Raw genomic sequence first — 72089 nt, forward strand, 5'->3', positions numbered from 1 at the left:
CAATTTATATTGGATATAAAACAGATGAGAGTAAAAAGAAGCCATCTTGGGCTAGCAGGAAAGAATAATATAAAATAATATCATTTATTTACTAAAAGTTAACGACATTTATTAATTGGCCTATATTATGTAGCCCAGAGCTGTCCCGTAAGCGTTGCCGAAGACCACAGCAGCTGTTGGTTGGTATGCCAGTGTATACAGGTTACGAACTGGTCCAATCTTCGGATGATGCTATACTCCCGAGTGTCGATGCTGGGCCGTAAGACCAACATAACCGTTTCTCACTCCCCAATGGTGGTAGTGACAACGCTTTTTACACGAAAAAATGCATGAAAAAATGCTCGTATAGTCTCTCTAGTTAGATACGTTGTCAGTCTGACGCTAAGCTGTGCAGAAGTTATTTTAAAGGTCTGAAGGCTACTAGTCCTTCTAGAAAGCGATGTATGTATAAGAAAATTAAAAACATATAATAATACCATCCCCGTATTATATACTGTCCCACTGTTGAGCACAGGCTTTCTCTATTACTATTAAGAGAGTTTAGACCTTAGTCCACTACGCTGGCCTAGTACGCATTGGCACACTGCACATACCTAAGAAATTATTATGGAGTTTAATATCAATGCACGTATATACAACATATGCCTGCATTAGTAACTGCCTCGATGGCATATTTGTAATTGTACGCGGTAAGAATACTACCGTGCTGTTTTTGGTTTGAATCCCGGGTCGGGTCATAAAAATTGAGACTGGGTTTTTCAATCTTAAAAAATTACTTAGACGCAGCTCGGAGTCAAAAAGTTGGCAGTGTGCCTTGAAAAGCACGAAAAGCCGTTGGTCCTGCGCCTGATCTCTCTCCGGTCATGTCTGCCGTTTCATCGCACTATGAGCGTGAAGGAGCAGAAAGTACACCTGTGTATTGCGCCACACACTTATTCACTATAATATTTCCTGCGTACTTGACCGATCTCCGTTGAAATTGGCCACCGTAGGCAAAATTCGCTAGAGAGGATATCACATATATAATTACAGGGCGTAGTGAAATTTATAATGAAGCTGACGTCCGCAGTTCAGCGTCATCCATCAATGTTTATCAATAGACGAGAGAATTGCTCGTCTCGTCATATATTCATCAGTTGAAATGTGCTTACCGGTGAAATCAGGCAGATCAATATTGTAACACGAGTGTAAATCGATTAGATAGTTTACACCAATTACCTGTTAATTAATTTCATAGTTGATCGACGAAATCTGAGATGCGATTAATTTCGCGACGTATAATTTCGCAGTCAATTACTAGATTATCATTAATAATAATAATAATAATAATAATAATATCAGCCCTGTATTATATACTTGCCCACTGTTGAGCACGGGCCTCCTCTACTACTGAGAGGGATTAGGCCTTAGTCCACCACGCTGGCCTAGTGCGGATTGGTAGACTTCACACACCGTCGAAATTCCTATAGAGAACTTCTCAGATGTGCAGGTTTCCTCACGATGTTTTCCTTCACCGTTAAGGCAAACGATAAATTCACAAAGAATACATATATGATTTTTTTAGAAAAGTCAGAGGTGTGTGCCCTTGGGATTTGAACCTGCGGACATTCGTCTTGGCAGTCCGTACCACACCCAACTAGGCTATCGCCGCTTATAGATTATCATTACTTATACTGTATAGGTCGTTTTGACATTGCGTTAATAAATGAAAACATAATATATTCTTCTTTATCTCTGCTAACATTATGCCGAAAATTATCCACGAATAACGAATATTATTTGTTTTTCTACATCACATTTGATACTCAAACATTCAATTTTCATTAATGTCTGCTAACTAAACAATAGTTTCTACTTCCGTAAATCGTAATTACGTGTACCATAATACTGGCTTGTTATGACAATAAATAACACTCATTATCTGCGAGCATTTGTGAAACCACCACTGCATAAGATTTTAAGAGTCGTCGACCCAGTTCTGACGATATTTCTGTAGAAATTGGATAAACAATGGTTTTCATCGATCGATAGTTATGGGTGGATGTTATTCGTAATTAATCCGTGTATGAACAAAAGAGTTCATATAATCAAGATTTGAATATGGAATGCCAAAGAATTAAAACTTCATTGCTTAAGTTGGCAACCTCCTTAGTATATTTTAGTAATAAAATTTCGTCGTATTAAATTTTAAAGGCCGAAATATCCATGCATATTAATAATTTTTACGTTTTTCTTTCAACTGCGAGAACTAATTACTAACTAGACGTGAATTTAAATTCTTTACTTGTCAATACTTGTTTAGTTACCCAGATTAAAGGTGAAACAAAATGTATGAAAAATGGACCTCAAGCTATAACCTTAACTATAATATTTGGCTGTTGTGTGAAAATCAATACAGGTTTAATACATTAATGTCAAAATGATTTCAATTTCGAATATACTGACAAGGCTTATTATCAATACATTGACGAATTCTGAATACGCTGTAATATAATTCTGAAATCTCAAAGCCTATATAAGCATAAGACACTGTTGAGGATAATGTTCTAGCATTCAATTGGTTTTAGGTCATCCGTCCATTCATTGTAACGGTTTCGCCATTCAGTCTTCTTGTATACAAAGCTGTGTCCAAGCGACGTGGACTAAGTCTTACTGGCAAGTAAGTCCAGTGATCAGTTTCAAAAAGATATTGCAGCGAGGATTTGAAGGACAAATTATAAGAAGTATAATGAAAGAAATTTAACGGCTATGAGTTTCCTTCTCGATTTGTAGTATTTTTGTATCACCTATTAGCATTATATTAAAAAAAAATCTATTATTAAATAATACACCTCGAAATGGTAACCTTCTCTTTTGGAAGTCGGTTCATAAAATATTACGAAGCATTGTTTTTAATGGCTTATAGTTCAATTTAAGAGCAAATTTTATTGCTTTTTTGGTTAAGTGTTAATAACAGGTATCTTCGCAACATTCACATCTGATCAGTACCTTTTAGACTATAAAATCTTTCCATACCAGCAAATACCGAATTAAAGCCATGACGTTTATGCAACACCATTTCCAGTTATTCGAAACTGTTACGTGAATTTAGGTTAATAAAGACTATTTTGCGTGGCGTGAACGAACCTGGAGTGTGATTGCGCCAGTTTGGCAACGGCCGGCTCGACAGGCATTTCAACTGCGAATCTCGCAAAATGGCAAATGATTTTGAGCGACGCTCCAAGCTACTGCATGGGTTTTTTATTGCTCAATACTCTATATTTACGATCAAATGTATCTATAAAGTTAAGGTAAAATTAATAGTGAGTGCTCTACTAGTGAAATCTACTAGAAAAATATGTTTACAATTCACAAGGTGTTCAATCAAAGATGTAAGGTTAAAATCAATAAATCATGGTACATTCATTTTAAAGATAAACAGTGTTGCATTTGTCAATAGGCCGTAAAGGCTGCGACCTATAGGTGGCAAATTATATAGTAGGGTCACAAATTAGGCGAGTTTCTTTGAAGACTGAATGCGGGACATTTCATATACCTTACCTGAGGAGCTTCTCAGTTCACCCTGGGGCCTTGTTCTGTATGTCACACATTATTTTGACAATGCGTAACTAGTACGTAACACACCGCATTTAAGACAATTGAAATTGGTATACAGAATACCATTCCACGCTTATTTCACGAAGATAACGTATCACGGCCGTGTTACGAGTTTACACTCTCAAAGAATAAGGTCGTTAAACAGTAAGGCCGATATCTACGAATTGGTTGCAATTGGGATTATTTTTTATCAAGGTACGTTTAAATCCGAAATTTCTAATAGGTACTAATAACATATCTGTATTTTTGTATTAATTTCTCCAAAAGTCCATGTATCGTTTGACCTTATTGTTGACGAGCGATGGTAATCGTGTTTTTTGGTTAACCAGTAAATTTTGCCAGCCTTTCTATATCATTAAAAAACGTAACTAAATTTCTGCCGCGGTGGCATAGTTGTACTGCATGCGCGGTACGGCAGCGCTCGAGGTCCTGGGTTCAAATCCCGGGTCGGGGAAATTGATATTTGGGTTTTTCTGTTCAGTATCAGCCTAGAGTCTGAAATTTGTTCCCAATATGGCGAAAGGCTCGCCACCCATCACGTCATGTGACAGAACACACTTGACGAAAAGTGAATGCCCTAGTTGCGCCTCTGCATACCCTTGCGAAGATAAATGCGTGATGTGTGTATGTTTCGACAAAATTTAATTCTTGATCCTGCCATGGGAACGTTTCTTGAATAAAAACAAATTAATCGAAATTAAACATGACCCGTTTTACTCAAGGATTAATAACTTTATTCTTAGAAGAATATTATAAAGAGTCGAAAGTTTATATTCTTAAAACAATTTAATATACAGTCAGTACAAAGTTCCAGAAATAAACTCCACCCGTTTTTATACAACAGTCATTCCTTTAATAAGAATTTGTCACCTGCAAACTAATAAGTAACGCAACGGAGACACTATCCGCTCCAGTTAACTCGGGCCTTATTTTTAATTTTCTTGTCGCTTCGTGTAAAATGTACACAAAGTTTATTTACAGCATCCGACTTGGTGGAAAAACAACTGCGATTATTTTAAAACCCTTACTAGCGGACGATTTGTAGAGATACAAACGACGTTTTGTCTTTGTTGGTGGTAGGATATTTAAATCCGCCTGGGTAGCGACTGCCGTACACAAGGTGTTACCCGTCATAATGGCCCATGTAAATGTGTCGCGTTCCTGGATCAGTCTGTGTATATTCGGTTCCAAGCCGGCATAATAGGGGACCGGCCTATGCTTGATTTTGTACATTATTCTTTATGTAATGGTTAATAATACGAAAAAGAAGCACTCCTACGAAAACTGCATAACAATTGGTTAAAAAATGAGCGAGTAATTAATATTTAAAATATTGTAACGTGCAGATGTGGGCGCGATGTGGGGATATCGCTTCATCTCTTTTTTTCGCACGCGTCGTAATTCCCGATGACGTCACATGTGGATATTTCGTCTCTTTTCTGTTTCTTGTTAATTACCCCTTCCACCGAAATTCAAAGATTTTTTACCGGATTTTAATAATTCCTTGTGTGTTATAATTTATATTATGTAAATATTTTATAATAGTAAAGAACAAAAATGAGTCCGGTACCCTATTGTCGACTGCCGAGGGCTAACTATCTCCCGTCAGTCGACATTCTATTAGACCCTACTTCACTTACCATCAGGTACAGTGGGGTCACTTTGCTGTCGTCGTATAAAAAAAATTACAAAGTTTTTGTGAAGACAATTTTAAAACAGTTATGAAGTTACAGAATCATACTAACCTCTTTTAACTCAGCAACTGTAGCGCATCTAGTACTTCCATATTCCGTCATGTGGATTCCGTCCCATGATGTGGTTGTTTCATCATCAGTAGCTGGATGACCACTACTGAACATGAGCCTCCCTCACATATTTTCAGATCGACCTATTGGAAACAGCCCGCGTCCAATAGGTCGATCTGGAATCGATTGTGTTTTTTTTCTTTTTCTAGTCAGAGGGTTTAGGCCTTTCATTCATGATGCTGGCCTAATACATGTTAGCAGATTTAATTGCCGTCACACATCTTAAGCGCAGGCGATTTTTTTTACGTATTAGTAAACACTTCATACAATAGTTCCTCACCACACAATATCGTGGTCAAGATGTTTGTTGGTTATTATATGACACTAGACTTTTGCTAAAGAATGTTATAATAAAATAAAAACCAATCGGCGGCTTTTAATATAAAAGCCAAAATACATTTCTAAACATTTAAAAAAAACAATAAAAAATGAAACGCAATTTAGGACATCGAAATTGTTTAGCCCGAACAGGGTTTACGAATAAAATTGAAATTATTTATTTGGTAACATTTTTTGTCGGTGCGTATTTCGATGTTTTGGAAGTGACAGGCTTACATTTTATTTCGTAGTTCGATATTCAAATTATTTTTAACGTTTATTTTTTTTAATATATTTCATTGAAGTTATGCTTATAGGACAGGCCACAAAATCCTTTTTAAACGACTTTAAAAAAAAAGAGGTTATTAATTCGAAATATATTTTTCTTTTGTGCTATATAATTAAACCGTATAAGTATACGGCTATTTAACGACGGATAAAACACAAACGTAGATATATAAAGCGGTTATAGGTACAAGTATTAAAACAAATTATACAAATAATCATTTATTATCTATGCATTACAGACAAGAAGACAAGGGTATAGGAAAGGTACAAAACCATAGATAGTTATATGGTTACAAACATCGCTAATACAATTGGCATTTCGACACTTACAATATCACGATTTAGTGTAAGCCGTTATATATTACATAAATCTTTTATATTCAGGCCACGACGGACTGCCCAAGCCGTTACATATGACGTATTTCATATTTAAAAAGTCAATAAGGTTTAAGAAGTCATACTATGTTCCTTACCTAAAATTACAATGAAAAATATGTGGTAATAATTTTCTAAGTAAGGAACGAAGTACGATATATATTTTTACCTGTTACCATATCCAGGGAAAGAAAAAATAAAATATAAATGAAGAATACTCTAATATTTTTTTGTTCAAATCTGACAAATTCATTGAATACAATAGAGTAGGGCCTACGTAAGTGTCGCGTTCCAATCGGCCTGTGTATATCCGGTATCAAACAGGCCGGCATTGTGTCGAATGGCGAGAGGTGATCTCTCGTCAGTGGTTTCTCTCTTTCTCGTCAGTCTCGATACTATCTGCACCCACTCTACGTACCATCAGGTGCAAAAGGTGTGAAAAACATTATCGAAAAAGGTGGACATTTTTACCTACTTCAATTTTTTTCTTTCCTTGGATATTGGTGACCTTAGTCGCTTTATAAGTTATATTGTAGTTTTGGCAGTTCAATCACAAAGATAGATAACAATCTGATATGTTTATTTTTGTATTACAATATTTCATAAATTATAAAATGAATATTGTATTTGCCAGTCAAGGCTTAAATATAAAAGTTATCAACGAATAAAAGTTATGAATAATTTCGCACATTGCGGACATTAGAACCGGTTTTAGAATGAAGTATATTTTTAAGTAGAACACTAATATTTTTAATATCAAAGCCAGATCAGGTAAAATAAAAGTAAATAAGGTATTCTTGGATGAATTAAAAAAATATATAAATTGATTGTTGTTCCTGTCCATAGATTGATTCCAAAGAGCTTCAATCAACATCTCCAGAGACTCTCAATTGAATCAAGAGCCAGGTGCAGGTCACCACACATCGTGAGGGGATTCCTCACTTTGAAGCCCTGAAAACCGATGGTTTGGGTCTTGAGCCTCGCTATCGGAGGGTGATTCATTATTTATTCCTTCGTGTTTTGAGATATATAGAGAAATAAAAAAAAATAACTTTCAAAATAAAGAGAATAGTTAGTCGTATAGTTTTTTATTGAAATTGAAGGACGAGGCCTGCATGCCGCTCGCGTAATGGTAAGCCATACTACCACCAATAAACAGTATATAACACATATAGAATCTAATTCATAAATATCAAAGACTCATACATTTCTATATACCTATTTCTTTCGACATAAACTGTGAACTTTGTGATTGGACTCACCAAAATTATGTCAGGTTATATAATAGGAGACCATAAAATATTCCACAAATTATCATATGTCCAATAAGCAACAAACAATCACAAACAAAATATAGAAATTTCGATTTGGTCCCATCATAACAATGATAATTATTTTTTAAACCTCTTCTTACATTTTAAAGATTTTCAGCGATAAATATAGAATAGAAATTTCGAAGTGAGAAATAATATAAAGAAACAGAGTAAATATTTTAATAATTTATAATCCATTAAACATTTTTAGCCGCTACCACTTCAGCGAAACAATTTTCGGCTGACTGCCTTGAATCAGCGCCCAATATAATTAAAGAGAGTGTACGCTACGTCGATGCTATTTTAACTCACACTCATTCAGATTGGAACCAATTTGCAATAGAAGGTAGTTCAATCTGAAACAATACCTTTGATTTTCAAACAGCAGTCATCGGAAACCGTTCGCTTGGAGCGATCGCGGCCTTATTTTAAAACTTCATAACACATCTGAAGCTCGACAACAATTTGTATCATTTATTCAACACGACAAACTTGCATCGTAAAGCAACTCAGTCCCTCCCGAGCCCATTAAGTAATTTTAAATCGTCTCAACAAAGCCTTCGGAATCGAGTTTCAATATTTAATTAAACGTTTATTCGCCATCGGATTGAGTTCATTGGAATTATGTAAATTGTGCCGTCTCTGATTATTCCTACGGATCGTTCAATTTATTCTAATGGGGTATTTACGGTCGTTTCCTTAGCCGGCCAATAATTATGACTTATAGCACCTGTTGCGTACTCGTCCTGAGATTTTTACCAATATTGTAATATCTATATATCACTGTATGACGCAGGAGCGTTTCTCGTTCTGCCCGCTCGGCCGGACCAGTCTGTTCAGGTTGATTTTGGGACTGCCGCTGGCGCTGTCTCCGTCTCCTTTGGCACAAGTCTTTGTTCTCATTATCATAAGGTCGGTGCGGATGCTGGGCCGTCGCACGTTTGGAGCGACGACGCCGCACGCGTCCGACAATCTCCTTTTTATTGAGAGGGTGCACTTTTTACTCCTATTGCTTTGGCTACTAGTGGGAGGGAGGGTACAGGGGCTCCCGAAGGCGGTGCTCACGCGTTTGTGGTGGTTCGGTGCCATTTCTAAGGGAAGGTTTGCGACTACAAACAGCTCGTAAAAGAGGTCATCGACTCGGTAGTTTTTCTTCGCCGATGTTTCGACGAAGACGCACGCCGAGTCTTGGGTTGTGCAGTACGCCGTCGCTTCCTCGGGTTGGACTGTTCTGAGAGCGAAATAGAAATACATTTACAAACACCTATACTATTTGTCGAAATATTTTTATTACTATAAATACAATCAGATTCTGCATTCATTCATTCAGTCAGTTTTCTATCGTGTCGCATTGGACTATACGGCTAGTCAGATTAAAGTTTTAATATTCTTTCTCGTGTGATTCGTTTGTTCCCTGAATCGGTTGTTAAAATAGAGTTACATTAATTTTATTTGACTATAAATTTTATCACTTTACTCAAACTAAAAACTGCTACAGTGTAGATAATAATGGGCTATGACTTACTGTATTAATACACGTTAGGTCTACTTGCTTGTTTACTTGTGAGCCAATAAAACTATTCTAAATAATGCTATTGATCTCATTATAAATAGCAACGTGCCTTTGTAAATTCAAACCTAATACCAAAAATGGTGATTTATATTTGAACGCCAAAGTGGAATAAATGTTCTGAATATATTTCTACTAACACGTGAAAAGTTACATTGAACTGACAGCAGTGCGGCGCGACTTCAAAACGATTTTAGAATAGGATTTTTCAATAAAATCTCGATGCTTCTTAAATTCTTTGGAATAACGTTCATGAAATTTTGTTGAGAATCAATTCATAGTATCTCTTCTTTCTCTGACTTAAGAAATGTGATGTAACGTTTCAGACATTATGAATACTTTAATTGGTTTTATCCTCGATTATCAGTTAGTTATATTTGTCAGTTTCAAATATCATGAATATTGCGTTTATTTTTTATTATCTTAATAAGCAAACGGACAACCGGTCCATCTCACGGTATGCTGCCCTAGGACTACAGCAATGTCCGATGCACCGCCAAGCCGGAGCATACTTGGTAATTATTATTTTATTCTATCGCGGTCATGCTGAGATCATGGGCCTCTCCAACTAACAGCCAATCATCTTGGTCTTGAACAGCCCTCATCGGCCACCCGCCGCCTTTTCAAGGCATCAGTCCACCAAGCAGCAGGCCGTCCTACACTACACTATTATTTCATACTGCTTCAAATAATACAAATCAAATTTGCTGCCGTTAATTTTCATAAAATTCTCCAAAGCATTTTAATGTTTTACACCTAATTTTATACATACTTCAGCTCCCGGTCGCACTTGTTCCCTGCAATCGCCATCGGTACCCTGGGCATCTGCCGTCGCCCCCGACTGCTGCCGCTCGTCGCGCTGGCCTTCGTCTCCAGGATCTGCTCCCGAAGACGGATCACCTCCTCAAACGACTCGCGACTGTCCATCGCGAAGACCAGCACAAAGAGATCACCTGAAAACACAAAAATGTCTTTTATGTGCTTTTTTATCTGAGCCCAATAAATTGCTTCTACTGCATGTGGTAGGAATTGGTGTAGCGTCCTTACTTCATACCTCGCAATCGACATTATTATGTTGACTCGAGAGAGACTCAAGTTGATACCGGAACGCATAACATGGGCCAATTCAATTTTCTTTTACATCTTTTTTCCAGTGGTCATCATCAGCCGCATAGAGTCCACTGCTGAACATAGGCCTCCCCCAAAGATTTCCAGACGGACCGGATGTCCCGGGTGGATATATCTTACGTGGGCTACTAAGACGAATTTATACTTTGTATACGGTGGTCGCAGGGTGGCTATATCCACCAGAGAGTACGGATTGCTGGTCATCTAGAGACTATCAATGGTCAATTTTAAACTCCTTACCCGCAAAAGACCTTAAGAAAAATAATTAATACATATAAAATTCTATAGCATAATCAAGTTGTATATCGCTCGGACGCATATAGCTTGTGCATTTAGATTACACACTAATGGCGCGACTCGAGCTTACAGCAATCAAGTTCATTAAACACGAATTAATGCCCCAGAAACGTGCCTCCGGTGACGGTTCCGGATATATTGTTTGGTGCCTCGGGGGCTTAGTTTTAATACGTACGCGGAATACTACTACCGCGTCTTGGGTTCAAATCCCGGGTCGTGACAAAAATATTTTTACTAGGTTTTCTTAAAAAAATACTCAGATGCAGTTCGGATTAAGGAAGTTGGCGGTGTGAAACCCCCGTGCCTCGGAAAGCACGTAAAGTCGTTAGTTCTGCGCTTCTTCTTCTCCGTTTATGTCGAATTGACATCTCACCGGACTATGAGAAGGAACTGTTATTGTTATTGGCCTTAAAATAAGAGTATCAGATTGTGTCACTCTAATACCAATTAAAGCATCGGAAAGTTTGCCGGCAAACATGACAGCTACATGACATTACGCGTGTCACGGAAAAATAACCTTATTATGTAGTATATAAGGTTATATTCCCGTGACACACGTAAAACTGTCATGTTTGCCGGCAAACATTCCGATGCTTCATGGGTTAAGGGCTGTGGATTTTTTTAAATAAAATAAAATAAAAAAAAACAGATTGCACCTGTAGTGATTGGCAAGGCGTAATCATTTCTCGTCAGTCGACATTCTATTGGACCTTGAATTACCATCAGGGCCCTTATTCTCTATCCCGCACGTTATTTTGACAGTGCGTAACAAGCACGTAACACAACCCATCATGTTTAGGACTATAGAAATTTGGCTTACAGAATACCATTCCACACACATTTCCCGAAGATAACATGACACGGCCGCGTTACGCGCTTACACTATCATACAGAATAAGGGTCCAGGTGCAATGTGGCCAATATGCCGTGCCCGTATAAGAAAAAAAAAATGCTAAAGCAATTTCAAACTTATTGCTAAACCAAAATCTATATTCATTGTTGTAGAGTTGAGTGGCAGATTAAATAGCTTTTAGATTTTGCTAAATTAATTTGATCATGACATTATTTGATAAATAACCATTCTCATGCGCTTTATGACCACTAAACCGTTTTGATAATAAATTATATTTGTGGTTTGCTGTGACGTACGCATTATCTATGGAACATTAAATTTGCTGCATTTGGGACATAATCTTGATTGCAGTTGACATAGATAACATGTATTAAAATTATATAATAGTATAATAAAAACTTGAAAATGAATAGTAAATATTGTTCACCTTTACAACATATTAGCTTTTGTTCGCGGTTTCGCCCGCGTTTATTCCTACTTACTTGATATGTAAGTAGACAAAAATTATGACCAAATTACACAAAATTATTATACATTATATCCTAACTGTTATTCTAATGTATAACCAATACTACTGTAAAATTTCATCCAAATCCGTTCAGTAGTTTTTTCTTGAAAAAGGAACGAACATACATACATCCATGCATCCATCCTCACAAATTTATAATATTAGTACGATCAGTGGCCAAAGGTGAAATTCTCATAAAGAGAACCCGACACAACATATATATACTAATAAGCATAAATGCGTTTTGCAAATCGTTTTAATGATAATTAGATTCTACATGAAGGGAAGCGGGCAGGAATCGGGTTATATTGACCTTTCGCCACTGTATCATACTCTACATGATAATGTAGAATGAAAATTATAATATCAGCCCTGTATTATATATTGCCAACTGTTAGGCACGAGCTTCTTTTACTACTGAGAGGGATTAGGTCATAGTCCACCACGCTGGCCTAGTGCGGATTAGTAAGCTTCAAATATCCTCCAAATTCTTATAGAGAACTTCTTAGGTATGCAAGTTTCTCTACGATGTTTTCCTCGATTAGGCGTAAGTCCACCACGCTGGCCTAGTGCGGATTAGTAAGCTTTACTTGTCCTCAAAATTCTTGTAGAGAAATTCTCGAGTATGCAGGTTTCCTCGCGATGTTTTCCATCACCGTTAAAACAAGCGATAATTCACAAAGAATACGGACATCACTTTTTTAAAAAAGTCAGAGGTGCGTGCCTTTGGGTTTTCATCTTGCGGACATTCGTCTCGGCAGTACGTTCAACTCCCAACTAGGCTATCGCCGCTTATTTGAAAAAATGTGGAACGTAATGCTGTGAGGGTTGTTATTATAATATAGTAGCTTCTTTCCCCCGTAATAAACGTACCTACTTAGTGGAAGAATTCTCACGATCAAAATAGTACCCAAGATTATCGCGTACAACTATACTAAAGCATTTCATATTTTTTTATTATTAAGGCGTACAGAGTAATAAACAAAATACAATATCATAATTAATATTTCCAATAACTCCATATTTTCATATAAATCAAATACGCACTACTTTTAAAAATAAATTATAGGATAAATAATTATACAATAATATAAAACTCAATAAACAAATGCCAACAACGATATTATGTACAATGCGAATCAATTTCCTCACGATAATATTTTTGTTAACTCTCCTTCTCAATGTAATCTTAACGTAAGTATAGATTATATAACATTCTAATTTCAAAAACATAGCCTTATATTAAAGCTTAAGCCAATTACTCAACATCGTATAATTTTGCACTTATAAAACGAATAAGAATTCTTGGCTGAAATAAACTTATAATAACGCTAACCCTAACTTGGACAGGTGCCAAGTTTTTTGTTGGCCAGTTAAAAGTTGGTAGTGCACACCTGGTTTACCGAAAAAAACATTTTCAGAGATCGAAAAGACAGTTTAGAACTGGTTCGATACAGAATTTTTAAAATCCGATCAAGGTGCGCGTCGGGCTTTTTGATTTCATTCTTTGTTAGTCGAGGTTACTTTTTCGATGAGCTTCGATGGTTTCATTTATAACGTTTTGAATAAATTGGAATAACGTAGCGTTATAAAATATGTATTTATGAAAATACGTATAAACTAACCAACTCATAACCACTACCAGTAAACTAAGCAAAATCCTCAATGATATTTGTTTTATGACTAAGATAGAGGCTCCGATTTTTTTTTCTCATAGACCACTTTCAAAATGTTGCTGGTTGCGGTGGACCTCTTGCAGCTAAATTTGTACCATATTCCCCAGAATATGCAAGGTTTTGCGTGTAACAGACGCTGAGCTTCTTAAAATATTATCTGCCTACATTGATTGGTGAAGTCAAGCCAACATTTTAGATCTTTACTATCAAAACTTGATACAATTTAGTAGACCCCACTAAAGAATTGTGAACCCCATTTTTTGGACACGCCAAAGTAGATCCCGTCGAGTCGACTCTAGGGGTCCACCTGGACCACATTGGGAATCAATGCTTTAAGGTTATAGCTTAAGGTCCATTTTTCATACATTTTGTTTCACCTTTAATCTGGGTAACTAAACAAGTATTGACAAGTAAAGAATTTAAATTCACGTCTAGTTAGTGATTAGTTCTCGCAGTTGAAAGAAAAACGTAAAAATAATTAATATGCATGGATATTTCGGCCTTTAAAATTTAATACGACGAAATTTTAACCTTAAGCAAACAAACGTTTAATTCATATATAAATAGGTTTTAATTCTGAGCACACGAGGGATGTCACTTTGTTTAAACACAAATAATAATTCAGGAAAATTTATTTTAAATTTAAAACTGGGTTGCCAACGACTTAAGGGAATTTTAAAAACAAATTGCTGTATTACGTTACTTTTTCAGTTTAATTAAGTCTGCCGGTCGCGTGCCGGCAACGTTACTTATGCAGAGTTTCACCCGATCCGTTTTTGCTGTTTTTAATAAGGGCAATTAAATACGATAAATTGTAAAAATTCGCAAGGACTTTTAATTAGCTTTTGTTTGTTTTAAACGCTTTTAAATTTGGAGAAATCGGTCGTATTTTGTTCAGTATAGATTTTGTTATAATGTCAGTAAAACCAGGTCGTTAAATTGTAAGAAATGATGTCGATTGATTCGATTCGCAATCTACCGTTTAATTATAATAATATGACTGGTGGAATTGTAATATCACGGATTTTACAATATACCTTCGACTTATATAAGATGTATCATGGGAACTTTTTAGTTGATTGACTGGCTCGATGGCGTAGTTGTATTGCTACGAGTCACCACTACCGCATTAAGGTCCTGAGTTCGTAACCCGGGTCGGGCCTAAGATAATTGTAATCGGAATTTCATCTTATTTTATTATTATATTATTTACTATATACTATATTTATTACTCTCAGTGGCGTAATTGTATTGCGTGTGTGGCATGCTCAGAGGTCGCGGGTTCGAAGTGATATTTTAATATATTATTTATTATATACTGTATATAATTCAATACCGGAACATTTAAAATATCTTATTACGTAATATCAAGGCTAGTGCATGTAGGCATAGCCTTCATAATTACATAAAAGTGTATACCTATTTAGTTTAGGTAAACATAACAAAAAGGGAGACAAAAACTTCAGAAGAGTGGGTTTTCATGTTCTAGATAAGTATTACATTGTAGGCGTTATTTAATTGCTGAAGCCAGACAAAAATGTGAGTAACCTTAAACATTATATTTGAAACTAGCTGTTTCTCGCTTCTTCATCCGCGTGAATAATATTTCTCGCTTCTAAAGTCCCTAATTACTATAGCTATCCATATTGAAGTGTGGACAATGCTCGCGCCATTTATTTCAAAATCATTACCAAATTCTAATATGTCCACATCTTATACAAACAGCGGGACAGACAGCCTCCGTTGCGTAGACTGCCGTGCTGAAGTAACAATCCCACGTCAGATAAAGTGATATTAGGTTTTAGTAAAAGCCCAGAGTCTGGAATTTATATCCAATATGGTGATAGATATAACCTTTATCACATCATGGTTCGAAAAAAAAGGGGCAAAAAGTTGCTAAAGTTGTGCTTCTGTCTACACCTCCGAAGATAGCGTGTATTACATGCTGTCAAATTGAAATAGTACTTATTATTGCATCCGTTATTGATAAAGTATTATATTTGTATTTGACAACGTTATAATTAAAGTGTGTGCGTCGAACGCCTGCGAATGGGTTTTGATCGTTTGGTAATAGTGTTATTTTTGGTTAATTTATTTTATAAATGAAGGTTCAAAATTGTTATGTTGGGGACGTAAGAACAAATATACGGTGTATTTTTTTTGTTGGATATTGTAGGCCCTCTAGGGTTTCTCCGTTAAAATCCATTGGTGTAATTTAGTAGTAGTAATTTAGTAGTATTTATATTTTAAGTAATCATACAAGGTGCAATATAATTTACTATTTTTCCGAAACCTATGAATTCAGTCAATGACATACAATAAATTTGCAACGTTTTTTCTGACTGCACTAATTATTGTGTTTTTATTATGCTTTTTAAATGCCTCAGTATTGTTCTAAAGTCAGGGAGTCCGTTCCGTCTATGAGGGTGAAGCTGTCTTTTTACAATTACAGTGTTCTAATCGAAGGATAGTTTTGGTAGCAACAACTGTTTGGTTAAAACGGCTCCTTTGTATTATTTTACTTTTTGATTGATGAAATTTTGCGTGGTAGAAATCAATTTATAGCAGAAAAATTTACGAAGCCAGAGCCACCACAGTAATAATAACAGTATAATATACGCCTTTATTCAGACACTGAGTTTTAAATTAATTGAACAGCTTATACTAACGACTCTAAGGGGTCGGTGGCACTGACAATTTGGTCTGCGTGCTCAACTTTGTCAAAGGCGTCCTGCATTTCTTTCCAATCCGTTCTCTTCAGCATTTTTCTAGGCCATGTCTTTCCTGCTATGATCTTTATTTCATATTCACATCTTCGAAACTGTCTACCTTGATTTCGAGCCACCACTAAACCTACAGTAAAAACCTTAATATGTAAAATAAAATAGAAGTACATCTCATTTAAAACCGTATTGGATTGTAAGCATATTTTCGTTCTAAACGTTTGCTTGCATTGCGCTGAGTTTAGGGTTTAATTTCGCGTTAGCATACGTGATACAAATACTGACATTGGCGAGAGGTCACGTGTACTTTCAGCCTAAAACTATATGCTTGGCAAATTGTAAAAACTAAAATTAGTTTTTAAGTCAACGCGGTAAATATCATTTTCGTATATGCTGGCAAGAAAACAAATGATTCTGATAGTAGCGATACGACTACCCATAAACAGTAACAACTCTACCTAAACTTCGAATTCTGCAAGATGCCTGCGCTCATATTGACACCGATTTTTTTTGTATCGAATCCCATAGTCAACTCCGGGGAAATCTGCAAATGGGATACTGCAGGGACCTGGAGGAAAATTGTGAGGGGATACTGGGGAAGGAGCCTTCTCCTTCCCCAGGGTTCCTTAACCCTCAGGATGGGAGAAGGTAAGAAGGCCAGAAAATGTTCGCGGTCCCTCATAGGCTTCAATGTGAATTGGCAACCATGAGGTATACACACTTAACTGTGTGTAGGGCCGCGAGAAATGCTCCGTGCACGGGCATGCATTTCGGGTAGAGATCGAGCGCACAAGAATTGCCTCGGGGGGACTGTGACCGATGTAAAGTTTTATAACACAGTCACTTCTCCGCCGTCGATAGTAAAATAATCTAACGTTGTCTGCAGAAGAAAAATAATTAAAGAAAGGGGTAATAATGTTTGGCTCTTCAAAAATCTCCCTTAAAGTTCATGAGCTAGCCTTTTTTAATTTACATAATAATTGTGTTATTTTAAAAACATTTCTAGACAAAAACATAACACAAAGCTCACCTATTCAGTTATCTAGGCAGACAATGTCACAGACAACGACTAGTAATAAAATTAATTCACCTCTAACAAAGTTTCACCGAGATTATACGAATTTAACAAAAACTCCTTTACGGCACTGCATTTTACGAAGTTTAGGTCGCTTATTACATAGACGGGTGGGCTAATCGAATGTTCTTTGAAATTTTACACGCTATTAGGGGCCACGTTATATGAGGATAAAAAATTCTAGAGAGCAACATTGTTAAGCTCTTTTAATCTTATACAGAATTATTAAAGGCTGGTAGTTAAAAGGACGTGATTTTTAAGGTTTATAGCGAACAGTTTTTCGGACGGTAGTCTCTATTCACGTAAGGTTTTTTGTTTGGTTGTAGGTAAGTACAATTTTGTGGTTTTAAAACTGAGTACTGAGTATAAATCAACAATTTTGGTGAATACAAAAATTCGTTACCGCATATTTTATAAAAGATCTTATTTATTTTACTTGCTTGTTATTAAGCACAAATCCGGTTTCTTAGTACGAAGCGTCTAAGGAACAAACAAAATTAAAATATTTATGATAAATAAATAATCTATAAAGTTTTCTTTCTCTTAAATGGAACAATCATTTCATTTTTTAATTTATTTTATTAAGGAACAAAAAACAAAGGTCTTATAAAGCTAATAAACTTATTAAATAGTACCTACTAATTATTGTACAATCCATAACATTGTCCCTGTATTAATTGCAAACTAAACAATAATCCCCAAGGCCACTTTTAAATTATAATTTTAAACCATTTTACTATTTATTTTTAATATTTAACACTTTTACATTATAACCGATAGAAAGTAGTTGCATGCCTCATAATTCAAGTGTTCCATACAACTTCATTATATTGTGTTGTTTGGGCTCAGTCTTGAAGAGGATTACACTCACGTCTGTGCCATTGTCAGAAACTATGCGTGCCATTGTCGTAGTCTCTTTGTACTGTTCTTTGAAAGCTGTCGAAAAATCTTATATGTCTTATGTTATATTTATTTAGGGTCTTTTATTAATCGTTATTCTTTTGTTCTGACAATATAATGAAGAAATACGATATAGAAACTATTACTCATTACTTTCATAAGAAAGTATTAAAAAAAGTACATCGTCTATTATAGTAATATATTACTGGTCACATGCACGAACGCGCCGCCTCTTTTATTCCTACTCAAATTGTTTATATATCAGAAAGTTTATCATTACTAATTTATATCAACACAAACACACATAACTAGGGCACACATTATCGCCGTGACGGTTCCGTCCTATGATGTGATACGGGGCCTATCACCATAATAATAATATCAGCCCTGTATTATATACTTGCCCACTGCTGAGCACGGGCCTCCTCTACTACTGAGAGAGATTAGGCCTTAGTCCACCACGCTGGCCTAGTGCGGATTGATAGACTTTAAACACCCTCGAAATTTCTATAGAGAACTTCTCGGATGTGCAGGTTTCTTCACAATGTTTTCCTTCACCGTTAAAGCGAACGATGAATTCACAAAGAATACACACATGATTTTAGAAAGGTCAGAGGTGTGTGCCCCTGGGATTTGAACCTGCGGACATTCGTATTGGTAGTCCGTTCCACATCCAACTAGGCTATCGCCGCTTTTTGCTATCACCATATATAATACAAATTCCAGACTCCATGCTGATACTCAGCACAAATATATAATATAATTTTGCCTGAGCCGGGAATGGCCTCAGAGTATAGTACTGTGCACACAAGACAACTACAACACCCAAGCAGTCATTTTATATAAACACATCCGAATACTAAGTAAATAGATTCCGTATTTTTGTTTTTCTTTATCACTTTTATTATGATCGTTATTTCTTTGTGGCAAATATTAATACTAAAACCATAATAATAAAGTTTGCATAACATATGTATTTTCTTACGTTCACGCGAATTTTGACGCCGAGATAATATTATTTTTCATATTATATTATACACACCTCACCACTTCGTGATCATAAAGACTGCATTCAAAACGTCAAGAGAAAATTATAATGTAAAACCGCGAGAAAATCCATTAAATACTTTTATTTTGTTGAAATTATACACAATTATCTCACGAATAAACTATTTTATTCGGAGTTCAAATTTTGAATTATAGTTATTACCATAGAGTAAAAACTAGTCTGACATGACAAAGGCAACAAGACATTATGCCACAAACATTTTGTTTAACATTCCTTCAACATATTTCGACACATATATTATCTATCTTCTATATATATATATATATATAGAAGATACGATATATATATATATATATATATATATATATATATATATATATATATATATATATATATATATATATATATATATATATATATGTATATATATATATATGTATATATACTTATAATAAATCTGTAGAGAGGTCAATTCTGTACATGAAATATATTTCCAAAATAAATAACTATCAGGGGGTGATTAGGGATCGATACTGATGCCAAAAATGCAATTGGTAAAATTTTTGTCTGTCTGTCTGTCTGTCTGTATAACCGTTATAGAAACAAAAACTACTCGACGGATTTTAACGAAACTTGTTTCAATTATTTGTCATACTCCTGTGCTGGTTATAGTATACTTTTCATCACGCTACAATTGATAGGAGCAGAGCAGTGAAGGGAAATGTTGGGAAAACGGGAGAAGTTACTTCATTTTTTAAGCTTCCGTCGCGTGTGCAACCTTAATGGTTAAAGCTACACAGAAATCATGTATGATGCAAATGTTCTCCTTAAAATTATGTAAAAAATATCCCACGACAGCATATGTCCATCTTTTATGGTTGACTCACAATAACACGTGTAACTCCCGATAGCTTAGCAGTTCGAAGCTTTCTCATTATATTTGTCTACTCTTACGTTTATAACATTCTCAGTCATCCCTAATTAAAAAAGTTAACATTATTAAATATTCCATAAAAAATAATCATAGAAATCGGTATAGAAACACCAAAGTTATACATGAGATACGCTAATAATAAACCATCATACGTGAATACTGAATCATGCTATAAGGATTATTTTTGTATATATATAAGGTCGCGAACGCACAGGCAGGCGGCTTGCTTGGCACCTAGAGGCTAGCGAATCACCTAACGAGTAGCTTCGTAAAACGAACATTCTCGAACGTTCGCGACCGGCTCCATTTTTGAAGTCCGAAATCCACGCGGGCGAAGCTGCGGGCGGAAGCTAGTATAAAATAAAACCCAACCTCCATCAAAGAATCTAATAGCGCCAACCCGATCTCACGCCACCACGTCCCGCGTACAAAATCAATTTTGTCCAAATAACTAATTGCTTTCTATTTATAACAAATCGATCCGTTTAGTATTCCGGGCTTACTCCTTGTAAGGCGTCTTAAAGCTGTTGAACACTGAATAAGACTATTAAAATGCTGAGAATGGCCGAGATTTATCTGAAATAAGTTAAGCCGTTAGCTGCAAAGTTCTTTATACGGGACGGTGGTTCTCTCCGTTCGGGGAAATCGTGAATCGGAACAATTTAAAAATACTTTCCATGTGAATATTCGAACAATTATTTTTTATAGTAATCTTTGCACCCCACGCCTTATTAACCAGGTAATTTTAGAACATTAAAATACGTAGTAACTGATATAAAAATTATAATATGCCCATTTTCTCACTACCCTCAGCGGTCCAAAACGTACCTTGCCCTAATAATTTTTAAATATCTTCCAAAAACATTGTTCATAAATCTTGAATAAAATATATTTTACTGACAAGACATTAGTGGCAGTTTTTAGGTATAAATCATATAAGATATTCGTTTAATTATTCTTGCACTGATTTTTAAACTTTTACCACAATTTTTTTCTCATTTAACTCAGCTGACTTTGTCACTGCGATTACTAAGTTCTATTTATTTTCTATAATCTGTGACCCGACCTATACCCTAGCGGCGGATCAGTCGCGCCGACAGCGCCGGCGGGAACGGACGTAACTGTAGTGTTGAATAAATTATAGACCATTATTACGTGAGTTTTTAAGATTACCACGATCGGCTGCTCTTTACCATCCACGCAATAACCAGGTAAATACAGTACTATGTTACTCTATTATTTGATTATTTTATTCCTTTCGTGAATGTACATTACGCTAATAATATAAAAAAGGCTTTATACTTATTGTTAATTAATTAAAAATCAAAATGATGCCAAATCTCATTCCACTCAATCTCATTACCAGGATTTCCTCTCAGATTTATTTCAGGCGGTAATGAGAGTGTAAAGATGGTTATGAGACAAAAATGCACGAAAAATTTTGTTGTTATTTAACCTTTTTTAACGTTATAACAAATATCCAAATATATTTTATAGTTAATAATTATAACTTTAATAAAAGTAACTTTAATAATTACAGACTTTAACAACCTCAGAATTAATAAAATTGTTCTTTTCAGTAAAAAAATACTAGACAGGCAATGGCAAAACCAAAAAAGTTATGACTAAGGGAAGAAAAAATGGAGCAGGCTAGACTTCACAAAAGACAAGTTTATGCTGAAATAAAGAAAGATCCTGAAAAGTATGCTCTACAGAAAGAAAAGGATAGGCAACGATATCTCAAGAGAAAAGAACAAACAAAAATCAAATTAGTTGGAGACATGACGCCACGACAGAAGAGAAATCAAAGAAAACAGTGGAGGGAGAATTCACGACGTTACTATGAAACAAAGAAGAAAAGTAGAACCATTCAAGAACTAATAATTGAAGATTTGGATTCTTTATCGAGAAATACAGAAAGTCCAGCAACGACTGTAGATCCATTAGCTGGCCCCTCAAACCTTACTCTGGATACCAATAATGAAACAAATAACCCCAACACCTGTAATAAATGTCACAAGAAAAAAATATATATTAACAAATTACGTTATCGAAATAAAAGAAAAATTGGAATATTAAACGCCCAAATAGAGAATCTACAGAGAGATAAGAATAACCTTAGAAGAATCCTGTTAAAATTATTACAGATCAATAGAAAACAAAAGAAAGAAATAAAAACACCTATACAAATAAAAATAGAAAATATTAATAAATACGTAGACGGACAAAAACTTGAAGAAGTGAAGAAAGAACTGGCTTTTGGAGAAATTTTAAATTCAAGTTTAAAGGATCATTACAAACAAATTAACAAAAAAGGAAAACGTTTATTTAGTGATGCCATACTAAAGCAAAGAAAGCGGCTCAAGAAATATAATATTTTAGGAAAAGTAAAACCATTTACAATTAAAAATAAAAAGGAGGCATCTATTAGATCTGATAAGAGAACTGACAATTTGAAAGTACTGATAGAACATTTCCTGGAAGAGGATGGTAATAGTAGAATTTTGCCAGATAAAAAGAATACATTACAAGAAAAGGTGTAAGAAAACAAAAAGATACTTGAACGATAATCTACTTCATTTGCATAAGAAATTTTTAGCGAACCATAATCAAAACGTAAGCTACTCGACGTTCTGTAAATACTGTCCGTTTTGGGTATTACGCCCAAATAACACCGATAGAAATACCTGCTCTTGCAAAAAACACGTAAATATGGATTTGATACTAAAAAGTCTTCAAAGATACAATATTTTAAAGGAAGCTAACGGAATGTCTCTTCTTCTTAGCTTATGCTGTAATATCAATGAAGAGAATTGTATGAATAGATCATGTGAATGCTGCAAGGATAGAGTTTTAAATTATGGAGAATTTGAAAATGACAAGACGATAAAATATTATCAATGGTGTACTACAGTTGAGAAATATATGTCTAAAGGTCAAGAAAAGAAGAAAGTCGTATCCAAAAAGTACAGTTACAAGATTTACCTTTGAATGTTATAAAAAAGCTAGAAGATTCTATTCCCGCCTATTTTGCTCATTGCAACAACGTCATGCGACAATACAATACCATCAAAATGTTAAAATCAACCATAAGTCTTGCAGAAGCGGTTATACATGTTGATTTTAGCGAAAATTACAGCTTGAAATACAATGAAGAAATACAAAGTGTCCATTTTGGTGGCAGCCGCAGTCAGATAACTTTACATACATCTGTTATTTACTTGTTAGATCCAGAATTGGGAACACATAAAACACAAAGTTACTGTACTCTTAGCGAGTGTAATAGGCATGATGCGGCGGCAATTTGGGCTCACCTTATTCCACTTATAGAGTATATATTAGACATCTCACCCATGTTAGACGGTTTACATTTTATCTCGGACAGTCCATCTAGTCAATACCGGAATAAACATATGTTTTATGCCATCAGCCAGTTATACCGAGACTTTCCTCAGATTAAAACAGTAACTTGGAACTACTTGGAAGCCGGCCATGGCAAGGGCGCTCCAGATGGAGTAGGTGCGACTTTAAAAGAACAGCTGATCAAATTGTTGCCTTTGGTTCCTGATATTGCAACATTCGATGATTTTGTAAAAGCTATTAAAACGCGGATCAAAAATATTAAAATTAATATTGTGACTGAAGCAGAGATACTCACAAGGACTTTTCCCATCGAAATCAAATCTTTTAAGGGAACAATGTCGGTACACCAAGTATTATGGTCTGCAGGATGCCCTCGCATGTATTTTAGAGAGTTAAGTTGCATTATCTGCTCCAACGATACCATATGTCGTCATGGGTATCATATTGGCTGTCTCGATACACTTGGTATGATAGATACAAATTCACAAAACGATAACGTTTATCTCGAGCAGTTCATTGAAGAAAATACATCGGCTGGTGCACTTCAAGAAACGATTAACTTCAGTAATATATTAAGTCCTGTTGCTAGTAAATCAGATGTTTCAATAAAACCAAAATCCAATGTGACAGATATTAATGACATAGAAAATATTGGGATTAATTCTACTGCTGAGCTTGAAAATGAATCTCGAGTGCAAATATTATCAAATATAAGATTACCTAATTGGTCAAACACTAGTTTTTATGGACGAAAAGTAAATTAGCAAAATTTCAGCAAAATTTTGAAGAGTTTGTGTCCGACAAACCCAGTGGTAGTAAATACTTTGAAAAACCTCGTTCATTTAGTAACATCAAATTTAATATTGTGAGTGACAGCGATGACGATGATGATTTAAAAATTTTCTAAAAAGGCTTTCTATACTTACTACTATAATTTTTGTTGAACGTCTACTAATCTAACCGTCTCAACATCTACTAATGTTAGTGAGTTAAAATTAAAATTAGTTGTTTATTGAAAGAATAGTTAAATCGGAATAACTATTGTTTTACTGTTGATTACTTATTATTAAAACTGCATCGGTGTTGTTTTCAATTAGATTGAAATGGATGTAGAACATTACAGTCATAAGAAACTTCATAATATAAAAGACTGATTTGTTTGTGATAATATTATTAATATACTAAGACATTTGTGATGATAAGCATTTATGTAGTACCTATACGATCTTAAAGTCTGATTCTATGTTTCTAATAGTTGATTATATAATATGTAAGTCAATGAGAATAAACACTTGTCAAGTAAATTTGATAAAAAAAAAGTTTAAGTATGTTAGTATTTTTGGTATATTTTTTATTTTTAGGGCTAATTTCTATGAATAAATACAATAGTACTTACTTAATGCTATTTTATTTAGTTATAAAGTGTAGAATATACATTTTCATCAGATTTTCTCATTACCGGCGGCTTATTTCACTACCGTCATTGGTACATTCATTACCGTAAACAGTCATTCTCATTGCCGTTTTAAACACAAATTTCAATCTCAATTATCTCAAAAACTATGAACACCATCCTTGTAGAAACCATTTTTTTATATTCTTGCATACCTAGATTTCGTGAATAAGGCAAAATAATGCATATCTATGATATTCTTTCACGATTTGAAAAAAATGCTCAATTTCCCCGAATTTTGAGAATCACCGGGGATCATATTTTAAGTGGATAAAGGAACGGGTCATTTGAGGAAACTTGGGTTAAAATGTCCTTTGTTGCAGACTTTCTATGTTTTTAGATTTATACTTAGCAGCCAGGCGTCTGGAATTTGTGCCTGGTGTGGCGATAGGCTCACCCCCTATAACATCTTGGGGTGGTTTACTTTTTTTTTTGTAAATCCTTTAATTTGAGGTACCCATATTATATTGACCCATATTATAGGAGTGTGTAAAAAATAACTAATCTTCCGTCATCTTGTGCATTCTGCCATATTGGATTTAGAGTGTTATTTTTTTTCGCATTTTTCTCAGGATACATTAATCCCTACCCATATTAAGGGCGTGTACAAAAAATAACTAGTCCGCCATATTAGACCATGGGCCATATTCGATTTAAAATGACGTCGCTTAGCTAACCGTGCATTGTCATTCAAACTAAAATGATGTGCACAATTTCGATTTAATCGATAGGGGATAACTATTTTAACATTAATTTGCAAACATACGTACATACATACATACATACAAACATTGCAAGTTAAATAAAAGCCTGTAAAATAATAAAATTACATATAACTTTAATCCGAAAAGGGTCAATATTTAATTAAAACATTGAAATTAAATCGCTTGTGAATGACCACTAAACTAAAACTAATCCATTGAGAGTTCAACTTGGCTGCAAGTTGCAACTAATTGTACATTTAGTTGAAGTTCGTCCTACCATTCGTACCATTATTTAACTAAACTAAAATGTTTTGTTAATTACGTTTGCAACGGCAAACATCTGTGTGCGAAAGTTTCTTTATCTTTACTTTGTATATTGCATGTTGTAATGGTTTGTTTTTTTACAAATAATGCCCCGGGAAAGGTATGTATTAATCTAAAGCAGCTATGTCCAACCTCCCCTAGAGGGTCGGCAAAGCAATTAGGTAAGGTCAGAAGTTTTTGCAAATGGCCTATGTGACTTCATAAATTTCACCGAAAATTAAAAAGTCTTTTCCAAAAATCGCCTCAACTGTATTGTATAAGCACACAACTATTCACTTAATTGTGAATATTATAATTCAAATAATAAAACAACAGCTTTAATAACATGACCGACAAGAGAAAATAAGGTACTTTCGTCAGTCGATACAATAATGAAGGCCTCTTCGAACCGAATATACTTCGACTGATACTACGACACACTTCGATAGAATCATAGAAAAAAATAATTACCTGGGCCACTGTGACGCGTTTAAACACGATATGCAGTGGTCACTATTCGAGCGGATATAAAATTTATCCGACGACCAGCAAATTATTTTAGTAACCAATTAAATCGGATTTTTTTGTTCTATTTTCACGAGGAATCCACGACGTTCGTTTGGTAATTTATTTTGTAACATTTTAATTGGACACAGTGCTAAATTGAAAATAATTTTTAATTATTACTGTAACGAAATAGTTTTTACCAACTTTGAATATAAGTGTGGAGGTTAATTTTTTATACAACGACTTTTGAGAGCAGGTCACTCGCTTGATGAGTGGTATGCTTGTCCGTAAAAACTAGCAACCCAGAACTTTAAAATATAATTGTATTACAACGCTTTAATATTTGTCACCTTGAGATTTAAAACTCCTAATTATAATATCGGCCTTTTATTGTATATTGTCCCACTGCTGGATATGGGCCTCCTCTATTAATGAGAGGGATTAGTCCTCATTGGATGGCTCCTTGAGGACTAGCAGACTTCACACACTCTCAAAATTCTTACACAAATCATCTCAGGTTTCCGCACTATATTTTCCTATTCACAAAGAATATACATAAAACTTTAAAAATGACAAAGGTGCGTGTCCTTGCGGACATTCATCTCGTCAGTCCAATCCACACAATCCATTAGGCTATCATGGCTTATAAACCTCCTTATTGAGCAAAAAACACAGACACACCACACTTTTTACCCCAAAAGGGTAGGCAGAGGTACTTCTTTATATTTATTAATGTTACCATGCAATCTACTATTAGCCATATGTTTCCTTCCCACTACCAACAAAGAACATAAAGAACATCATAAAATACTATATCGACATTCCTAGTAAAGATCCAATTACAATATGCAAAACATGTAGGATAAGCCAATATAGTTGTTTGCCTAACAGATTATGATTTATTACATACAACCGCCCCAGATAGAAGTTAGATATAATGACACATCTGAGAGGCTTCCGCCGGCGGCAAATTGAAAATTAACTGGAAACGTTTGCATTTACGTTTGTGTGCTAAACGTTTAGTGGTTCTTACTTGTTAGCGTTTATGTATTTGTATGGATTGAGGTTATGTTTCGTGTAGGTTTTGAACGTGATAATGGAGTAGGAATCATCCGCAGATATGAAATTTTAAACGTGATAATAGAATGAGACTCATCCGAAGATACGAAAGGTTTTTGTATGTAGGAATTTAAATTAATAAAAATCTAAAGAATTAACAACACGTTACGCCTTTATCTCCGAAGCGCTACACAGACATGTAAACGAGGCACTCACTTTTTGACAAGTGTTTTCCGTCCTATGATGTGATAGGGGGCGAGTCTATTGCTATGTGGGATACAAGTTTTAGAGCCTGGGTAAATTTTAGGAAAACCAAATATTACCTTTCTCGACCCGGGATTTAAATCCGGAACCGCAGAGTGGTGGTCGTACCACGCACGCAACGCAGCGAAGAATTAAGTTACTATTAAATTGAAAGAATCGGTACCATATTACATTTTACAGTAATATAACTGACATATTGTCTGATTTGAATACCTTACAGTGTTTTAATAACACGAATTAATGTTTTATAAAAAAAAATAAGCTAAGCTACCAATAAAAATATGCCAATACAAAATAACATACATTTAAAATATTCAACACGAGATACGAAATGAATAACGAGCGAAATCAAATACAGTTCGGATACGCACTTGACATGAAGGAGAGCTTTTGTTCATATTTACGAGATTGGGATCGTCACAGAGCTATTGTTTAAATTGTAATTCGGTAATACTTGTTTTATTATTCGTATATTTAATTGAATAAAAGTCTATTGTTTAGGCGGCGCGCAGACAATTATTTTTGTCATCTCTGCCTAACCCTTCGGCGATAAAAGGTTGTACTAAATGGAATCCCTCATCGCCGATTTCATATCAGCCAAATACGCAGGAGATGTTATAGTGCACAAGTGTGTGCGCAATACACATGTGCACTCTCTATTCCATCACTCTCATAGTCTGGTGAGACGGCAATCCAACATGATTGAAGAGACATCAGGCGTAAGACCAACGATTTTACATGCTTTCCGAGACACGAAGGTATCTCACCATAATTTGCCGACTCCGAAATACGACTGAATAATTTTTAACATAAAAAAAAAACAGTCAAAATTATTTCAAGCCCGATCCGGGATTTGAACCCAGTATCTCGGTGCGGTAGTCGTACTTGAACCGCATACGCATAACAACTACGCCACCGAGGCAGTCCGTGTATGTGTTGTACCAAACTATATTATGTTGTACTATATTATCACTACTATTATGTGTATAAAAATATATCACGCAGAACATTGCCAACGTAAATATTATAAAACAACATTATCACGTTTCGCTGAGCATTTTAGTATGTTTGTCATTAAAACCGGGTACCGGGAACAGGTGACCGGAAATTCACGTTAAACATATTATCCGTGACATGCACAACGCTTTTACGAATTTTATGGATATTCAATGTATTTATTTTATTTACTTTGATGTTATTATTCATTAAAACATGAATTATTTCTACATTGATTTTTACCGGTCGTTGACCGAGATTTTCCGGTAGTAAACATTAGTTGAAACGTAGATAATATAATATATTAATTGCTTCTAAAACCGAAAGCTTCACTATGTCTATTAGCTGTGTATTTAATATATGAAACCTATATTAAATTATGAATTAATGGTTCATAATAATAACTGGGTTCTCTGGTCAGCCTCGGCATTTTGTTTTCGATTAAAGCAGTCCATGAATTAAGATGCTATACTGTTTTTCGGCGGCAAAGTGACCCCACTGCACTTGATGGTAAGTGGAGTGGGGTCCAATAGAATGTCGACTGACGAGAGATGATTACCCCGTGACAGTTAACACAATTGTGCCGGCCTGTCGGAATCGGATATACACGGGCTGATCCCGGAACGCGACACACTTACGTAGGCCACTATGGCGGGTTTTAACACCTTGTGTACGGTGGTCGCTATCCGGGCGGATATAAAATATATCCTATTACCAGCTAAAAATAAAACGTGGACTTCTGCTTACACATCCGGGGATTCAAGTATGAGCTTATATTTTATTTTATCTAAAATAAATTTACAACAGATCTATCGTATCGCTGTCATAAATTTGCAAAAGATGTATATAGCATTGTTAACTATGTGCCTTTTGTTTTTATGAAGTATATTGGGTTAATTAAAACCGCGATAGAATCCGAAAAATCGTTTAATTTTAATGTCTAACATTCGCGTAAACATAAGAAATAATTATACCAAAGCGACCTATCTAAAACAATATTTATAATATCTTTGGTCCTCGATTTGGGGTAAAATCTACACCCCAGCTTTTCTTCTTTTCTTCTTTTCCCTTATGGAATCCTAAAATGTTTGTAAAGGAAAAAGCTCATTTTGAGTACAAACGAGCGTTTGAAGCGCAGGCTCATTATAAGTCGTATTACTTATTTCTTAGAATAATGCTATTGATGTTAATATCGGTAAAAATGTAAAATTTAATACCCTTTTGTTAGTTTGTTATATGTTTATTGAAATGTTCATTTTCTTGTATATTTTCTTCTAAGTAGAGAATTTTGTAGAGCCTGATTCATTAAACGTTTTTAGTCGGAATTTGTGAGTGAAATTGTATGGAATAATTTTATTGAGTCGTTGTTAATTTAGAGAGAATACTAAGCATAGTGACATTATAGGAATATATTACCATGAAATGATTAATAGTTTATAAAAAATATTTGTGGCATAAACATTGAAAGGGCAGCCCAAGGTCAGTGTCAGCTCGGTCTCTGGAATTTGTGCCTTATATGGCGATAGACTGCCTCCTACCACATCATGAGATGGGATACACATGGTTTGTCTGTGCATTAGTTGCGCCTTTGCCCACCTCTTCGGGGATAAAAGGGGTGTGTGTCGTAGTAGTACCAGTTTCCAGCAGTAGTATTAGCTGGACAGTAAAGTTGCCATACTTTTGATGATCTCATATAAAATATATATTTAAAAAATTAAATTCATAATTTACACTATCATACAAACTATCACGCTATATGCATAATAGTCTAGTAATAATGGAACCAAGTGCGTGTTTCAAGATGGCGGCGTGTACTGCCACGCGCGGCTGTCTTGCGGTCAGTCCGAGATATCAATCCTCGAACCGCGAGTTCCGCATAAGGACACTTGAATTGCAATTGCATATAAATTCCCACCCTGTGACCGTTCACATAAGATTGTAAATGAGTGTGACTCGATCGGCCTAAATTAATCCGACAGCATTTCGTAAGTATATTTTCTGGATATTGCGTATATTTTTTATATATCCTAGCCGAACAAATCTATCACTTAACCTTCACAGCAAATAACTTCTGAAGATGCTGTTAACCTAAATGGAAAAGAATTAAGTAGAGGGGAGGTTGTTTGGACTTTCGGAAATATCGCAAACGATATGAAATACAATAAGCTAACGTTCATGGTTTTCGAAAAATTGTAACCTCGGTTGTATACTATCCATGTACAGACATAAGTCAACACAACTCCACCATTATCACTTTATTTATTCCTATCCACTACAATATCAGATTGCCTCGATGGCGTAGTTCGGGTTCAATCCCCGGGTCGGGTACAGTAGGGTTTTTCTGCTCAGTTTCAAGTCTATAATTCGTACCCGATAATGCAATAGGCTATACTTTTACATCATAGGAAAGAATACAGACGGCGAAAATTGAATTGTAGTTGCGCCTCTGCCTACCCTTTCAAGGATAAACGTGAGTGTGTGCACTACATCTTGATCTGATTTACCTCATGTAACAAAGTAACGGAACATCCTTTAGAACAACATTCCACGGGTAATAGACCAGAGTTGAGTACTCAGATCCGGAGCTTATCGCCGCCGTGTTAGCGTACAAAGCCACGTAAATGGACGGAAAAAGATAGCGTAGAGTAATGCATTTCTCTTGAGCACCGTCTTATCTAGGCCAGGTGGTCGTTTCAAATATCTGTAGACATTCGCAGACATTTTTCTCGAAGCATCTAGTATATTTTCGGTTAAAGTGGATTTGCACTGTGACTCATCAAAAGTTACGCGAGATTAAGAATGAGCACGCTAATTGTAATTGTTTTTTGTGTTCTATTTTCAAATTTTTAAATTTTAATTCTTTCAGTTCTGTGGTGCCAGTAACATATAAAGAATTAACGGTTGGAATACATAGTTAATTAATATTATTCGTTATTATCTAATTCAGCAAATCTCGATTTATTTGTATATAATACTTAAATTTTTTTATTTCTATTTTCAGCCTTTACTACATTGCGAACGATTTGCTAATTTACTTATTTCTTTTTAAGAATCAAACTTGCTTCAATTGAAACCCATCCCTATTATACTTACCTACTATTTAGCAACAAAAAGAAGCACGTTCTATTATTCAGTGACGTCATAATCCGTAATCCGTAAAAAGGATCCTTATACATGGTGTTTATTTCAAACCAGTGTTCCCTGAATTTTTCCTTTAGCAAATGCGTGAGTGCCGCGCCACTTTGGTGAGGTATGAAAATTTATAAGCCGGCTTTCCACGGCATACAGTGTCTACACGAGGTAAGTAATGCTAGTAATATTGGATCAAATGTTGGAATGGAACTTATTCAAATGTTGGTTGGTTTGGGTTTATTTTGCGTGAAATGCTCTTATTCAATGTATGTTTAAGGTAATGTTTGTTGTTGGAAATAATCTTTAAAAATGTTCTAAAACTTTTTGTAAACTTATTTTGTATCGTGATAAAAATCTTTCACGTGGTCGAAGCGGCGCCACATTCTAGTATTTGGAATGAATATTTTGAAAATTCATACATATTTATTTTATGAATTAACCCCTTTGTTACGATAAACTTTTCAACATTTACATTTTGTTGTTGGAATTAAAAACTGTTTTGACGGCTTTATTGAGGTTGAATAATTATTATCTACACACAGACTAGACGTTGGTAACGGCTTCACCCGCGTGAAAACCCTTTCCTACAACAAAAGTCCCAACATTGTAGCAATACGACGCTAGCTCCTTATTCTCCATATTCTTATTTATAAGATCAGACGATAAAAACACTATTAATCATGGAAGAAAATTATCGTGATAAAAAGTAGCCTATGTATTGTTCCAGGACATGATCTATCCTTGTGCCAAATTCCATCTAAACTCGTTCAGCTGTTTCTGTATTTATTTCAAACATACAAACATAAACATTTTGACAAAATGTCGTATTTATAATATAAATAAGATTTAAAACGGTTAACATTAAGAATACAATTACAATGTCTATACTATAAAACAAAGTCCCCTTTGATGTCTTTCTATGTGTTAACGATTTTCTCAAAATCTACTGAACGGATTTTTATAAAATTTGGTATGGAGATAGTTTAAGACTTTGGAAAGGTTATAGGCTACTTTCTATCCCGGTAAACTCCTGCACGCGGGCGAAGCCGCGAGCAAAAGCTAGTTAGGTATTTTGATATATTATAGCTACAGAGAACTGTACTGCCGGTCAATGTAAACTTGTAATAATAATACAAGTAGAGTTAATATATAGAAAGGTTGGTATAAGACTATTGTATGACCAAAGAGCGTGTATACTCAAATAGGCCGGCATAATTGTGGCGACTGGTGAGGAATAGAGTCTAAATAAATTACCGACTGACTCTCGACGACACTCTTTTAGGACATTACCTCGCTTTATATGAGCTGCAGGTATACTTTGCAGTGCCCGTAAATAAACCTTTGCTTACCAGTAAGAAACGAAAGCCTCCTCATCGCGGGAAAGGGATGGTTTCCCGACGTATCCAGAAGGTCCAGCTGGTAGACCTCCCCGCGGATCCTGTACAGCTTTCGATGAAAATCTTCAATGGTGGGTGTGTAGCAGTCTTCGAATTTGGTGCCCAGGAACCGCGCCACTAAAGAAGTCTTGCCAACTCGTGCGGAACTGAAATGAATAATATTATTTAATTCGATGAAACACATTTTTTACTAGGTATTGTTCGCGGCTTCGCTTGCGTCAAAGAGCTTTCCAAGAATAAAAAGTTGTATGTAATGCAGTACAGGTTCCATCTAAATCTGTTTAGTGGTTTCCGCATTTATCTCTAACAAAAATTACAGGAAAATGTCTCAGGATGGCGAGCGCAGTAAAATACCAAAAAATACTTTGTAATTCTAGGTGTTGGATGGTGTTGGCAGTCGTAGCGCTTAATGGAAATCGGCAAGCTCATCTCTTCATTCAAAGCAATAAAAAAAAGCTATATGTCTCTTGAAATACCTCTAAAACAATTTTACTCATGTATCGCTTAATGGCGAACGCCGAGCTCGTCTCGTCATTCAAAGCAATTGAAAAACAAAAGCTATACAAAACACAATGTCTCCCGAGATACTTCTAAAACAATTTAACTCATCGTACATCGTTTCAGTAATCTCCCTTCCTTAGTATGAGCCACATGTCTCTTCATCCTCCCAATTTAGATATGTCCTACATTTTTACCGTCAGATGAATACGTGATACTCCTACTTGCCAAGTTTTCGCCAAAATATTTCGCATAGAACGCTTAGAAAATCTTTGGCTTGAAAGTTCTTTGAATTTGATATCGTTATAAAATTTCGGGTTTTAAGTTGGAGAGTCTGATAAATAAGAATATAATGAGACTTAAAATATAAATTATCTTAGAAGGGTGATAACTTTTTTTTTTTGTATAATAATACTATATAAAAATATTTTTCTGACGATCAACACCTCACACCCCCTGTGACCATGAAGGCTGCAAAGTCTTCGAAACGTCGAGAGAAAATTATAAAGTCGCGATAAAATCCAACAAATAGTTTTATTTCAATGTCTAACATTTGCGAAAATAAATAAATCATTAAATTTTTTTTTTATTGTCTAAATACGTAAGCGAGCAAGCTGTCCGCGTAAAAAGGCTAACAATAGACTTGTACAACAACGAGACCCAGCCAAACCACTGACTACTGGGAAGTAATTCTAGAGTAATTAAAAAGAAAGCAACATTCAAAACTATTCTCTCACCATTCCTATTCGTTAAATAAATATGAGAACAAATATTTTAAGTGTAGCTTAACGCATTTGTTGCATCCGTCGTGCGTAAGTCTAGAAATTAATAATAGCAAATGAAGTCCTTAAATTTCGAAATACCCACAATTCGAGAATACATTTTGATGTAATTTTGTTTAATATGTTATTTCAAAAGGTTGGCGGAACCTCAAGTTGTATTTCAGTACACGAAATACGAGTATACCTTTGTGTGTGAAAATTAATTTTAGAAGGCGGGAATAATTTGTGTGTACAAGGTTAGAAAGGTCGTTTTTGTTACCTTCATTTAAAGCACTTACGTACGAGTAGGTAATTATAGTTTTTCTTTATGTATAGTGTTAGGAATCAATCACTTCTTTGAATAGAACATCTAATTATTTTCGATATGAAAAGTAATTTGCTGTTGTGGATCTAACCAGAATTTAATTACATTTACTATGGAGACAGATCCTAGATGTGGTTACGACTTATGGCGATAATTTGACATTTCACTTTTTTTAAACATATTGCGCGCACGTTTGAGTAAGATTTGTCATAAATAAAGTTTATGTAGAGGGGTGCAGAAAAATAAAATTGATATATAACTAGGTTTTATTTGCAGCTTCATCCAGGTGAAATAGTTTTTTCCGGGATAGAAGTCTCATTTTTCTATCTTACTGGGATAAAATGTAGCCTATATTTTAAGTTAGACCTCTAACAATACATTGGTTAACGCTGCACTCAATTCTCTGCAGTAGTTTTTGCGTGATCCGGGTACAAACATACAGACATACTGATAAAAATTGGCTTCTGTTGCTCTAATAACGACTCCCCTATTAGTTTTGTTTCAATAGGTATAACGTACAGGCATCGATCTACAATTTTATTATATATAGATTTCTTATGTTTACGCGAATGTTAGACATTAAAATTAAACTATTTTTCTGAGAGTCCCCTCTGTGACCACGAAGGCTGCAAAGTCTTCGAAACCTCGGGAGAAAACTAAAATATTAAAATTGCGATAAAATCCGAAAAATATTTTAATTTTCATAATATATAGATTTGTCAGCAAAATGTTAATCACCAGAAGTAACGCTTTCCAAATTATCTTTCTACTAATAATGGCTAGGCCTGTTTATCTTTTGCTCCTTCTGTACGAATGTAAATGTTATGCCGCGCAAGGCTTTGTTTTATCAGGATTTTCGTATGTTGTTTATATAGGACTCTGTGTTGCCGATTTTAAATTCGTATTGTGTGCGACTGGAGTGGTGGCTTACAGCATTGGATTTGCAGCGCATTCAATTCCAGGTATTGACTTTGAGAAATGAAGGCTTTATTAACTTTCATTTTGAAATATCTAGTTTTCATGTTGAGTTTTATCAAAATGGCTAAATAAATTCTGACATCAGTTATACCTACGCAAATGAATATCTAAATTACTATCATTTAAAAAACGCAATGAAGTATAATTTTTGGTCCTTTATATTATTTTTGGAGCAAAATTCTATTTGCATTGTTGTTCAGAATTTATTTATGTATTCGTATACAAACGTATATAGGCGGACTTAATGCCAAAAGCATTCTTCAATAGTCAACCTTGGGGTGGTGCAGAGATAATTATGGAAATTGAGTGAATAATAGAATTTTAGTATAATATTCCTCTATGGGTTCTCTTCCGATATTTGAAACAATATTCTAGTTGTTTTTTTTTTCAGAATTTTAGTGAAATATTCTAATAGATATTTTTCAAACGCATCGTAAACTGATCGTATAGCTCCACCGAAAATAGACACCAGTGATAAAAATACAGGTGTTTACCGATACGCCATGCAAAAAGGCTTTATTAAATCTTCGTAGAAGTTTATAAGTAATCACACAGTTCATCATTTAAAACAAAGTCTTCAAGTCAACACAAATCATGTCACAAAACTTGGAATAAGCCGTAAGCATTCTAACAAACCGATCGGTCATGTCAAATAAATTAACATTGAAATCTTAATATTAATTCGAATAATTTGTTCTCAAAAGCAAAGGCTGATTTATGACAAATATAATTTACAGAACAATTGTGAACGGAATATATGTAATTTGTACAAATATAAATCACAAATCAAAAATAAATAAACTTTAATAACACTTAAACATAAATGTAATTTTACCTTTGATACAATAAAAAATTCCGAGAGAAAATAACTTTGATTTTGCGAAATTGCCTCGGGCCACGGTGGTTACTTTTGGACAGCTCTTCAGTCCCCTAACCTCCGCTATAAATAAATAAATAGTCATTTGTATCCCGTGGGAAGCCTTTCATGTCTTTTGTGAAATGACAATGATTAGGAAACTTCGCTTTATTGAAACATGAAAATATAGTATGTAACCATGATGATACAAATCTTGTACACATTACATATCTTACTATAACGTCTATATCACTGAAGGGTGAAGCAGAAACGACACTCCTGCACCTTGATATCGGAAATCCGTCCCATGATGTGATAGAACCCATCGCTATCAGGCACAAATTATAATTCCGGGCAACTAAACTAAATTTTAAACCGCAAACCCTTCTTCAATATTTTGAAAAATCGTCAAAGTACTTTCCTTGCATTGCATTAGAAAGTCAAACGAATACGATAAATCGTACCGTAAACTCTTTGAAGAGTCAAAGCAACAAGTGTAATATAAGAGATCTCGAACGCACGTGCTTACATTACACAGTTCCTGAATACATTACTAACTCCGAGGTTCGCGCGGACCGCACGAACCAAAATGAGCTCTTGTATTTCTAAGTATGAACAAGTTTTGGGTTAGTATGCGGTTAGATGTGTAACAAGACGTGTAATTTAATTGCTAGACCTGGAGCATACAAAGCTTAACATTTCGCTGGCTTACTGCTTCAAGGTCCTATGCTAATTTTTACTAACGTTGCAAAAATTAGATTAATTATTTTCACATTTGCAAAAATTAGGAAAGACCATAATTAATGGTTCCTTTTTATCTTTTAGGATTATTAGAAAGTTCACTGAAAATGAATTAGAATCATGACAATATATAATTTAATTTGCACATCGAACGTAACATAGAACCTTGTCATAATGAGTCAGCACTTTAGAGTCCTACCAAGAGTATTTATCTCTTCTGCCTCATAAATTTTTCGACACAGGTATGATAGATATTTCTAATGAATAATAACTTCATTTAATAAACAGTTTTATGTCTGTCTCGGTGGCGAAGTCGTATTACGTGCGCGGTACAAACATCGCTCCAAGGCTCGGGTTCGAATCCCGGGTCGGGCAAAACAATATTAGGTTTTTCAGCTCAGAATCTTCGGGTTGATACCCGAAGTCTGGAATATGTTCCCGATATGGCGATAGGCTCGCCCCCTATTATATCTTAGAACGAAACATACAAGGCGTTTGCACTAGTTGTTAATCTTCCTAACCCTTTACGGATAAAGGGGTGATATTTATTATTTTTTTAAGACCTATACCATAGTCTGTAGTATCATAAGTTAACGATCGTAAATCGTGCCGATGCGGTTATAATGAAATTCTAACAAGATGTCGAAATTCGAAAATTGAAAGTCGAAAGTAGAATTGTAAGTTAATTCGGAATAGAACTAAATAATATTAGAAATAAATAACAATACTGGGGCCTTATTCTCTATCCCGCACGTTATTTTGACAGTGCGTAACAAGCACGTAACACAACGCATCATGTTTAGGACTATAGAAATTTGGCTTACAGAATATCATTCCACGCACATTTCTCGAAGATAACATGACACGGCCGCGTTACGCGTTTACACTATCTTACAGAATTAGGGCCCTGGTAGGTACGTTAATCAGTGACGGGTAACGTCGAAAGTGCTTCGATGCCATTTATTTATTTACTTTAAACTAACTTCTAATGCGGCTTCCGAAGTAGACACTGGATCTAAGGACATTAAAATCGCAGCTGCTTTCACAAATTCAATTGTCCTAGTTAGGCTTCTAACTGAATTACTGTGGACGGTGAAAGCTAGTTCGGCTATTGTTTTAGAGATTCTTGTACCAAACCAAATTGTGAGTAAGTGGTAGAGCAACCCAATCGTGCATTTTCTTAAGGCCAATGAACTTTACAGTATTAAAATGCTGTTTCAAGTCTGTTTCTTTTGTTAATTATGTTGCAGTGACGTAGGCATATAACCCGATTTCGACCGGCTTCCTTTTAGTATTTTTTGTTATTTTTTTTTTACTAAATGGTAGAGAGAAAATCAATCGTGCAGAAACGTTTAAGGCCAATGAACTGTGTAGTATTAAAAATGTTGTGTTAAAACTTTTGTTTCATAACTATGTTGCAATAGCGCAGGCATATAACCCGATGCCTGCCGACTTCTCTTTCGTAATTTATGTAAAATATAATTATTAGAACGATTTGCGGACCGAATTTATGTATATTAGTACCTATAAGTTGTGTCGAGCTTCCTTCGGAATATTTCACTTCTTCGTTTTCATTTTTTCGCCACTGATATGTTGTGTATTGTGCTAGTTATGGTGTGCTGGTGGAAGAATATTTATATCCGCCCAGATAGTGACAACCGTAAGTAAATTGTGAAATCCGCTATACCCACGTAAATGTGTCGCGTCCCGTGATCAGCCTGTGTATATCCAGTTTCACATAGGCCGGTATATTTGTGTTACCTGGTGAATGATAAACATCTTTCGCCAGTCGACATTTTAGCTAGACCCTACTTCACTCACAATCAGGTGTCAAGAGATCACTTTCCGTGGCCGTAGTGTAAAAAAATACCTTGAAAGTGTTGGAGTTAGGTATTGGCTGACTCTACCGGAGTAGTTAGGTGTAAATTCCATACGAAATTATTATTTGCGACGTTTCGAATGCTAAGTGATATTTTCAGAAGAATAAACAAACCCCGCACATTTTTAGTGCCAATTCAATCTTTAAGACCTAAACCCATAATTATTTTTACACTTTGGGTATTTTTCGGTGGAGAAAATAATTGAAAACGAGCACGATCTTATGCCAATTTATCTCATAATTTTTTCGTTCTTATTATTGGAACCCTGCGTCATCTTAATGACGTATCTTGTAAACAACAACATTGTTGCATATCAAATTCAGTACATTTTTGATTTATTTGTAAATAACAAGCTCTACAACAGCAACGTGTCAATATAAAAGCCTGTTTATAATGCAGTGATCAATACAACATTTTAATCTGATTTCTCGATTGTCAAAGTTTTAATGCGAAATTTCAACTCACTACACAAATAAAATATCCGGGGTTTAGGGCAAATAGTAAAACGTCCATTAAAACTCAGAAATACTGTACGTGCTACTCAGCAAATTTTGGGGACACTTAATTACTCACGCTCAAGTTTATAACATGATAGCACGTTACGAACTAAACATACCCCAACTTTAATATTACTAGGCACTTGCCTGCACATTCCAACATCATTAAATAACTGAAACAATTCCAGACAATAGGAAACGGCTGAAATTATTTTATCACTACGAGTTACGTAAGTGCTACGGCGTAGCGCTACGAATGCTACGAAAATAGAAAGGTCTATTTTCGTGCAGACGTAAATATCTCGCACGAAAGTATTACAGGCAAGAGCCTGTAGATATTTCGAATTGCTAGGATGTCACGCTATGGTGTAGAATGGAATAAGTAATTATAACTAAATTCACTTATGAGTTTTATGGCAACATGTTTCATCCGTGCTCAGTAGATTTCTAAATGGACTATCACCACTTTTAACACCACAAAGCCTTCCATTAGACATTTTACGTTGCCACAAACTTTGAACCAAGCCAAAACAATTTAGTAATAATAAATAATCTCGTTAAAACTACACAAATAAAACTTTCACTTAAAAATTCTTCGTTTCAATTTGTGATTCGAGCCCGAAACTATTTTCTAAAAATATTATATAAATTATTTGAATTCTATCGCTCCTTCATCCACAATATGTCAGAACTAGCATCTCATTACCACACATTAAACTCCATACACTGAATAAACATACCATTTTACTTGTAAGCAAACGGGATTCCATTACCCTTATGTAAATACGCTCGCGAACGAAAATTCAATCCGCCTTTGAACAAGCCACATCGATTTTTACACCGGGGACTGAGCGATCAGGTTTTAGAGGTTTCCCAAGAGATCGGCTTGACATGACGGAGATGACAGGCTTGACGTCTTAGTTCAAGCCAGCGTTGTATTAAAATTTAATTCACCATTTTCGATGTTCATCGATAAACTATCAGTGGCGAAGGGTCTATATAATCGGATTCCTATCGGCTTCCCTTTTGTAAAATGCATGCGAAAAGAATTATCTTCTATACGTATAATAAATCTGTAGAGTGGTGAATTCTGTACATGAAATATATTTCCAAAATAACTATCAGGGGGTGATTAGGGATCGATACTGATGCCAAAAATGCAATTGGTAAAATTTTTGTCTGTCTGTCTGTATAACCATTATAGAAACAAAAACTACTCGACGGATTTTAACGAAACTTAGTACAATTATTTGTCATACTCCTGTGCTGGTTATAGTATACTTTTCATCACGCTACAATTAATAGGAGCAGAGCAGTGAAGGGAAATGTTGGGAAAACGGGAGAAGTTACTCCATTTTTTAAGCTTCCGTCGCGTGTGCAACCTTAATGGTTAAAGCTACACAGAAATCATGTATGACGGAAATGTTCTCCTTAAAATTATGTAAAAAATATCCCACGACAGCATATGTCTATCTTTTATGGTTGACTCACAATAACACGTGTAACTCCCGATAGCTTAGCAGTTCGAAGCTTTCTCATTATATTTGTCTACTCTTACGTTTATAACACTCTCAGTCATCCCTAATTAAAAAAGTTAACATTATTAAATATTCCATAAAAAATAATCATACAAATCGGTATCATACGTGAATACTGAATCATGCTATAAGGATTATTTCTGTATATATATAAGGTCGCGAACGCACAGGCAGGCGGCTTGCTTGGCACCTAGAGGCTAGCGAATCACCTAGCGAGTAGCTTCGTAAAACGAACATTCTCGAACGTTCGCGACCGGCTCCATTTTTGAAGTCCGAAATCCACGCGGGCGAAGCTGCGGGCGGAAGCTAGTAATGAATAATATTATGAATAAGTTAATTATAATTAATATTTATTACGTAGTGGGCTATATCTAATTGTAAATAGTATTAGTGCCTACATTTCGGTCGGCTTCCCTTTCGGAAAATATCACCCTTCGCCACTGTAGACTATAATTGGAAGTAAGTGCAGGAGATTGCTTACAAAAAAAGGCACGAGAGCCCGTGTCATTTGATTATGATTGCCCAAAAAAGTAACATATGACTCACTCAACCAATCACAATTAAACGACATGGACGTTCGTGTATTTAGGCTACATTCTATCGAGGCTGAAAAGCTTTCGATTTGTTTTTACAACCACCCACCTAAGTGATGTTAACTGAGGTGAATCATGTTAGAAGTCCGACGCAAAGTTATGCTGGACCTGGTAATCGAATCCAAGACCTTCTAACCGTCAGACTACATACGCTACCACTAGTCTAATTGGTAACCACCAAGCCCTAATGCGTTAGCGACAAACATACAGTCTTTGAAGTCAAACAGTCAAAAATTAAACCGCCTTCAAAAACCACTCAAAACCAAAAAATAATTTCACATAACAAGTATATATTGGATACCAATTTTGGAGTCGGTGCCTAATTAAAATTGCTTGTTAGCTATATTTGTTGCATAGTCCATCTATGAGCAAAATTTTTTTCAAATCAATAAAAAAGAGTAGGTTTGCGTGTACTAGTAACAAACATACACAGTGAAAGGTGTAATACCAAGCACATGTATGGTGTTTCATCTTTTTATTTCCTCTTTTTTTCGAGGCAGGGAGTGTAATACACCCACATTTGACCAGCTATATGTAACAGGGGAAGAATTTGGGTAGTGTACAATTCACAAATTTAAATATTTCCTTAATAGCTTCCATTTGCTGTGCTGCGGCGATGTGTTTATCTCCGGTGACGATCTGACTTGCTGACTTTGTACGCTGGCAGCACATTGTTTTCGTATATTCGTTAATGTATTTATCTAGCTTAACTAGCTATTTTAATTAGGCACCGACTCCAAAATTGGTATCCAATATATACTTGTTATGTGAAATTATTTTTGGTTTTGAGTGGTTTTTGAAGGCGGTTTAATTTTTGTTAAAATTATTTTTATTTTTTGCTTTTTGTGTGTTAGTAAAAAAATAGACCGTCTCAATGGCATAGTTGTGTTTCGCTCGATACGACTATCGCGCTGAGGAGTTACACCTCTGAGTACCACTGAAAAGGGGAAAAGGTGTGATGCTATATATATGTATGTAAGAAGTAGATTCGAGCAAACCTAACGCAAAAACACAACTGATATTATTTGGCTCACAGTACAACTATCGCGCTGTGGTGTTACACCTCTGCCTATCCCTGAAAAGGGGAAAAGGTGTGGTGCTAGATATATGTATGTATGTAAGAAGTAGAGTCCACTAAACCCAACGCAAAAACACAACTAATGTGTTTCGCACCCAGTACGAGTATCGCGCTCAAATGCTACACCTCTGCCTACCCCTGAAAAGGGGAAAAGATGTGATGCTATATATATGTATGTAAGAAGTAGATTCAAGCAAACCTAACGCAAAAACACAACTGATATATTTCGATCATACTACAACTATCGCGCTGTGGTGTTACATCTCTGCCTACCCCTAAAAAGGGGAAAAGGTGTGATGCTATATACATATATGTATGTATGTAAGAAGTAGAGTCAATTAAACCCAACCCAAAAACACAACTGATATGTTTCATACACAGTACGACTATCGCGATGAAATGTTACGCCTCTGCCTACCCCTGACACGGGGAAAAGATGTTATGCTATATGTATAAGTTTGTGAGAAGTACAGTCAACCAAACTCAATGCAAAAACATAACTAAATACGTCACAGAAAAGCTAAATTCGCGATTTCGTTTTCTTGGACGACATAATTATTCTAGTTTTTATAATTTTAAAATCAAACTACCAAAACGATTTTGAAAAAAAAATTATGGGACCAATCTGGAGAGAAATTCTTTCGAATAAAAAAAGAATTTTCCAAATCGGTTCATAAATGAGCGAGTTCTGAGGTAACAAACAAAGAAAAAAAAAAATTCACGTCGAATTGATAACCTCCTCCTTTTTTTTGAAGTCGGTTAAAAATGACACGGCACAAATTTAAAGTAACACGTAACAATGACATTATTGCTATCATCTAGAACCGGATTATCCGGGTGACGGTGCCAAAGCTGGATAATAGCGTTGCAATGTATCGCCTCGTTATCGTGCTAATTGGCAATAATGTATGTTGAGCCACCTTTATAAGTGCCATACTAGTCTGTTATTAAATGTAATTGCAAATAAATTAAAGCAACATATAACATGGATAATATAATAATATATTTTGGTAAATAAATTATATTAGACCTAAGTGAGGTGATGGACCTAAGGTCTCTCGCATGCAATGGGAGTTTAGAAAATGATGGTAATGATGTAGGTAAATTATAAGCGTATGAATAATATCTACCTATCAGTGGCGAAGAATCCATATAACCTAATTCCTGCCGGCTTCCCATTATAGCTTATGTAAAATCTAATTATTATAGGAACGATTTGCAAACCACATTTATGCATACTAGTAATAACTATATGTTGTATAAAATTCTTTCAGAAATTGTCACCCATTGCCACCGCTACCAACTTGGGAATGTAATCATGAATATACATTTTATAATACGTATTGTATAAGAAGTAAACTACAAAAAGAAACACGTACGTCTAGAATTTCAATCAAGTCTGTATACACAGCACACATTACGATAACCTTCAAACTCAGAATTGACGGCAATAGAGACAGATTAAATAAATTGTTTCGTGAGTATACATTTCACGTAGTTACACAACGCTGTAGATTTTCTTATTTGTCTGGAGTCGTTGATTTTTATTGGTTATAGGTTTATTTATTTACTAGGTGTAAATAGCGGCTTCGCTCGGGTGTAAAGCTCTGTCAGCTACAAAATTTCTTTAAAGATTGTACGATGGCGTCATCAATTTAAAAAAATTGATAAATGAATTTCATATATGCCATGGAAGCAAATTACCGCCATAAAAGGTAGCCTACGTGTTAATTCTCAATGTGCATCCAAAACCGTTCAGTTGTTTCGTCAGTTACTCCTAACAAACAAGGCTGCAAAGTCTTTGAAATGTCGCTATAAAATTATGAAATAAAAACCGCGATAAAATCTAAAAAAAAACTTTTTTTCAATGTCTATCATTCGCGTAAACATAAGAAATCATTATAAACAAAGAAATAACTCTCATACGGCCAACTTTACATATTAAATGTCCATTTATGCTCTTCTCCAACGGAATTGATGCCGTTCATGGCTGTCTATTACCTTTTATGCCTTGTCCTTATCTTTATTTACTATTTAGTATACTGTGTTGATTCCCGAGGAACATAGTAGTGCCATTTCAAGAGTCTCTCGAGAGATTTAAGAAGGCAAAGTTACTTATAATAACACAAAGGCTGTTAGAGGAAAATAAGATATGCTTGGAGTACATTACTTAGTTTAGTTATCAAATGAGTATATCTAGACGTTGCCTTTTTTATACGTGGACGCCAAATTGGTCTTACTGCACCTAATGGTAAGTGGTCACCTGCTCGGTTCATAAATTGCGTGCCACTGCTGATCCTGGCTTACAGGAGTTGTAGTGGTGGGTGTGAGGGCGGGAAAGTCTCGTATAATGGTAAGTGGAGTAGGATCCAATAGAATGTCGACTGACGAGAGATGATTACCCCTCGGCAGTCGACACATTTATGGCGGATATACAAAGGCTGATCCCGAAACGCGACTGCATATTTGGGCCACTATGGCGGGTTTTAACACCTCATATATAGAGGTCGCTATCCGGGCGGATACAAAATATATCCTACCACCAGCAAATTGCTTGAACTTAATACACAAGGTTTACGATATATATGCAACAACCTTGTATATAATTATAAATAAATATTTACTAATGATTTCTTATGTTTACGCGAATGTTGGACATTAAAAATAAACTATTATTCGGATTTTATCGCGGTTTTTATATTATAATTTTTAATTTTAATAGGATAAAATGTATCATATAATATGATAACCGAGGACGTACCTTTATGCAAAATTACATTGAAATCTGCTTAGCAGTTTCTTCTAACATGCATATCTTTACAGTTTTTCACATATACTAAAAAAAATTGCTTTATATAGAATTTAATGAAGCTTTAATGAATGAGAGATTTTTTACTAATCAACCCAAGTTCACTAATCTATAGTTAATTTCTCTGCTTAGACAAGAGGTCAATGAACTCGACAATACATTAATTCGCTTTACAAAGTTCCAGTTGATTAAATTTAAATTTAATTCGATTTATTTATACCGTATTCAAAGAACGTGGTATTTTTAACCGTAATTGGCCGTGAATAATATAGTATGTACTTACAAAGGCACGCTGTAGGGCATCGGCGAAGACGTGTAACTATTAATTACAAAATGACTTACTCGATCATGAATATGCAATCGATTCTAAATAGCGGTTCGAATAAATTTGAATGTTTATTGTGGAATTTAATTAAAGAGATTTATTTAAAATTTTAAACCTTTTACGTGATCGAAAAAGGTCTCATTTTGTAAAACTATTTTTTTTGACGTTTCGACTGATTTAAATATGGAACTGTTGCGTAATATTTTAAATTACTAAAAAGTTTCATTCATTTTTTTCTTTTCATGTCATTTTTCTTCCTTAAAACAATACTCAATATACCAAGACCTTATAGTGTGACTATGACTGCGAAATCTTCGAAGCGCCGTGAATTAAATTTAAACAAATAATCCGACGTTTCCGACGGCATCCTACAACACATATTGTCACATTTTTCACTTTTTAAGTCCTATGTAACATACTCATATATTGCCAAGACAACGAACAAATATTTGCCCTGACACTCGTGGCGATTGCCATGTTTTACTCCAGACGTAAAAACTGAAAGGTCAGCTTGATGACATCACGCCTCTGTAATTGGATCAGCTGTTAAACTTTAATCTTAGAAAAGCGATTACGGGTGACTGTATATCTGATACTGTGACGATTTTCAAATATAAATTTGAAGATTGTTAGTAACTTAGCAACAAAGTACTTCCCAGTAAACACTGGCTTCAATTAAAGCCGAACTGGGCCTGCACGCGGATGCTTGGCGTCAAAACTAGACATCGCGATGTTGCTGCTGTAAAAGACATTGGTGCCAGTATTTTTGAGGAATTTGAGACTTATCAAATATATCAGGTTGATGAAAATCTGTTTTATAATACTCTTTGAATTACTTAAAAATATTTTCATAAGCCTCAAATTCCCCATAAATACTTTCGCTAAATATTTAAATAGATAAAACAAATTTCAACTAACCATACCCAGGGCATGCAGACCAATTAAATATTTATAAACGTCGGAGTTTCAATTGTGTATTGGATTGGATATACGTAATACTTTCCGATAATGTTGATTAGGGTTTGAAGTATAGGTGTATATACCAGCAAAATTTTTTATAACGAAGGACAATGGACATTATACTGTATGGCAGTGGCGTAGCGTCCATACAATCCGATTACTACCGGCTTCCCTTTTAGGTTTATTTACGTTTGTCTTAGTTTTTGTTTGCTGTTAAATAAGCCGCGATATGTTATCTAAGACAACTTTTTTTTGCCTCGGGTTACCTTTTAAAAAATTTCCCTCTTCGCCACTGCAGTATGGTTAATTATAGACCAGATATCAGGGTTAAATTTGGGCTCCAATTTGTAATAAGTCGTTGTTTATTCGAATGCCCGTGTAACAAGATATCACAGCGTCTGGATATTAATCCAAAAATAATATATTCACAGAAAATATGCGCATAAAAACGTGCAAATCACGATATGAAGTTTTTTATATTGCAGTTTCACGGTAGATTGTGTAACCATCGCAAGAGCCCAAAGATTTACCTACCGTATACGACTACGGATGTAAAGAAATAAATATTTTAAAGTCTTCAGATGGTTAAAAATATCTTACATAAAACATTGCTTACTCAGTAAACGCCAAATTAAAATCAAGTTAGTTATTTAGTTTTAAAAATACTTTATACAACCGACTGCTAAGCTAGTATTTTACTAGATCAAATCCGGGTGTGAATGCGGGCTTTAAGCGTGCGGCTTGCCTTCCATTCTGTAAAAAATGAAAAAATCTACTACCCGCTCGTTGAAAAATATCTCACCCGCGGCGCCCGAATGGTTAAAGCGGAGTAGGGCGCGTTAAAAACCTTACCAATCTAAGAGACGAAAGAAATTGAATTTAAAGTTTAATCAAAATAGTCAATTTTACACATATTTTATTATCATTTTTAATTTTAATGTAGAAGGCACGAACAAAATCTGTTCAAAAATCATCATGATATGAGCCTTCGAAAGTCGATGGAAGGACTAGATTTAAAAAAATAAAAACGAGACGTAATAAATCTTTGTGACGTAATGGAGACATGACGCACGCGAAAAAAAGAGATAAAACGATTACCCCATTATGCGCCGATTATTACAAATTACAATCTTTGAAATATGAATTCCTACGTAGTTTTTTAGTCAATTTTATAAGAGTTTCATTTGCATATTATTTGCCATTACGTAAATAATGAGTGATAAAATTTTACATAGTAAATACCCTATTTAAATAAAAAGTAAGTATTCACAATTAACTGAATTATTTTATTCTTATAATGTCAGCGTGTTTAAGTGTTCTGGGGTAAAGTTTAATTAATATTTGTAAAATTTTCGATCTCTGGTGGTTTACTAGTAAAAGCCCGGCGGGTCTTAGGTTGAGTATAGCTAACTGGTGAATGTAGAACGAATATAACGCCTACCAACAAAAACATTTTTTTTTGCTGGCTGTACCCCGCCTGATCCTAGACAGTAACTGTATTATTAAAATGTATAATATGCTTTTAAATTAAAAAAAATCACTGAACTGCAAAATATAAAGAATTTAAAAATCGAACACTTTAAAAATTTTAAATCACTAAATCAAATCCAATATCAGCATTTGTAAGCTTGGTTAGGATTTATTTTCGCTTGCACCGCCCGGTGTAAATCAAACACCGTCCCTGGAGAACTGGGCTCGATTCCGGGAACAAAATGCACCTTATATGTTTTATCCGGGTGAAAATCTATAATCGCCAGTCCTATTGTAATCGGTTCAACAATTCCCCTTCCAATGAACAGTCATCAAGATTTATTCTTCAATTGTTTTTTGTTGATTAAACTGTGGGTGTACAAGTATACAGCTATCATTTGTTCAAAGATTTTAATTTCAGTGAAATAAATTCTATGAACTCACATTGGACCGGTTTTCGGGCATACATTGGACTATAAATAAATAAGTGAGAATAGAGAGATACGAGTTACGAATAACATTATAATAATAATAATATCAGCCATATACTTGCCCACTGCTGAGCACGGGCCTCCTCTACTACTGAGTGGGATTAGGCCTTAGTCTACCACGCTGGCCTAGTGCGGATTAGTAGACTTCACACACCTTCGAAATTCATATAGAGAACTTCTCAAATGTGCAGGTTTCCTCACGATGTTTTCCTTCACCGTTAAAGCCAACGATAAATTCACAAAGAGTACGCACATGATTTTTTATAAAAGTCAGAGGTGTGTGCCCTTGGGATTTGAACCTGCGGACATTCGTCTCGGCAGTCCGTTCCACACCCAATTAGGCTATCGCCGCTTTTACGAATAACATTGAAATCAATATAAATGACAACACATCCATTAACAGTGATATAATGTATCAATTTCGCAGACCACTGATCAAAGGTGCCGCGGACTACAATGATATCGCACTCTCGTATCAAATCCCTCCATCGTAACCATTCGCAACAAAAGGACATAACATAAAATAAATAAAAAATATTTTTTATTAACTATTACACATGTTTTCCTTATTAGCTAATAGTGGTCATATTCTTTTAAGCATAGATAATGCTTGTATTTATCTTTGCAGTAAGCCTTGGATTCCCAATAGTCTATAGATTGCTTCAATTTTGGCGGTTAGGGCGTATTAATGTTAAACACAAATTTTACACGTTGGAAGTCACCTTCGGAAATATTTATTCGAAAGAATATCGTCACCCATCAGAATCTACATTATCTCTGAATATAATTTCTTCTAAAAAATAACTCACAAGTCGCAAGCAAATTCGTACGTTACCGATTTCGAAACAAACAAATACTGAAATATGATAATTGAATATAATTACTGGTGGTACTTCTTTTATATGTGAGAGTTCGCCTTAGGTAGCACCGCAATGTCTATTTCTGACGCTAAGCAGCAGTGTGTTTCGGTTTGAAGAACATTGTAGCCAGTGTAACTACTGGACATAAAACTTAACATCTCATATCTCAGGATGGCGAGCAAAGTGGCAACCAAACAATACCTTATAATTGAAGGTGTTGGATGGTGTTTCTACTGTTTACGTCGTCGTATCGCTTACCATCAGGCGAACGGCAAGCTCGTCTTGTCATTTTTGTCATTCAAAGTAATAAAAAAAATGAAACACATAATACATTCGATTTTAAATTCACAGAATCGAGTAACAATGTTAAAGACTACTGTGATATATTCTGATGGTAATCATAGCCGTCAGCGGTTCGACGTGAGGAATTCGCAATTTGGTACCGGATCTACGTCACCAGTGATTTATTGCCGCTACTTAGACAGCCAGGACAAATATTACTAAGGATTCTAAATCATATTTGCTTTATTTGCATTAACATTGGTCACGAATTCTTCGGAAGTAGTTTGTGATAAATTAAAAACTAAATGCCCTTCCTTACGGTGCACACAAACTCCGTACTAAATTACAACAAAATTGCTTTGAAACAATGGTTTCATTATTTCAGCCGGGAATCGTCCACTGCTGGACATAGGCCTCCCCCTTTGAGCGCCATAGGGACGCTCATCCATCGGACTCCGTCGACCCTCACCGGATGGTCGGTCCCTCAAATGAGGGGCTTGCCTACGCCGCCTAAACAATGGTTTAGTCGTATTTAAAAATGTAACAGACAGAACTACTTCCGCATTTGTAATATTATGTATTATAAAATATACACGCGTGGAACAAACTATAGCGAGAGTTAAACAAATTGCTTGTAAGACAGAAGTGTCAGATTCCTTTCCGAGACGATAAACAGCCGTTTCCAACAAACGATCCCAATCTCAATCTTCAATCCGATTCCGAGAATGAACCAATCATAATAACTCATTTGTAGCGTGTCAAAAAAACTTTGTTCTGATAGGTACATTTTTGAGATGGATCAAAAAAGCGGCGGCATTGTTTATAGAAAATTTTGCGCTTATGTGATGATTATTCAATTTACCGTGAAATAGCAAAACATCAATGGAATTACTTCATATTTGCACGTTATACGTTACGTGTCATGATTTGCACCTTTTTAATGCGAATATTAGCATATTTTCTGTAAATATATTATGTTTGTAATAATATGTAAGGAAGCTGTGACATCTTGTCATACATTTAAAAAAAAGACAACGACTTATTACCAATTGGTAATAATTTTTGGAGCAAAAATTTCGCCGTGATGTCTTGTCTATAACTAACTACATAGTTTAATGTCTTTGAAATAACTCTAATATTTCTCTACTAGAAACTTAATTTGCAAAAGACAGCGTTCATCACCATTAAGCGCCAAAAATCACATGGAAACACCATAAAACTCCAATTGAACCGTTAATAGAATCCTAAAAAGGTCGAAGCGGCACACACTCATCCAAATTGGGTAAACATCTTAGTCAACCCTCTTCAACGGGCATCAACAAATAGACCCTAATCTTTTGTGAGATGATAATTGCATTTTATAACCTCAAACTGTATTAAAATTGAGTGCAAATAAAAATATTATACAATTAGTTACTTAAAACAGTACAAATATTCTCTTTTGTCATTGTTGAAAAAAGAAACATAAACAAGATTAATACATTTTCTCAAATTTACGGTAGAATGGGCGACCTTGTTTAAGCGATATCATCCGAGCAATCTTATTTTTTACAAAAAGGACAGATGTCGAAAATATCACAATTCTGTGTAAATTAAAATAATAATCAAATACTATTTCTATTAATTACAACGGATTTAGAATTTTAGTGACTTCTTCGATTCATTTTAAAGAGAGAGAAGAAAAGATAAAGACCAGTCACCGTAACAAAAACTCAGCGGGTTTTATCACGCCAATTATAACCTTAGTATTAAAAAAATAACAAACATTTTGCTTCAACGTTACGTTCCAACCATCAATCCTTATCCAGTAACTGACATGTCCATTTTCCATTAGTGCTGAAATAAAAGTTGTGCTAAATTAAAGCAACTAAGAAACGGCAATTCGACCGCACACAGTTTACTTTGACAAAATTTCCAATCTCCGATGTGCAAACAGGATTTTTTTTAGTTTCGGGATGAACTAACCTTTTTCGCGTAGAACTTTGTCCTTTTGTATCATGGTTCGTATAAAAACTAGGGTTAGCTACTGGATAAAAAATATTTTTGTTATGCAGTTCATTATGATTTTTTTATTAATTTTTAGATGTTGGCTGAGAATTTTTAACGGACTTAAAAACAGGAAGTTCTCAATAAGATTGATTCTTTTGTGTATGTAACGGGATATCTCCGCCAATTATGAACCGATTTTGAAAATTCTTTTAGTTTACAGTGTGGTGTAGATCCATGGTGGTCCCATATAAAAATAATTTTACAATGAAAATGAAGGGTCGTGGTTGTACGATAGATTAAAAAATAAATTTCTAAACTATAATATGAACTCCAAGTAATCAATATGGAGTAGCAGTTATTATATTTCGTGTAATAACATTGTCGGAAGCTCAAACAATCCCCTTCTATGATCCTTGTTGCTTTCCTTAGAGGTTTTCACAAAATTATTTTATCAGTGTTTATGGGCGTTGGTTATGATGTACCTATTAACTTTTTGCTATTTCACTGCCTTATCACTTTTCAAGGGTAGGCAGAAGTGTATCACACCCACGTTTATTTTCACTAAGATATATTAAAGGTATTTTCTTAGTATTTTCTTGGTGGTCGGATACTTTAGTCCGGATAGCGACCACGGTACACAATGTCCAAACTGTAGCATAGTAGCCCACGTAATTGTGTCGCAGTTCAGAATTAGCCTGTGTATATCCGGTTTTAAACAGGCTATAATGGTTTATATATTGTGTCATCTGCTGGAGTCAGTCTGTGTTTATCAAACAAACAGGCCGACATAGTTGTATCGACTGGCAAGGGGTAACTTATCTCTCATCAATAGACACTATTTGGACCTCACTTTACTAACAATCTGGTGCAGTGAGCTAATTTTGTCGTATAAAAAAATATTTAATCACTGGATACATTGTCCATAGATAAATATACCCATGCAAATATCAAACCGTTCCCTCCCTTTGGTGCCAGAAGCACGCGTGTTAATTTGTGGTGGCACACATTTATGGTTGAGCGATTCGACCCATTGGACGAGAATCGTTATCCCTCTTCTGTCATAAGATTTGATATTAAACAACAAAGGGTTGTTAGAGACAACCGTTTCATAGAACTTGTGTAAAATTAATTAATATGTCATTTTCAATGATAGATAGAAAAACAATTATGCCGCAGTCGTAAAACAAATACAATTTGCACAAAAAGACAACTAATAATTAATGAATAATAAATAACTTAGAAAACGTTTGTGGTGTGAATTTGGAGGAATCATGTTTTTCACATGGTCAACTTTATGTTGCCTGCTCCAGAGTCGCTACCCCCAGCCTTTTGTTTCTTCATGCTCAAAATGGAAAAACAAAAAATATTGTTTATCAAAATGTTTTGGATTCAGTTTTTAAATAGCTAGCAATCAATAAAATATTTATTTGTTTGAATAAATGTATTTGATGTTGCAATTTTTTTTTGATATTTCACTTTATACGTAGCGAAGCATGTACCGGGCCGCTAGTAATAAATAACTTAGAAAACAGTTATGTAAAAAGTACGAGATAGTTTTTTTTCGAATACAGGAAATACGGGTTCTCTCAAAATAAATCAGTTTTTGATGGTACCATACAAGGTATTTATAAAATATTGAGTGAAGATTTCTTTGCATTATTTACATTTATACATACAATTATAGTAGATATTATACTAGATAGCGTATTAATGTCTATATAAAAAAAGAAAAAATATACACATTGTTTGTGCAAATATAGATAACAGAATATAACACGAAGAACTAAATCTGTTTTTTAATATCGGTGACCAACGGCACCGATGGTACCCGCTTTCGGATAAAATGAATAATTCATACATTCATTGCTATCGCTTAAACTCGAAGGAACTTATTCGTACTTTAAAGACCGGCGATGTATTAAAAATTGGTCAGGTTGATTTTTATGAACTAATTTTAATAATCGTTGATAGCACTCCACTGCGATTGTCACCCTTAGATATGACATGTCAAGTGTCTCAATTACCATGGCTATTTAAGCTAAATACAACAGCGCTAGCTAGTGCTTGGTGGCAAATAAATATTACAGTGTTTCGCGAATCCTCGTATAAAGTTGACCAAATGAATTTTCCTATTTAAATAGAAGAACGTGTGCAAACACTTACCCCAACATGACCAGTCTGTAGCAGTTCTTCGCCGGAGGCGCGGAGTCCTCACACCCCTGGGGCAAAGGTGCGCTTGGCCCCGGCGACCTTTCAGGTTCCGACTCCTCCCCTACTCCCGCCCCTCTCCTACAAAGCCACGAGGTGCCGCACTTATCCCTAGCATCCTCTACTGGTGCTGCAAACTGGCATCGCCGAGGAGAGCTTTGCCTTCCACTGGACAAAGAGGACTTTAGAGGCGACGGTGGCGCCCTCACTGGGCTAGGAGATGCCCTAACTGGTGATGTGGAGACTTTCACAGGCGACGACTGCAGCGATACGCCGCCGCGGTCTGCGGTCCCGTTCAACATGGTTCACTTTAACTCATATCCATTGTCAACGCATTGCTCAGTGTGAATACACTGTAAATCTTACAATAATAATAACCTGTAAATTGATAGCACAACTCATATTGAATCTAGAGCTATACAATATTAATACGTACTTAGATGGAAATTGGAATCCTATTTTAAGAATATTGCTACACCGTTATGGAGAAGAAATGCCTTAGCCCTATGTGGCATAATAAATACGACACGAAGTTCTGTGTCGTTTAATTGAGATGATTGTGATTGGTCTAAAGAAAAATATGTGAGTCACGTGCTAGTCTCTCGACCTATTACAATAAGACGACACCGACTCTCGTGTCGTATTTTTTGCAGATTCAAAGGGGGCAGAAAACTTAATTTGTGTATGGCAAATAAACCTCAATAAGGTTCAAATAAAATAAAAATACAGCGGAATTCGACAACTAAGCGGCCATTAATAATTAAAAATAAATCTAAAACAGTTGTACGTTCTCAGGAACTTAAGTATTGTCACATGGCAATTAAGGCGGGAACACGGCTAGATCAAATAATTTCCACGTGTTGAAAAGATACCCGTGCAAGGAAGTAACATTCATGACTGCCAATTAGACGAATTACTTCAGGTGGTAGGATCTTAAACGAACGGGAACATAACTCAGGTTGAGTTAAAACTATATTTGAAATTTTAATTAGATTTTAAAAGCGCAGGTTTAATAATAACTTGTAAATATGCTGCTATGTAGACTTTGGTTGTATTTGGGAAGCATTTCAAACAACGAACTTAACATAATTTCGAACGATGAGTCTTTAATTAATAATTATCAAAAACATTATAATGAAGTCAAAAAAGCGAACCCAATAGTCCTAGGTATGGTAAAAAAACTGTAAATATAATTACTGTGCGTGCTTTAAGGCCGATAGTCGATCTTAGATTCTTTAGAAATTATATTATACTTATAGAAATAAATCATGTTTAAAGACTTCAGTATGATAGTAAACTTTATAATTTTGTATATTATCAAAATGCTGAAGTACTTACAATTTTATTTTTAGAAGTGAGAACTTATAATTGGCTTTCTGACACCTAAATTGTTGCTTTAACTAATATAATTACTAACTATTTTCCATGCTTCAAATACTTTAATAAATTACAGTTGTTTATAGTTGACAGAAATGACAAGAAAAAATGGCGTTGTATATAATTACTAGGCATTATGACTCTTAACACCTATTGTCTTAAGGTGTCAAGTCCTATGTGATTTCTCTATAGTCTTTAACGCCTATCATAGCACTTAAGCGAATGACTTGTTCCTCATTCATTCGCACAAAAATGTTTTACCAAGCAAATATTTCGCAGAAATGATAAATTGGCGAAACTCAAACAAAAAGCCTTCTCGGCCCAATATAACGCGAATGATAGCTAATGTCGTTGGTTTGTCAAAGCGACGGTAGGAAATAACGTGCACTAGCAATTTCCCGCGGCTTGCAGCGTATTTCAATATCTATATCACCTTAAAAGTATGGAATACTGTATGGAACCTCAACTGTGTTATATTTTGTACAGAAATGTAAGTATGTTGTATAATTCTTTCTACTGTCTGAATAATGAGGGCAGCCAGCCTTAGACAGGCAACTGACCCCGAAATGTGATACTTATATCCTTGTAATAAAGTTCTTAATGGATTTTAATTGTGATGCATCGTAATACACACACTCACGCCTGTCATCCCTAATATCCCTATCCTTATCCCTGTATGTGATAGCGGTTGTCGGCCATATGGGGAACAAAATTCAGATTCCCGACTAATATCAAACATTATTATTTTGCCCGACCCGGGATTCGAAGTTCAAACTCGAGACTTCAGCGAAATAGTCGCACCGAGCACGCAATACAACGCCAAAGGCTTATCATAATATAATAAACAAAAATTCACAAACAAACAAACTCTGTCAACATTTCAACACAATAAGTTTCGTTAAACAAAACAAAGACACATTCACAAAAGGGATTTCAAAGCTAATAAAAAATGCTTTTATTTTTCATATCGGAATCAGTATCGGCGTGTATGTCTGTTTATTATTTCCATTTGTTGTGTTCTGGATAGCTTCGGGGGTATTGATTAACATGCGCCTGTGAATGTGGCACGTGGGCTTCATAAATCTGGGCTTTAAAGTGGAAGAAAAATATTCTGCTCAAGTACTGACTACATAAGCTATACACACCGTATATTTATTTTTGTAAGACGTTCTAAGTTCGAATAGTGTATTGGTAAGACCGATATTCTAAATTCGAATTTGGAGTTGGGTAATTTTTAAATTTAGAGACTATTCCGCATTGATATATATGTACTACGTACTAGATTTGGCGTTGCGAACATTCACTGTATTCAACTGAACTGAATGAACTGCAATCCATTCAAACTGACTTTAGGATGGTCAATATTTACAGCTTGTGGTTGTGTACGGAGTGACCCTTATGATATAAGAACACGAATCTAAGTGTAAACCTGGATTTGAATAAAAAATATTAGTCAAATAAATAAAATTTGTTGTTATTTAAGTGAATAAATAGGTTATAAGGGACGTTTTGGTTGCCATTTTATTTCAGATTTTGAACAAATAGTTTATATGGACGTTCGTGTCTATGGAATATACGTCAATGCTGCCAACCAAACAACAAAAATTGATCAATGTTATACCGCCCTTACAACCGCCACAATTCCTATAAGCCAGGAACAGAAGTGGCAGGCATTTTATAACGCACAGTGGTGAAGCCGCGCATTTTATAACTCGCAGCAGTGATACTCGGCGAGTTTTAGGGAACACTATCTGTCTTCATCAATTTCATTAATCCAATAGAAAGATAGGAGTTGGAAATTTGAATTGTCCACTTCCCTCTAACACAACGGGAGACAAAATAATGAAATACAGAGCCATTTTAATGCAAGTATAGAGACGTTTACAACTAGAAAACTCTGTTGTAAAGCATCATGGATGATATCAATGAAATGGTTTCATCATATCAGCTGTTAGATTTGAGTAAAGTTATTTAAAAAAAATTTGTTAAACCTAAATTTTTTTTGGTAACCACTTAATGATCCCAATCTATAGATATGTAAATCCTTGTTAAAATGTTAATACATAAGACACTACACAAAATTAAGAAACAAATTGTCTATGTACAGTATCAGGAAAATATACATTGACAAAAAGTACATTATTCCAAAATCTGTCTTTAAAAATCATGTCGCTCCGAAGCTAAGTCGTTGCATGAAAGAACAAATTGCCAAAAAACATCTATAATATTAATGAGGATTTAGCCGTCCAATAGAATTTTTAATTATAATATTTCGAAAAGGCATGCTTTGTAAACGTGTCAACAAATGCTGGGGATTACCACCACGCCTTTTCTAAATTATACAATTATTACGAAAACATAATTAATTAACCGGATAAACGTTAATTTCATTAATGCGATTAAATGTAAATAGTAAGTAATAAAAACATCCGTGTAGTATGTATATGGGGACATATTGTTTAAAACAGAATGCATTAAAATAGAATATTAATGAATGAAAAATGCTGAACATTTTTAATCATAATTATGATTGATTAAATTTTTACCGTTACTAAAATAATATATATTTTCAATTACGTAAAACATTGAAACAAGAAATAAACATAACAATAATTTTATATCACAGTTTAGTCACTATAACATAAAAATAATTTATTTATTAGGTAGGTACCTAATAAATAAAGTTAGCAAACATAGGTGTATTTTATTAAACAGAGGCATAGGCGAAAGACAAAACTCATATCTGATTCCAAAAACAAATATTTTAAATTCTATTCTTTATTTAAATATTTGAATGTCGAATCTATCTTCTGATCATCTTATGTTAATGGCATCCAGCCTTTTAAGTCACTCATCCACACATTCATCTCTACTGTCATTCGCGCAACATTTTACAAATGATTCAGTCGATTACCTATAAGCTATGACTCCGATGCACATCGAGACTCGAATATTTTAACCGCAAATCGACCTGTCTGGAATTCAAAATACGTATTACGTTTAATCTGTGAACTCTAAATGCATTGTTAAACAATTAAAAATTAAAAATTCTTGAACTGGTTAAATATTTATGATAATAATATCAGCCCTATAATATATACTGGCCCACTGGTGGGCACTGGCCTCCCCTACTACTGTGAAGGATTAAGCGTTAGTCCACCACGGTAACTTAATGCATGAATTAGTAGACTTCACATACCCTCAAAATTCTTATAGAGAACTTCTAAGGTATGCAGGTTTCCTCATGATGATTTCCTTCACCGTTAAAGCAAGCGATAATTCACAAAAAAACATTTATGAAAGCAAAATTATTTTAACCGACTTCCAAAGGGAAGATCCCAATCAGATGCGTTTTCCCGGGGCTCCTGAATTGGTTTTTGTAAAACGTTTCTCAATATTACGTAAATACAAATAAAACTTGACTTCTGTAGAAAAATTTTAGACACGACATATCGCCTAATATCTCATGTTTTTTTTAATATTCGAATTTAAAAAAAACACACTGGCACTCAAATCCACCTTTCGCAAGACGAATCAACAAGGTAAATACACAATTTAATTGCATATCAATTGTCACCTAATGAATGGTACTCAGACACAAACAGATGATTACTCTTGCACAAATCTCGTACAAGTTAGGGACAGTTCAGTACGAGTTAGTACGGCGAAGTTTCTGCTAAGTCCCACCGACTTAGAAGGTAATTTATTTAACCGGAACAAGAAATACGGGATTAATTTTAACTGTTCAGTTATAAAGAGGTCATGTTTGTGTAGAAAGTAATATCTGAATACGATTTTGATAATTCTTTCAACGGAACAAGAAATATTAATTTTAAACTGTTCAGTTATAAAGAGGTCATGTTTCTGTAGGAAGTAATCTCTGAATACGATTTTGATAATTCTTTCAACGGAACAAGAAATATTAATTTTAAACTGTTCAGTTATAAAGAGGTCATGTTTGTGTAGAAGGTAATATCTATATCTGAATACGATTTTGATAATTCTTTCAACGGAACAAGAAATATTAATTTTAAACTGTTCAGTTATAAAGAGGTCATGTTTGTGTAGAAGGTAATATCTGAATACGATTTTGATAATTCTTTCAACGGAACAAGAAATATTAATTTTAAACTGTTCAGTTATAAAGAGGTCATGTTTGTGTAGAAGGTAATATCTGAATACGATTTTGATAATTCTTTCAACGGAACAAGAAATATTAATTTTAAACTGTTCAGTTATAAAGAGGTCATGTTTCTGTAGGAAGTAATCTCTGAATACGATTTTGATAATTCTTTCAACGGAACAAGAAATATTAATTTTAAACTGTTCAGTTATAAAGAGGTCATGTTTCTGTAGGAAGTAATCTCTGAATACGATTTTGATAATTCTTTCAACGGAACAAGAAATATTAATTTTAAACTGTTCAGTTATAAAGAGGTCATGTTTGTGTAGAAGGTAATATCTGAATACGATTTTGATAATTCTTTCAACGGAACAAGAAATATTAATTTTAAACTGTTCAGTTATAAAGAGGTCATGTTTGTGTAGAAGGTAATCTCTGAATACGATTTTGATAATTCTTTCAACGGAACAAGAAATATTAATTTTAAACTGTTCAGTTATAAAGAGGTCATGTTTCTGTAGGAAGTAATCTCTGAATACGATTTTGATAATTCTTTCAACGGAACAAGAAATATTAATTTTAAACTGTTCAGTTATAAAGAGGTCATGTTTCTGTAGGAAGTAATCTCTGAATACGATTTTGATAATTCTTTCAACGGAACAAGAAATACGGGATTAATTTTAAACTGTTCAGTTATAAGAGGTCATGTTTGTATAGGTTGTAATCTTTGATTATGATACGATTTTGATACTTCTTTCATAGCAGTGGTGAAAGGTTAATTTTTATTAAATTTCCCACCACTCCTTTATAATCTTATCAAATAATAGAGTTGCCAATTAATAAAAAGTAAAACAGCTGACTTGGAATTTTTCCACCATTTGCCACAGATCCACAACATTCGATCAAAGTTTTCAAAAGACTTCAATTCCAGAATATAATTTGCAATAACACTAATTCTCGACCTACGCTAAAATAAAAACTTAATAAAACAATCTCGATCTCCATTCTTATAACTTCTGCATCACAACCTACCAGAATCCATTAAACTTAACAAAACAAGCAATTCAAAGGCGTTAACTAAGTTGGATATCGAAATAGCTTCGACGTAATGCATGAGGTGTGGATAGATGACGATGCATCACGTCTACACAATTGAGTCATTGACGGCACATCGTGCGGCAACTTCGGCGATAATCAAATTTTGATTGGGTTCTATAGTTATCTTACCAATATTACACACATACATAAACACACACACAGTGAGAGAAAGAGAGACACAAAGAGACACTGAAAGTGATGCGGTGAGAAAATATATATTTGACTAGCTGACCCGACAGTCGTTGTCCTGTCAACTATGAATTTGCAGCGCGCATTCTGTTAATCGTTGAAATTAACTTTTCTTAAATTTTCTAACATTCCGTTCAACCCCCTTAATTTTTTCTTCATAAGATCCTTCTCCTGACCAACAACAAAATAATAACAAACACAACAAAAAAAATAGTGAAATCGGTCCAGCCTATCACGCGTGATGGCGTGACCAAGGGAAATAGGGATTTATTGTTATATATATAGATTAATAGTTGTTAGAAGTAAACTAGGCGAACTACGTTTTATAATTGAAAAGTAAATAATGGAAATTTTATTCGGAAGGTCTTTAGATTAATCAAACAGTCTGAAAAATATATTTCACTGGCTTACAACTAGCTTTTGTAGTTGTAAACGTCCCTATACTTGAGGTTAAGATGCCTCTTTGTCTCCCTCTATGCTATGGAAAGAAGTGGAACAATTAATATCTTCAACTTCTCCCTATCTTTCTATCGGATTAATTTTGTTCCAGGTTCAAACAAATGAGTGACTCGCGGAGCTTCAACATTCATTGTCATAATGAATGCTGTCGATCCTGGCTCACAAAAGTTGCAGTTGTGGGTGTGAAGGCGAAATAGTCTCGTAGTAGTATAAAACTAACATCTTACCGCCGTTTTCAATGAACGCTCCCAACTGCTTTTCACGATCTATCGTAAAAAAGGATTAATCACATGAAAGCTTTTTTGACATTTTTACTAATGAGTTATTTTAATTGGTCTATTTTCGGGATCGGAAAGAAGATTAAGATTGGAATCGTTTATAAAAATTGCCGTTAATCTCACAACATATATAAACACAACCTAATATGTTATTAAATGTATAACCTAATATGTTAACATTTGCATTAATTAGAACAAATTAACAATGAATTATCAGATCCGATAATCGATTTGGTTTTAACTAGACGCATCGTTAACAATGTTGGTTTCGGAACAGCGCACGGTTCAATGGGCGGCCATTGTCCCGGATATCACGTAATTATCTGTTCGACAAGTGTCAAATAATTAAAGGTTGACGCAGACTTATCGGTTCGGTAACAGTACACCGCAATAGTGTTCCAAAATACATTTACGTAAGGTATATTTTATACTCCAATGAAATGTAGATAAATTATTTGTCTACGGTTATTATTTTATTCGAAATTTGAATTTGGAATTGGCCAGTTCTAAAAATATTTTTTAATTTATCTAGCATTTGAGTGCATAAATATATTTTATTCAGCCATCTTAGGTACTTCTTAATTAAATAAATAAGCCATTCCATGAGATTGTTTTAATATAATAATTTTATACTAGGCATTCTATGAGTAAAAACTTAAAGGTTGTTAAATTTATCTACAAGCAACATTTTTCATTAGCAACAAAACCTCTTCGGCATATTTCCCCCGTTAATGAAGTCTTATTTCGTATTTTTTTAACTTAATTAAAACTTCGCGGGATCCAAATTGCACAATTATAATTTTAATCACGCAAAGTGAACTTTGTTTTTGAATAATAAATAAGGCATTACGTTATGAATGCGCCTCTTGGCTTATATCGTGACGTTTACAAATGAGTGTTTTAAAATTCAAATGAAATATATTTAGTTTTGCATGATATAATGCTGAGAATTTTTTTTCTTAGGCTGAGATGTATTAAATTATTTTCGGCTTAGATTAAGTCAGATCTTCGGATGCACAAAAATTGTTATTCTTACAGTAGCGAAGAGTGAAATTTTCTGATAGGACACCCGACACAACATAGGTACTAATAATATCAGCCCTGTATTATATACTTGCCCACTGTTGGGCACGGGCCTCCTCTACTACTTAGAGGGATTAGACCTTAGTCCACCACGCTGGCCTACTGCGGATTGGTAGACTTTACACACCCTCGAAATTCCTATAGAGAACTTCTCAGATGTGCAGGTTTCCTCACGATGTTTTCCTTCACCGTTAACGTGAACGATAAATTCACAAAGAATACACACATGATTATTTTTTTTAGAAAAGTCAGAGGTTTGTGCCCTTGGGATTTGAACCTGCCGACATTCGTCTCGGCAGTCCGTTTCACACCCAACTAGGCTATCGCCGCTGCTAGGTGCATAGGTACTAATATGCATGAATGCAGTCTGCAAATCATTCTAATGATAATTAGATTTTACAATCAGAAAAGAGAAGCCGGCAAGGATCGGGTTATATGGAACCTTCACCACTGATGTTTTATCTGTTTCACGACCTCTTTTGAAGACGGACAATAATACATACCTACCTACTTAAACATTTTGTGTCTATAAAATTGGAGATTTAAGTCAAAGTTTGTATTATACATTTATTAACGTTTACAAAAACCTTACACAGACATAGCATTGTTAAAAGTAAATAATAAACTTTATTTAAAATTATAATAAAACTTATTGATTTAAACTCATTATGTCTTGGTCAATACATAATAAAAAAAAAACACCACAAACTTTCTCACCTACATTATTAAAAGATCCTTACGCAGCTCCATAAACCAAAACTAGTCCATCCCAGGCCCCTAATAAATCTACAATGACCTTGTACTTGGACACAATAAGCGATTTTTCGCCGAACCTTTCCACTAAGTGTGCTCATAGACACTTCATGTCTATAGGCACTCGTATCCTGGCGGGTTATCGCAATTTCATACAGGGAATAGCTTACACGACACTGTAATTTAGATAGTGCCTTAATAATGTTAAGGTTTAGATTGCTTTTTGTCATAGTTGGGATGAGCGACGGGCTGACTAAACTAGGGCTCGGTTTTGTATGATTTAGATAGCGTAGATGGGTTTGCTACGTACGAACTATTTGATATGTCCTTATATAATAAGTGATTTTAAATCATGTACTTGTTTAATTACTTTTGTTGTTGACTGTATAAAAAACAATGTTTCCGAACACGAGAATACGCTCTTAGCCTTATTTTCTTAGTATAACTGATAGTTGTGATAGAAACATTTTGGGATTATTAAAGTGCGCTAAACAAACTCAACGTTTATTAAACATTTGCCTATGGTTTCGCCCGTGGTATAAAGATTTATCGGGATAAAAAGTAGCCTACAAGACTAATTAGTTAGTTTCCTATTAAAAAAAAAACAGAACAAAATCGATTTAGTAGTCTCAGATATTAACGCGTTTAAATAAACAAACTCTTTAGCATTATATAATAGTATACTGAATAAGTTACATCCAAAATAAATAAACCCTACAACGGAAACCAATTAACTCATGAATATTCAGAATACACAAAAATACAAACATCCGATATCAACAAAAACACATTAATATTATCGATAGAACGAAAAATGTATAGAGGCATTAAAACAATACCAATCCATACACACAAATAAACAGGGCGGTTTAACACAAGTTTTAATTGACTCGTTTAGTGCCCACACTCTACGTAGAGTAGGAAATCCCAAATGAATATACAAGCATTTCATATTAGTAGGTATTGGGAATGCCTCAGTGTACGACTACCACTGTGAGGTATTGGGTTTGAATCCCCGGTCGGAGAGTTATACGGTTTTGTGCGCAGTATCAGCCCGGAGAGAATGGGGCTCGAATCCTATCATTTCATGGGATGGTACATAAAAAGCAAAAAATGGTCTTACTTTCGGTCATAAATACACGTACATACACCATATTAATTTATAAAAAAAAAACTAAGACTTGGTTTTTTGCCGACAATATTTGTTATTCATGAATAATTTTTGTAAAGACAAATATGGGATTTAATTTAACACAGTGACAAAATAACCCTGTACATTATAACCCTTACCGACAAAGCTAAATTGATCAGAATAAATCAAACATATGAAATGCGAGCATTAAAAACATCAGAGCCACTTAAATAATAGCTAAGGGTAATAGCTTACCAACTCATGCATTATTCGTAAGAACAGGTAATGGCCCGTCCACTCCAAACTACGGAGTTCACCGTTTTCATCGCGTACAGATCAAATAAGTTCTTTTAGTATTATTGGTTTCATATTTGTATATTTTGGGGGTTTGGATTGTGTAAATAATATGTATGGTGCCACCAGAAAGTCATGTCGCATCAGCTTTTTACAGAAAAGTTCCGTTGTAAATATGTCTAGGTTGATGTAGAGAAAACTTTTGGTATTATATCCTTAAATAAAGAAATATATTTTTTTTAATCTTTAATTTAATTTAAATTCAAAGTAAATAGGAACGAAGACTGACCAACCAAATAATGATACTTAAAATCCTTACATATAAAACAAAGTCTCCCGCCACGTCTGTCTGTCCGTGGACGTGATAAACTCACAAATTACCCAATTGATTTCAATGAAATTTGGTATGGAGATAGTTTGAGACCCTAAGAAATACATGCGCTACTTTATATCCCGGAAAAATGTATAACGGGATTTTTATCCCAGTGAAAGTTCATGCGGGTAAAGCCGCAAGCAAAACTAATACTAAATTAAAAACATTCAGAAAATTTAGTTTTAAATCTTTAGGTAACACATTTTTCTCCTTAATTTAGAAAAAAAAATATGATCCGAAATACTAAGGACGCTCCGAAGAAGCGCGCACGTCACGAAAAATAATTTCGATAGCGACAGATAATTTATTTCTGACGACACCTGTCTCGTCGCGGAATTAAATATTATCGCAGGAGGTGATTCACATTAATTTACTCTCACGTCTGTCTATTACTTTATTCTGTTCATAAATATGATCACTGATGGTAGGTCTCTCATATGTGAGAATCCACCTGGGTAGGTACTACCGCAATGTCTATTTCCGCCGCTAAGCAGTAGTGTGTAGTCACTGTTGTGTTCCGGTTTGAAGGACATTGTAGCCAGTGTAACTATTGGACATAATGAGGCAACATCTCATGTCTCAAAATGGCAAGCGCGGTGGAATACCAAACAATGCTTTGTAATTCAAGGTGTTGGATGGTGATTCTGTTTATACGCGGTCGTGTCGCTTACCATCAGGCGAACGATAAGTTCGTCTCGCCATTAAAAGCAATAAAAATTAAATAAAAAAATGTTATAATAAACTATGTATTATATTATAGTTATTTAGTTACTTATGTTATACCACGTTTGTTCCCCACCTAAATGTTACGTTCCGGAATCAGCCTGTGTATATCCGGCTCCAACAGGCCGGCACCATTGTGTAGACTGGCCAGGGGCAATCATCTCTCGTCAGTGGACATTCTATTGGACTCCACTCGCCTTAACATCAGACGCAGTGGGGTCAATTTATCCTGTACGTATAAAAAAATCTTCCTTACAATGCTACAAAAGAGAAGATTATGTAACAAAAGTAAAATTAGTCTACAATATGACTTAATTTATGTTATATATAAATAGCCCTTTGCGCTACCTTTTTAAAAGCGTAATCCATTTATTATGCAAATCAGATATTATGCAAATCACGTTAGATTTAACCTAACACATTCAAGTACCATTTCATCCCAAATTCGTTATCTCAGAGTTTTTAACATAAATATTATGAAAAACATCCCTTTTCTTATTACTGAGAGAGTCCCTTAATAATATCTTTAACGACAATTTTATGATTATGTTCCATGGGACATGAAAAGATAATTTTCAAGCAACTTTACTGACAATATGGTTCATAAAAGCGTAAAAAATATCGTAATATTTTATTCTCTAGATTCGTAATAGTTGTACCCGCGACTTTGTTTGCGCTATTTTATCTATAGTGGTACGCAATAATGCGGATACTCGGTAATATTTTATCGTTTTGTATTGCATTACATTGTACTGTATTGCACTGCATTGTATTGCATTTAATTGTAATGTATTGTATTAGGTATACTGTATTGTATCTATTGAACGAGAAAATTGCATACTGACTCCTGCCGGCAAGTCAGGCCGGCATAATTGTGTCGGCTGGCAAGACATAATCATCTCTGGCCAGTCGACTTATTTTTTGACATTATAAACAGAGACCACTGTTCAAATCCATTGAGGTTAAATAACAGAATTCTTTACAGTAACAACGTTTTAGAAACTATGTCCGCAGAGAAAAAATGTAATTCTGAAAATAAATAAGCATAGGACCTATACAAAGGCCATTTGCGAATACTTTCTTGACCAAATTGAAAACAAAATTCAATCAATTTAGAAACGATAAAAGTCACTACTAAAACAAATATTGTCACAACCAAAAATGAAAGTTGGTAGACGTATCGACACGGGACCGCCAGGGGAAATCTAATGTTCGGAAACAGGTGAACTTACCAAATAATTTGATTTGCCAACTCAATCGTATTTACAGCGAAGGGGGCACGTATTTAAGTTGTTGGTTATATTTTATACTGCGGGATTTGAAGAGACAATAGTTGAATTGTGATGTATATATGTTGGAATAGTCAACATAAAAAGTCTTAGTTTGGTGACTGGTTATACGATATTATTGAATCATTCATCAGTCGACATTCTATTGGAGCCGACTTCATTTACCGTTAGGTGCAGTGGGGGTCACTTTGCGCTTTCCCTATAAAAAAGGTAAACTCGAGTGAAGAAAATCAAAAAACGCAGCTATTCATTCAACTAATCTACCTATAGGTGACTACTACTCACATAATGCAGTCCCAGATACTTGGCATAATCCTAAAAAAGGCACTGACGAACAAATGCATAAATTTTCCTGAACTTTCACTATGTCAACGCTATCTTAAGCATGCTTTTAGGAATAATTGATTAATGTCATTATGCACTTTTAATGGCTCGATAAGACAACTAATCTAGCAGTAAATTCACGAATATTTATTGTTCCTACCACGTAGAGGCCCACCTCCCAATGAATTTTGCATCTATGAACTTTTAGCGACTTTCTAATAACAGCAAATTTTAAATTCTACTGGTGCTGGTGGTAGGTCTCTCATATGTGAGAGTCCGCGTGTATAGGTAACACCAAAATTTGTATTTCTGCCGCCAAATAGCAGTGTGTAGTAATCGTTGTATTTTGGTTTGAGTGACATTGTAGCCAGTGTAACTACTGAACATAATAAGACATAACATCTCATGTCTCAGGACAGCGAGCGCAGTGGAATAAACAATACTTTGACGAACGGCAAGCTCATCTCGTCATACTAAGCATTAAAAAAATAACTTACCAGGCCCCTTATAATGCCACAAAATACGCGACTAGGAAGTCGATGTCATTTATTTTAATGTTTTTAATTAGTGAAGAGACCAATTCGTCAGTCACGTGTTAGTCTCTCAACCAATAATAATAAAACGACACGGAATTGTGCCGTGTTTTTAGCACATTCCAAGCACGCATGTCTCTCGACTTGTAGAGAGTTGGTGTTAACTGTCATTTTATTAACGATATTACTACTAGATATTGGAATCAACAATATAGCCAGTTATAGTCGGCTATGTCTATGCCATCTTATGTTTCTGGGTGACGAGAGCAGAACGCTGGTATGCATAGCTTTATAGATCAGTACTGTGAACTGCCGCATAGCGCCTTGTAAACCAAACTTCTGCTGTTTCTATATTAACGAGTAATCTTCTCGGTTCGTCATGTGCATAAAAAAAATTGCCATTTACACAACAATGCGTAGGCCGTACATTATATATGTGACTTTTGGGCATACTTATATATTTGACTCGAATAATGAATGCGAACGTATAGTTTGCGAGACGAGCCAACCGCTAATAATTCTTTGCCGGCAAATGTATGGATCCCCAGAGTAAAACCGTTGCCACAGCTCTGTTAATACAAAACCACATGCAGAAAATAGTGTTATAAGATACATTTTAAAGGTCTTACAAGCCTATATATATTTCTGTTTGCGAGCAAATTAGCAGTCTCCATGTGCGTATTGGATATTAGATTGGTGCGACCTTGGATATTTGTAACTTTAATCTCATTGCCATACGAAAAAGAGTAAAATATAAAAAAAATTAGATCTTGAACATTCTATTCTCAACTTTGTTTATCGTTAATATGGATCAATTTTCTTTTTTATTACCTCCCAACAAGGCGTCGAAAGAATGCTGAAGATTACTTACATGAGAACGAAAATTCAAACCAATTCCATACCAATCACACTACGTTCTCGTAAAATCAAAATTTCATCTTTCGTATCAAAGGTCGCACTGTAAACATAACGATTATCGTCCTTTGAGATTGTCATCAGAAGGGTCGCTCGGACCCGCACGTGACGGGTTGCTGTGACGTAAAAACTCGTCATGGTTCTTGGGTGCGTGTTAACCCTGTGAATGCGTACGTGAGATCGGGATACTAATTTCGCAGATCCAATTGGTGTTTTTATGTAGTTGACGAAGGAACTTTAACCTAACAGCCAATATTGGACAATTTATTATACCAATTTTTAAAAACAATATTCGAGATACAAGTTTTTTATATGATCTTTATAACGTAATGTTATGCTAAAACCTTTAATTAAAAAGCGGCGATAGACTTATTGGGAGTAGAACGGAAAGCCGTTACGAATGCCCGCCGCGCAGGTTCAAACCCAAGGACACGCAAATCTGACTTTTCTAAAGTTTTGTGTGTTTTATTTATGAATTATCGCTTGCTTTAACGGTCAATGAAAATATGGTGCGGAAACCTTCATATCTGAATTCTCCATAATAATTTCGAAGGAAAGTAAAGTCTACCAACCCGCGCTAGGCCTGCGCGGTGGACTAAGACCTAAACTCTTTCAGTAGTAGAGGAGGCCAGTGCCCAACAGTGGGACAGTATATAATACAGGGCTGATATTATAATTAACTTAAACAAAATTACTTTTTCTTTTGTAGATATTAAAGTGTATGTTTAGTTTTAAAACATCACGAAATTTATCGCTTATTACTTTAACCTTTACAAAGTAAAACGAAACTTCAATCTCAAACTTGCATGAATTAAGAAAACTTATTTTTAGTATTCGCCATATTTTCGTTACAATTTTATCGGTAAAAGAAATTCCAAAATTAAATATTCTCCGATATAAAACTAGATAATGCGACGGAATTTTTTATATTGTTTTTCTAAGCAGAATGAGCTAAGGAATTTGAGACCGTACAGCCCGAGGCGAATAAAATATTAATCTCAGGTATCAATTTCTTTCTAATAAATACCTCTATGAATGTATAAGAACAAAGGAAGCCAGAATACTTAGAAAATCAATAATAAACCAGAATAAGTATTATTTTTATTAGTGGAAAATTCTAATTAGGCCTTCGTTACCCACAACTGCACTAATCTGGCTGTTAGTTTTCCAATAATTGTAAAAATAAAATATTCGAAATATATATTTAGAGATCTTGTCATTATTTTAAGTCGAATAACGATCGTCATATTACAATTTTTATTTATTTAAATATTTATAGAACGTTGGAGGAAGCCTTTACTCTCCAGGAAGGGTCTTCAAAAATAATATATATAAGTACATACTTAGTAAATTGAATAAAAAGGTAATAAATAAAGGCTTCATTATTATTATTTAAATGTTAATACTCTATTAATTATTTACGCAAACATTAGACTTCATGCATTTCGCGGAAACTTACTCCAAACTTATATTGTTAACAACTAGGAAACACACTTATGAATATTATATTACTTTTAATAGCACCTGTATTGTGACCTAAATTCAAAACCCGTAATAAAAAAATACTATCATTTTATTGAGTGGTAGAAAGTGCGAAATTACCTCATAGTTCATTATTAGTTAGACAACAATCAAGTTGTTTAAAAAAATAAAATAAGCAAGAGACAAAAACAAACACACGCAGATTAATCTTATTAAATAAATCGGATCTCAAAAGACTGGCAGCCAGACTTGAAAACACTGCGTGCTCATACTGCGTAGATCGAACCGTCAACAGCTAAAAAAAATTAACGTTGTATAATTATAAAATGTAGGTAAATATCGTAACTTTGACTTGCTGATGACCAACACCTCAGTTCGTCCCGCGACCATGAAGGCTTCAAAATCTCGGGAGAAAATAGTAATATAAATAACAAGCGATAAAATCCGTAAATAATTTTATAACAATTTCTAAAATTCACGTAAACATAAGAAATTAGAAACCAAAAAATAATTTAACATACCTACATATATACTAATTAAAATTAAATTTTTCTTTTTGTATATATTTTGTTTATGTACTTATCTAACATAGCTAACAATTTTATATTACAAACATAAAAACACGTTGAATTTAGAACCTCCTAATTTTTTGAAGTCAGTTAAAAATAAAAAGTTTGAACCCTAAGTCCAACTCTTCTAAATTGCCGAAGCTAACTACTCTGCTGTAAAATAAAATAAATACGATATAATTGGAGTTAAGGGATGATCTTCAAGTACAAGGAAAATCTTTTAGGTCACACAGCTTACCGGATTAGCCTAACCTTCACAAAACCTCCATTTTGCGTTACCTAACACATTTTACGTTCTATTTTTAGACTGACCCGTATCAAGTTATAAAAAGATTTTGGGTTTGAAGATTGGCCCTTATTGTCAAGGAATTTCAATTATTCACAGATTTCATTTACCTCATCAATCAAT

The 72089-nt window shown here is 34.7% G+C and overlaps 1 protein-coding gene across 1 annotated transcript; it reads right to left on the reverse strand.

Annotated features, from left to right (window-relative positions):
* Positions 1-7474: 7474 nt before the first annotated feature.
* Positions 7475-55010, reverse strand: LOC115449035 (GTP-binding protein Rhes). Its single transcript, XM_030176724.2, has 4 exons — positions 54642-55010; positions 33500-33693; positions 10039-10219; positions 7475-8927 (listed from the first exon to the last, which is right to left on the reverse strand). The coding sequence occupies exons 1-4, from the start codon at positions 54986-54988 to the stop codon at positions 8477-8479; spliced, it is 1173 nt and encodes a 390-aa protein (XP_030032584.1). The 5' UTR covers positions 54989-55010; the 3' UTR covers positions 7475-8476.
* Between the last annotated feature and the right edge of the window lie 17079 nt (positions 55011-72089).

This window comes from Manduca sexta, chromosome 15 (genome assembly GCF_014839805.1).
Source record: "Manduca sexta isolate Smith_Timp_Sample1 chromosome 15, JHU_Msex_v1.0, whole genome shotgun sequence".
Classification (NCBI taxonomy): domain Eukaryota; kingdom Metazoa; phylum Arthropoda; class Insecta; order Lepidoptera; family Sphingidae; genus Manduca; species Manduca sexta.

Bases quoted from the DNA above. Each gene is read 5' to 3' on its own strand.
- LOC115449035 (XM_030176724.2), bottom strand. From the start codon at position 54,988: ATGTTGAACGGGACCGCAGACCGCGGCGGCGTATCGCTGCAGTCGTCG. The intron at 33,694-54,641 runs GTAAGTGTTTGC...TATTCATTTCAG, and splicing joins TACAGACTGGTCATGTTGGG to TTCCGCACGAGTTGGCAAGA. The intron at 10,220-33,499 runs GTAAGCAAAGGT...TTGTGTTTTCAG, and splicing joins GAGGCTTTCGTTTCTTACTG to GTGATCTCTTTGTGCTGGTC.